At 46.4% G+C, this 71,871-nt stretch overlaps 1 protein-coding gene and 1 pseudogene across 1 annotated transcript; one reads left to right on the forward strand and one right to left on the reverse strand.

Moving 5' to 3' along the window:
• Window positions 1–14,203: 14,203 nt before the first annotated feature.
• LOC101026281 (E3 ubiquitin-protein ligase RING2-like) lies at window positions 14,204–15,939 on the reverse strand. The gene is given in 3 exon segments (XM_009188792.4): window positions 14,204–14,388; window positions 14,688–15,415; window positions 15,766–15,939. Coding segments are annotated over 3 exon segments (999 nt in total). The 5' UTR covers window positions 15,852–15,939.
• Window positions 15,940–21,726: 5,787 nt separating this feature from the next.
• LOC108582278 lies at window positions 21,727–22,289 on the forward strand (annotated as a pseudogene).
• The last annotated feature ends 49,582 nt before the right edge of the window (window positions 22,290–71,871 follow it).

Below are 71,871 nucleotides of genomic sequence, written 5' to 3' on the forward strand. Positions count from 1 at the left end.
ACCTGACTTGTTTTCATCTTTGGTTTTGCTTTTTTTTTTTTTTTTCTTAGAGACAGAGGCTGGTCTTGAACTCCTGGGCTCAAGCAATCTGCCCACCTGGGCCTCCTAAAGTGCTGGAATTACAGGCATGAGCTATAGCGCCCAGTCTCAATCATTATTTCTTGATTACTTTTTCAGCCTTGCTCTCTTTGTCCTCTGTTCTGAGACTTCAGTAGCATGAATGTTAGATCTTTTGTTGTAGTCCCACTTGTCCCTGAAGAGCTCTTCGTTTTTTTCTGTTTTCTCTCTCTTGTTCGGATTGGGTAATTGCTATTGCTTTACATATGCATTCACTGATTCTTTCCTCTGTCCTTTACATTCTACTGTTAAACCCAGTCATAGATTTGGGTTTTTAATTATTTATATGACTATATTTTTCAGTTCTAAAATTTCCATCTGTTCTTCTTTCTCATTTGAGTTGATTTTTCATACAATTTTGTTTTTTGTTTCTTTGGGTTTTGTTTTTATTTTATTTTGTTTTATATTTTTGTAGAGACAGGGGTCTTGCTTTGTTGCCCAGGCTGGTCTTGAACTCCTGGCCTCAAGTGACCTTCCTACTTGGGCCTCCTAAAGTACTGGGATTACAGGCATGAGCCATGGTACCTGGCCCTTGATATGATTCTGAGTACTGTGACACTCTGGTTCTTATTTAAATGTCTAGTTTAGAAGGGAATTCTGGTATAATAAGAAATATTATACCTGGTTCCTGGTACAAAGTGTCTAAAACCCTTGGAATTTCCTGAGTGCTAGGATTGTCTTTTGTTATTTATAAGGAGCCACTTTTGATCACAATTGAGTTTATGGTAATAAGGTGGCTTAAGGTGGGTGCCCTTAGATTGCCTCAAGATGGGGCTGGTCACCAGAAGGACCAAGTGATTAGAGGGTCGAAACTTTCAGCCCACCCACCAACCTCCAGGAAAGAGTGGAGGGGAAGGGAGCTACAGATTAAGCTCCACAAACACCCTGAAAGACAAGATTTTATGAGCTTCCACGTTGTTGAACAGGTGGAGGTGATGAGAGGGTGGTGCACCCCAAGTACACAGGGACAGACGATCCTGTGCTTGGGACCCTTCTGGACCTTGCTTTAGGTACCTCTTCATCCAGTTATTCATCCATATCCTTTATAATACCCTATGCAATAAACCAGTCAATATAATAAAATGTTTTCCTGAGTTATATGGGTTATGCTAGCAAATCATTGAACCTTAGAAGGGGATCGTGGGACCCCCAATTTATAGCCAGTAGGTCGAAAGTGGGACTTGTAATTGGTGTCTGAAGTGGAGGCAGCTTGTGGGACTGAGCCCTTAACTTGTGGGATCTGACACTATCTCCAGTTAGATAGTATCAGAATTGAAGTGGCCACCCAGTTGGTGTTTGCCATAGAATTGCCTGGTGTGGTGGTAAAAACCCTCACACATCTGATATCACAAGTATTGTGTGAGAGAATACAGGAAAGAGGCCGGGCGCGGTGGCTCACGCCTGTAACCCCAACACTTTGGGAGGCCGAGGTAGGTGAATCACCTGAGGTGAGGAGTTCAAGACCAGCCTGCCAACAGGGTGAAACCCTGTCTCTACTAAAAATACAAAATTAAACGGGCATGGTGGCAGGTGCCTGTAATCCCAGCTACTCGGGAGGCTGAGGCAGAAGAATCACTTGAACCCAGGAGGCAGAGGTCGCAGTGAGCCAAGATCGTGCCACTACATTCCAGCCTGGGCAACAGAGCAAAACCCTGTCTGAAAAAAAAAAAAAAAAGTGTACAGGGAAAAGTGTTTTTCCCAACAGTCAAACTGTTTAGGCTCAGAATACATGTCCTGGCCCACTCTTGTGGGCTGTGGTTGAAATATCAGTTTAGTTGTTTTATGTTTTGGGGGTTTTTTTCTTGTGTGACGGCCACAACTGACTGACGTCCAGCACCACAGCAACACTGTAAACCTAGAAGCTTCCCTTGACCTCCTGTTCTTCAACCTTGTTATAAACACCTGATTCCCCAGTTCAAACCCCCTGCTTGAAATACCCAGAGTGATTTCGGTGTTCCAGCTTGAACTCTGACGGATTTCCTCTCTTATGTCAAATGAACACATCTAAAGCTCATTATAGCCATGATTTGGGGAGTAATTCCTATTAGTTGATAGTTTCTCCACAAGTTTCAAAAATCCCCTCTGCACAGCTGGCTTGAACTGTTTAAATTCTAATAACTTGAGAATCTTTAGGTTGAGCTCTTACGTATCTGAGAATCTAGAAGAAAGAAGGTAGCCTAACTTTACCATATAGTTAGCTGACATGAGTTTCTTATAAAATTACATATACTTTTCATGTACCACTATTTTACGTCATTAGAGATTGTCATTGTCTTATGGCTAGAAGAAAACATCTGTTGATCCATGTTGTCTTTTGTGTCGTAGTGGGGGTAAATCTCACCATCTTGACCGGCCCGGTCTCGAACTCCTGGCCTCAAGAGATCCTCCCGCCTCAGCCTCCAGAGGAGCTGGGATTACTGGCATGGGCCACAGCACCCTCTAGAAACTAATCGATGGAGAATGCATCAACTTAAATCTGTGTAACAAACCTTACCCTTTAGCTGATTTTCCTGGTCACCTCCCCCAGGACTGTACCCACACCTTTCTTTCTTTGTCTCAAGTATTGAAGCCTGAATTCAAAGCCACCTCTTTGAGATTGTTTTTTACTCTGGGAGATTTACTCATTTTTCCCTGCATGTCTCCCCTATATACAGAAAATATTCAGGTTAATGAACTTCTGTTTTTCTCTCATTCATCTGGTTTTTGTTTACAGGGGTTCATTCCAACTAAGAACAGTGAAATGCTGAGAGAAAATTACTTTTCCTCCCCTACAGCACTCAACAAGGACTCTTAATCCAATCTCCCTTCCTGAGTTTAGCATGTATTTCCTGGCAGATCCCAGTTATAGGCAGAAAAAAACTAATATTTACAAAGGGCCTACTATGTGCCCAGTACTTTCAAACACATTAATAAATTCCAGATCAGTGAAGTGACTTGCCTAAGATTCTGAGACCATAAAGCCAGGAAGGAGGGGTGGAAGCCAGGATTTAGCATGTAGATCCCAAGCCCTACAATTTCTGTCACATTACCCTTTTTTATTTTTCCAAGAGTGCTCCTAAATGAGTGTGAGATACCAGGCAGAAGAGAAGAAGCTTCTTTTTTTTCATGTTTTGAGGTGGAGTCTCGCTCTGTCTCCCAGGCTGGAGTGCAGTGGTGCAATCTCAGCTCACTGCAACCTCTGCCTCCGGGGTTTAAGTGATTAACCTGCCTCAGCCTCCCGAGTGGCTGGGATTACAGGCATCTGCCACCACACCCAGCTAATTTTGTATTTTTAGTAGAGACAGGGTTTCTACATGTTAGTCAGGCTAGTCTCGAACTCCCAACTTCAGGTGATCCGCCAGCCTCGGCCTCCTTTAAGTGCTGGGATTAAAGATGTGAGCCACCGCACCTGGCCTTATTTTTATATTTTTAGTAGAGACGGGGTTTCACCATGTTGGCCAGGCTTGTCTCGAACTCCTGACCTCAAGTGATCTGCCTGCTTCAGCCTCCCACAGTGCTGGAATTACAGGCGTGAGCCACCGCACCCAGCCAGAAGTGAAGTTTCTACATGAATGTCAATGTTATTGCACTAGGTTTAATGCCACTCTGTGACCTCTCGGATTCTTTTACTAAAGATGAGATATGACATATATAGATTCTAGATTCCTAATAAAACGGTCAAGCAGGACTGGCTCCCAGGTGATACTTTCTTTCCCAAGAGAAGCAGAATTACAAAAGATTTAGATGCAAGATCGGTACCTTAATTTTCTTCCCTGGCTGGCTAAGTGTGAAGTGGGGAAGAAGGGAATGTAGGGATACCAGGGGCCCTGTCCAAAAATATCACTTCCCACTGTAAGCTAATTAAAGATACATTTGTGTTAACTAGTTTCTCCTTTGAAAGCAATTACTGCCTTCTCAAGCCTCATTAACAACTCAGTATGACTTCCTTTAAACAGACAATCCACTCAGCTCTTAACTGGCCCTGTGAGGGTCCAGCTAGAGTCCTTGGATTTACCGAAGAGCAAATTTACAAAGTAGATACGTCTTCATTTATTACAATTAAAGAGGGAAGGCAGATTCGAAAAGATGACTGTGGTCATAGGTGGTAGAGAAAATGCACTAGAGGAGGACCCGCCTTCAAGTATCTCATTGACCAGCACAGGATTGTGAAAGGACAGAAAGTCAAAGACTGATTCAAAGCCCAGACGCCACTAATGTACTGTTAAGGACACACAGGCAATGTGCATAGAGCATTTGCTTCCACACCTGGCTATTATTTTGTGTGTTTGTGTGTGTCTGTGTATCAGGATTCTAATGCGCAGCTGGCCAGTGGCTCAACACAACCCTCTGGCTCTGAACTGTCTCATTCAAATTGTAAGTTTCACTGCATAAGTAATAGGTACTGCTCTTTCTATACATCCCATAGAAAATATACTTTTTTTTTTTTTTTTTTTTTGGTTCTAGCTCTTTTCCTTGAAACTTTATTTACATTTAAATTTTTTAGCACCAGGCTTGGTGGCTCACGCCTGTGATCCCAGCACTTTGGGAGGCCAAGGCGGGTGGATCACCTGAGGCCTGGAGTGCGAGACCAGCCTGACCAACGTGGTGAAATCCCATCTCTACTAAAAATACAAAAACTAGCCGGGCATGGTGGTGGGCACCTGTAATCCCAACTACTCAGGAGGCTGAGGCAGAAGAATCACTTGAACCTGGGAGGCGAAGGTTCCAGTGAGCTGAGATCACACCATTGCACTCCAGCCTGGGTGATAAAGCAAGACTGTGTCTCAAAAAAAAAAAAAAAAAATACTGTTGCCCAGGCTGGAGTGCAGTGGCGTGATCTCGGCTCACTGCAACCTCTGCCTCCTGGTTTCAAAAGATTCTCCTGCCTGAGCCTCCTGAGTAGCTGGGACTACAGGCCCAAGCCACCACACCTGGCTAATTTTTGTATTTTAGTAGAGACAGGGTTTCACTGTGTTGGCCAGGCTGATCTCAAACTCCTGACCTCAGGTGATCCGCTCGCCTCGGCCTCCAAAAGTGCTGGGATTACAGGTGTGAGCCACCACGCCCAACCAATTTTTTTGTGTGGTTTTAAAGATAGGGTCTCCCTCCGTCACTCGGGCTGGAGTACAGTGACATGATCATAGCTTATTGTAGCCTCTGACTCCTAGGCTCAAAAAGATATTCCCATTTCAGCCTTACAAGTAGCTGGGAATACAGGCACATGCCACCATTCCCAGCTTTGAAGTTTGTTGTTGTTGTTTTAATAAAACTTTTTTTAATGTAAAGGGTTTTTTAGTTTTGTTTTGTTTTGAGACAGGGTCTTGCTCCATTGCCCAAGCTGGAGTGCAGTGGTGCTATCTTGGCTCACCACAACCTTGCCTTTCCGGACTCAAGCAATCTTCTGACCTCAGCAGCACCTGCCCTCCCCACCGGGAAGCTGGGACTACAGGTGCTCACCACCATGCCCAGATAATTTTTGTATTTTTTTGTAGAGATGGAGTTTCCCCATGTTCCCCAGGCTGGTCTCAAACTCCTGGCCTCAAGCAGTCAGCCCACCTTGACTTCCCAAAGTGCTGGGATGACAGGTGTGAGCCACTGGCCAAGCCAGGGGGCTACCCCAAGTAAATGGCGATTTGCTGTGGGAATGGGAGCTGGATCTCGGTCCTGACCAAGATCCCTGTGGATGAGTCCAGGCTCTGCCACTTACTGAAAATGTGCGTTGTAACAGATTACTTAACTTTATTCTGCCTCTGTTTCTCATTTGTAAAATACAGTCATTGTGAGTTTTGAATAAGTCATCATTTCCTTCCCTTCTTCTTCTTATACTACCAGAGTGTTAGTCTTTGCAAACCCAAATATTTAAAGAGTCTGCTATTTTTATTTGCTTTTATCACAGTGTCCTAACTTGGGTAAATCAACATGATGCAATAAGATCAAGACCTCTTTGGTCATTTACTGGGCTGAAATCTTGTGATAAATGCTCACAAGATATCAAATGGCAAAAACTATATCATTCAAAAGATCTGAGTATTATAAATCCAGAGTAATGTCTGGTACAGAATAAGAGAATTAGGGGGTACTTTAGCCACCCCTGAATCTCTGATACATATCTTTATATTAAACATCATTGATGGGCAGCCCCAAGCTGATTTGATGCCAGTCACCTAGGTATTGAGCAAGTTGTGTAACCTCCGCAAACTCCTCCTGCAAGATCCAGGTCAGGAGGAGCCACTCAAACCCTAGCCTGAGCACGAATCCTAGAGGTTGGACCATGAGGAAAAAACAAGCCAGCACTTAGGCATCCTTTTACACAGGTTTTCAAAAAGACCTACTTACACACCTACATGCCGGGGAGGTTCTGCTTTTCTTTTTTTTTTTTTTTTTTTTTTTGGAGCGGAATTTTGCTCTTGTTGCCCAGGCTGGAGTGCAGTGGTGCAATCTCAGCTCACTGCAACCTCCGCCTCCCGGGTTCAAGCGATTCTCCTGCCTTAGCCTCTAGAGTGGCTGGGATTACAGGCATGCGTCACCACGCCGGCTAATTTTATATTTTTAGTAGAGACAGGGTTTCTCCATGTTAGTCAGGCTGGTCTTGAACTCCCGACCTCAGGTATCTGCCCACCTCAGCCTCCCAAAGTGCTCAGATTACAAGCATGAGCCACCACACCTGGCCTCGGGTTGTACTTTTCTAGCCTTTGTATTTACAGATAGGTCAAGGAGAAGAAAGTTGGGACTCTCTTAGGTCAGAATAAGTTAATATGGTTATATATTTAAATGCTAATAATTCAATCATTTTAAAAAGGAGAGATTGATCAGGCATGGTGGCCCATTCTTGTACCCAGCACTTTGAGACTCTGAGGCAGGGCAGCTGCTGGATGCCAGGAGTTGGAGACCAGCCTGGGCAATATAGAAAGACCCCCATCTCTACAAAAAAGAAAAAATTGCCTTGGTGTGGTGGCTTATGCCTGTAATCTCATTACTTTGGGAGGCCAAGGTGGGTGGACTGCCTGAGGTCAGGAAGTCAAGGCCAGCCTGACCAACATGGCTAAACCCTGTCTCTACTACAAAATACAAAAAATAGCCAGGCGTGGTGGTGGGTGCCTGTAATCCCAGCTACTCGGGAGGCTGAGGCAAGAGAATTGCTCGAACCTGGGAGGTGGGGATTGCAGTGAGCCAAGATCATGCCCTTGCACTCCAGCCTGGGCATCAACAGTGAAACTCTGTCTCAAAAAAAAAAAAAAGAAAAGAAAAGAAAAAGAAAAAATTAGCAAAATGTGGTGACATGCACCTGTAGTCTCAGCTACTTGAGAGGCTGAGGTGGGGGATCACTTGAGCCCAGGGGTTCAAGGGTGCAGTGAGCTATGATTGTACCACTGCACTCTCGCCTGGGCAACAGAGTGAGACTCTGTCTCTTAAAAAAAAAAAAAAAAAAAAAAAGGCTAGGCACAGTGGCTCATGCCTGTAATCGTAGCACTTTGGGAGGCCGAGACAGTCAGTTTACCTGAGGTCAGGAGTTCGAAACCTCGTCTTTACTAAAAATACAAAAAATAGCCAGGTGTGGTGGCATACACCTATAATCCCAGCTACTAGGGAGGCTGAGACAGGATAATTTCTTGAACCCAGGAGGCGGAGGTTGCAGTGAGCCGAGATCGCACCACTGCACTCCAGCCTGGGTGACAGAGACAAGAATCCATCTAAAAAAAACAGAAAAAAAAAAAAATAGATAAAATTAAGTTGGGTTTTCTTTTTTGAGATGGAGTCTTGCTCTGTCGCCCAGACTGGAATTCAGTGGTGTGATCTTGGCTTACTGCAACCTCTGCTTCCCGGGTTCAAGCAATTCTCCTGTGTCAGCATCCCTTGTAGCTGGGATTACAGGCGCGTGCCACCATGCCCAGCTATTTTTCGTACTTTTAGTAGAGATGGGGTTTCAACATGTTGGCCAGGCTGGTCTCGAACTCATGACCTCAGGTGATCCGCCCACCTCGGCCTCCTAACATGCTGGGATTACAGGCGTGAGTTACCACGCCCAGCCAAAATTAAGTTTTAAAATGCATATAATTAAGCCTAATATTAGTGGGAGGAGGGAATCATGGTGGAGGAATACACTCCTGAAAAAAATTTTTTTTTTTTTTTTGAGATGGAGTCTCGCTCTGTCGCCCAGGCTGGAGTGCAGTGGCGGGATCTCAGCTCACAGCGAGCTCCGCCTCCCGGGTTCATGCCATTCTCCCGCCTCAGCCTCCCGAGTAGCTGGGACTACAGGCGCCCGCCACCTCGCCCGGCTAGTTTTTTGTATTTTTTAGTAGAGACGGGGTTTCACCGTGTTAGCCAGGATGGTCTCGATCTCCTGACCTCGTGATCCACCCGTCTCGGCCTCCCAAAGTACTGGGATTACAGGCTTGAGCCACCACGCCCAGCCGCCTGAAAAAATTTTTTAAACAAAAATATTGAAAGGAACAGTTGTGAGTTGGTAGCCAAATTTCTTATGATCTTGCTTAGTTAAGCAAGGCTTAAAAAATACAAATAAAAATTTAACAATGAAAATATTACGGCTGGGCGCGGTGGCTCAAGCCTGTAATCCCAGCACTTTGGGAGGCCGAGACGGGCGGATCACGAGGTCAGGAGATCGAGACCATCCTGACCAACATGGTGAAACCCCGTCTCTACTAAAAATACAAAAATTAGCTGGGTGTGGTGGCGCGCCTGTAATCCCAGCTACTCAGGAGGCTGAGGCAAGAGAATCTCCTGAACCTGGGAGGCAGAGGTTGCAGTGAGCCGAGATTGCACCAGTGCACTCCAGCCTGGGTGACAGGGCAAGACTCCGTCTCCAAAAAAAAAGAAAGAAAGAAAAAATGAAAATGCAGAAGAAGCCTAAGTTTGAATTGGGAAAATTCATGGAGCTTCATGGTCAAGGTAGTAGTTCTGGAAAAGCTCCTGGGGACAGGACAGGTGCTAAAGTTGAATGAGCTGATAGATATGAACCACCAATTCAAGTATCTGTTTAAAATTCAGACTTTTAATAGTGACAAAAAGTCCTACTTGTAAACAAACAAACAAACAAAAACCAGTTACTTGCCCAGGCGCGGTGGCTCACGCCTGTAATCCCAACACTTTGGGAGGCCAAGGCAGGCAGATTACCTGAGGTCAGGAGTTCAAGACCAGCTTGGCCAAGATGGTGAAACCTCGCTCTACTAAAAATACAAAAATTAGCCAGGTGTGGTGACGAGTATCTGTAGTCCCAGCTACTTGGGAGACTGAGACAAGAGAGTTGCTTGAACCTGGGAGGTGGAGGTTGCAGTGAGCCGAGATCACGCCACTGCACTCCAGCCTGGGCAACAGAGTGAGACTCTGTCTAAAACAAAACAAAACAAAACAAAAAAGTTACTTGATATTAGTAAAATGCAATGAAGACCCTTACTACTACTTACAGGTGAATGATCAAAGGTCATTCCTGAGATTTGAGTCTAACAAATGGGAGGGTTTTGGCTGCCATAATGGAAACAGGGCTGTCCATGAAGAGAGTGGGTCCAGGGTGTAGGAAGCTGACTAGCTCTAGAAAGGTGAGCTTGGGGGTTGGTGGGAGCACAGAAGGGGAAGGACAGAGCAGGCCAGTGCTACTGTGTGGTGGAGGTCAGAGGTCAGGTTGAGGGATCTGAACTCCAGAGCTATCCCCAGGGGTGGGGTGAGGGGAAGTGAGTTAGTATGCAGTGTTCAAGCAGGCTATTTGGGAAAGGATTCAACCACACAGATCCAACCAAACCTTGAGGGTCACCTATATTTGAGGAGAGAGAGCAAAGCTCCTTAAGGAAGCAAAGAAGTCTTGAGAGAGAGGAGGCAGGACAGCATAGAGTCCTGGAGACCAAAGAGGAGAAAATGTCATAAATGGGGTGGGAACACTGTGACCAGACAACCCGGTGAGGTCAGAGGGAAGGGAAACAGGAAAAGACTCCATGGAATGTGTGTCCAGGAGATCCCTGTGACCTCTGAGATAGCAACTACCCACAGCTCAGCCCATTTGTGCAAGGCTACAAAGCAAATGACAAGGAAGGGATGCACCCGATTCCAATCACTGCTTATGATGGCCAGTGACTAAAGACAGGAAGAAATCCCACAGTGGCTCAAGGGAACAGGAACAAGTTTTCGGAACGGTCAGACTTTGACCCCCCTTGTGGCATTGGGCAATACACTTAAGAGGGTCACCTCACTAGAGGCCTTTCCCTTCCACATGGAGTTACCTGGTGTTGCTGTAATCCAGCACTGCCTGGACAGAGCTTTACACCAACAGGTATCAGAGTCAATTCCAAAGTTCACTCAGTGGCCAGCTTGTGAAAAGAGCAAATAAATCACGGGTGTTTTATCTCAAATGCCATTATCTCTGCAAAAATGACCTCTGGAAATAGCACATAGAACATCCTCCATGCATTTTAGAAAGTGAGTGCATTGGATATAAAGACACTGCAGTGGCCAGGCGCTGTGGCTGACACCTGTAATCCCAGCACTTTGGGAGGCTGAGGTGGTTGGATCACCTAAGGTCAGGAGTTCAAGACCAACCTGGCCAACATGGTGAAACCCTCATCTCTACAAAAATACAAAAAATTAGCTGGGCATGGTGGCAGGTGTCCTTAATATCAGCTACTCAGGAGGCTGAGAGGGGAAAATTGCTCGAACCTGGGAGGCAGAGGTTGCAGTGAGCCAAGATCATGCCATTTCATTCCAGCCTGGGCGACATAGCAAGACTCCATGTCAAAAAAAAAAAAAAAAAAAAAGAAAGAAACAGCTCCCAAGAAGAGGAACAGACTCAGTCAGTTTCCAAAGGTCACTCTTTCATGCTGGGTGCGGTGGCTCATGCCTGCAATCCCAGCACTTTGGGAGGCTGAAGCAGGAAGATCACCTAAGGTCAGGAGGTCGAGACCAGCCTGGCCAACATGGTGAAACCCCGTCTATACTAAAAATACAAAAATTAGCTGGGCGTCGTGGCATGCACCTGTAGTCCCAGCTACTCGGGAGGCTGAGGCAGGAGAATCGCTTGAACCCGGGAGGTGGAGGTTGCAGTGAGCCTAGATCATGCCATTGCACTCCAGCCTGGGCAACAAGAGCAAAACTCTGCCTCAAAAAAAAAAAAAATAATATTTGTAGGCCGGGCACAGTGGCTCAAGCCTATAATTCCAGCACTTTGGGGAGGCCATAGCGAGCAGATGGGTTGAGCCCAGGAGTTTAAGACCAGTCTGGGCAACATGGCAAAACTCTCTCTATTAAAAAAAAAAAAAAAAAAAAGCAGTTGTGACTAGATAGCTTTTTCCCAAAGGTGGTTGCCCAGCCTCCTGAGTAGCTGGAACTACAGGTGCCTGGCACTATGATAGCTATTTTACTTATTTATTTATTTATGAGATGGAGGCTTGCTCTGTCACCCAGACTGGAGTGCAGTGGCACAATCTCAGGTCACTGCAACCTCCGCCTCCTAGGTTCAAGCCATTCTCCTGGCTCAGCTGTCCCAGTAGCTGGGATTACAGATGTGCACCACCATGCCCAGCTAATTTTTGTATTATTAGTAGACATGGCATTTCACCATGTTGGCCAGGCTGGTCTTGAACTCCTGACCTCGTGATCCGCCTGCCTCGGCCTCCCAAAGTGCTGGGATTACAGGCATGAGCCACCGCACCCGGCCATGATGGCTATTATTATTATGATTATTGAAATGGAGTCTTGCTCTATCACCCAGGTTGGAGTGCTATGGCGCGATCTCAGCTCACTGCAACCTCCACCTCCTGGGTTCAAGTGATTCTCCTACCTAAGCCTCCAGAGTAGCTGGGATTACAGGTGCCTGCCACCACACCCAGCTATTTTTTGTATTTTTAGTAGAGACAGGGTTTCACTATGTTGGCCTGGCTGGTCTCGAACTCCTGACCTTAAGTGATCCACCCGCCTCGGCCTCCCAAAGTGGTGGGATTACAAGAATAAGCCACCATGCCCAGCCTTATTATATTATATTGTAATTATGTAAATATTATATTTTAGGCCGGGCGCGGTGGCTCAAGCCTGTAATCCCAGCACTTTGGGAGGCCGAGACGGGCGGATCACGAGGTCAGGAGATCGAGACCATCCTGGCTAACACAGTGAAACCCCGTCTCTACTAAAAAATACAAAAAAAAAAAACTAGCCGGGCGTGGTGGCGGGCGCCTGTAGTCCCAGCTACTCGGGAGGCTGAGGCAGGAGAATGGCGTGAACCCGGGAGGCGGAGCTTGCAGTGAGCCGAGATCGCACCACTGCACTCCAGCTTGGGCGACAGAGCGAGACTCCGTCTCAAAAAAAAAAAAAAAAAAAAAAAAAAAAAAAAAAAAAATTATATTTTAATTATATTAAATGTTAATATTACATTATATGTATATATAAATGTTATATTTATATATAATATAAATATTATATTTAACAATATGAAATACATATTATGTACTTTATTATTTTATTATAAAATAAAAAATAGCCAGCACGGTGTAGTCCCAGCTACTCAGCAGGCTGAGGCAAGAGGATTGCTTGAGCCCAAAAGTTGGAGGCTGCAATGAGCTACGATCACATGTCACTGCACTGCGGCCCAGGTGAGAGTGAGACCTGTCTGTACAACAACAAAAAATTTATAGTTCCCCTCTATATCAGAGGGGGGTTGCGAACTGGAGGTTTGTTAATGTGTTTACCTACTCTTTATGTTACCATAAATAAAAGGGCTTAGAACAGTGAATGCCTAGTATATGTAAATACTATCAACTCTTATTATTATTCCCCTCCTCTACCTAGTAGAATTCTTTTAGTTTTGCCCCTGGCAATTGCATTCCTAAACAGTATCCCTCAATTGCTGTTCCAACTGAGGCATTCAGAAGAATAGCTTGTTTTTGTGTTTTTGGTAGAAGTGGGGAGAGGGGAGAAGCCTGTTTGGTCTGATACAGGAAATCCCGCCTGAATGCTGCCATCTAATGGTCACATTAAAAAATTAGATGCACCCTAACTAATCCAAGGTTTTCCCTCAGCAAAGAGCATTTTTTTAATACTTGAAGACTATATTTTACTACCAATTTAATTTTTCTTTCTTCAGCAAAATCTGCCACTGAACCAAGTTCTCATGGAACTTAAGATTTTGTTTGATTCTTTCCAGGACCAGAAATTCCAAAATTACGGGGAATAAGAATGGAAGAAAAAAAAAAAAAAAAAAACATTGCATGACAATGGACACTAAGTTCATAAAGAACTTCTTTTTAAAATTAGATATTATGGAAGAAAATACCATGAAAAGAATAATCCTATGAGAATTGTTTTTCAGGCAGTAAATTTGAGCCTTGGGTCTTCATGAAGATACTACAGTTTATATGGAAAACTACAAATATACAAGACTCCGGCGGCGGGTGGGGGGGAGTCAGAATACATAATATTTAACATTCTGTATGACTAAAAATCTTTTGAGGGGAGCGAGAAAAGGACAGCCAACTGAATCTTTAAGAATACAGAAACTATGAAAAATTCCTGGATCAAAGGGTGCTCAAAATGGAACCACACTTTGTGGGGAAAAAAACCACAAAAAACTTTAAATTTTTTTTTTTAGGAAAAGAAAAAAGTACTGAATAATTGTAGTCCCTTCCAAAAAGGAAATCTTTTTTTTTTTTTTTTTTTTTTTGAGACGGAGTCTCACTGTGTCTCCCAGGCTGGAGTGCAGTGGCGCGATCTCGGCTCACTGCAAGCTCCGCCCCCCGGGTTCACGCCATTCTCCCGCCTCAGCCTCCCAAGTAGCTGGGACTACAGGCGCCCACTACCGCGCCCGGCTAGTTTTTTGTATTTTTAGTAGAGACGGGGTTTCACCATGTTAGCCAGGATAGTCTCGATCTCCTGACCTTGTGATCCACCCGCCTCGGCCTCCCAAAGTGCTGGGATTACAGGCTTGAGCCACCGCGCCCGGCCCCAAAAAGGAAATCTTAAGGGGAAAATATTTGAATAGCGTAAACAAGTCTGGCTCAGAAAGAAAACTGAACAACATATCCAAGATCTGTCCATAAAAGTAATGCTAGTACATCTTTAATATTAAATAAATGGACTATAAAAAAGTTCAGTCTCACAATCGGTTTTTAAAAGCTCATTTGTGCTCCTTGGTATGTGCGTAGTAAAGTTTCATGGGTTTGTTCACTTTCCAGTATTTCTCACTGACCAATTCCAAAGAAAAAGAGCCATTTAATAGAGGAAACTGGCCACTGGCTCTTGCTATATAAATGTTATACTGCTTCTCACTGGCTGTATCAAGGTTCATCTGGTTTGATTCACCTTTGCTTCGAAGTTTTTTTGTTTTTTTGAGACGGAGTTTCACTCTTGTTGCCCAGGCTGGAGTGCAATAATGCGATCTTGGCTCACTGCAACCTCCGCCTCCTGGGTTCAAGCGATTCTCCTGCCTCAGCCTCCCAAGTAGCTGGGATTACAGGCATGCACCACTACGTCAAGCTAATTTTGTATTTTTAGTAGAGACAGGGTTTCTCCATGTTGGTCAAGCTGGTCTTGAACTCCCGACCTCAGGTGATCCACCTGCCTCAGCCTCCCAAAGTGCTGGGATTACAGGCGTGAGCCACCATGCCCAGCCCTGCTTCGAAGTTCTTTAAAAGCTAACCTCACAGCCAGATACTTGGATAAGTGATCTACAGTGGCGTTACCAGAAGTCTTTATGTGTCTTGTCTGTGCACTGTCATCTTTTTCCGTAAGTGTGGGATGAGGCCTAAATACTAATTCAGTTTCACTAGTGCCATCCATTACTGGATCAATTTCCATTGCTGCATTGTTATTATCAAGCCCAGAATCATCAGTTGTTTTGGTCCGTTTGTTACTAGGGCCTGCTTCCTGATTGCTATGTGTGGAGGCATTACTACAGTGTGAAGTGTCACCATTATCTTCTGCTTCACTACCATTTTCAATCTGTTGTTTCTTGCGTCGCTGCAGTTTGTTCATAGCCTGTATCTTCAGTCCTTCCTCAATGCTGTGACTGAGTGCTTGCTGATTATTGTGCTTGCTGATCCTGGCTAATACTCTATCTTGATGAGTTTCATACTCATCATGACTTGGATAAATTTTGCTGATGAGGGCATCAAAGTCTGGGTCTGGCCTTCGTGATCTTTTGGAAACTAGTTTTTTCCGACAGGTAAGACATTCTCTGTTGCCACTTCTAAGGGCTATGATGATGCAGTCTGCACAGAAAGGATGTAAACACTCCTTTGTAGTCATGGTGTTCTTCAACATTTCCAAACAAATTGGGCACATTAATTCACTGTGTAGACTTCGAGGTGAAACCACAATTTCGGTTTTTCTTTTCTTTTCTTTTTTTGCGACAGAGTCTCACTCTGTTGCCCAAGTGGGAGTGCAGTGGCGATCTCTGCTCACTGCAAGCTCCGCCCCGTGGGTTCACGCCATTCTCCTGCCTCAGCGTTCGGAGTAGCTGAGACTATAGGCGCCCGCCACTATGCTCGGCTTATTTTTTGTACATTTAGTAGAGACGTGGTTTCACCGTGTTAGCCAGGATGGTCCTGATCTCCTGACCTCGTGATCCGCTCGCCTCGGCCCCACAAAGTGCTGGGATTACTAAAGGCGTGAGCCACCGCGCCCAGCTGAAACCACAGTTTCTAAGCCATGTGTTACTGTCTCCTGTAAGAGAGTCACTGGGGTGTTCATTGTAACTCATATAAACTGAGTTCCCAAGTTTTGCTTAATGGTTGAGTTCCGTTTGTCTGCACAGCCTGAGACATTGAGGCTCCTGCCTCAGCCTGGGGCTCCGCTGGCCCAAGCCAGAGCGAGACTCGACTATCAGCCGCCGCGGCCACCAGCGCCGCCGCACAATATGGCGAGCCGCAAACAGCATTTTTTTTTTTTTTTTTTGAGACGGAGTCTCGCGCTGTGTCACCCAGGCTGGAGTGCAGTGGCACGATCTCGGCTCACTGCAAGCTCCGCCTCCCAGGTTCAGGCCATTCTCCTGCCTCAGCCTCCGAGTAGCTGGGACTACAGGCGCCCGCCACCACGCCCGGCTAGTTTTTTGTATTTTTAGTAGAGACGGAGTTTCACCATGTTAGCCAGGATGGTCTCGATCTCCTGACCTCGTGATCCGCCCGCCTCGGCCTCCCAAAGTGCTGGGATTACAGGCTTGAGCCACCGCGCCCGGCCAGCAAACAGCATTTTAACACAAGCCTCCAGGGTTTCAGGACACCCGCCTCTTTCCCTACGGATACCAAAATCTGCCCATGTCCAAGTCCCTAATATACTCTGGTGCGTATACTATGGTGTCAAATTTGTATGTCCCAAATACTCTAAATCTCTAGGTTATTTTGTTATGCCCAGACCGTTTGTTCCCCAAAGAAGACCACCAGAGTCCAGTGTCAAAGCCAAGCGGCAAGGATCTTTACTACAAGTTCCAACCTGGTCCCTCCATTCCACAGCATACAAGAGGGCCCCGAACAATGCGAGCGTTTGCTTTTTATAGCCCGAAAGTTACAGGGGAACAAAGAAATTCTTTTGGTTCCGGCGCTTTCAGTAAAACCTTGAACGGCTGTCTCCTTATCGGAGACTTTCCAGGTGGTGTTTGTACTGGGCTCAGAGAGTTTGAGAGATATATGGCGATATGTGGTGGGATGGGAGGATGGGATGTGTTTGTACTGGGCTCAGGGAGTTTGAGAGATATATGGCGATATGTGGTGGGATGGGAGGATGGGATGTGTTTGTACTAGGCTCAGGGAGTTTTGGAGCCCGGGGCTGAGGAATGTGCCCAGCTCCTTTCAATTTATAATACCTTAATACAATGTAAGTGCTATTTAAATGGTTGTTATACTGTTTTTTTATTTGTATAATTTTTATTGTTGTATTCTTGCTTTTTATTTTTATTTTTTCTGAACATTTTTGATCTGCAGTTGGTCGGATCTAGGATGTAAACTGCAAGTGTGGCAGGCCTACTGCACTGTTTTGTTACTAGAGGGAGTGAGGACACACCTGTGGACTTGAGCGCCTTCCATTCACCAGTTGCTCCATGGGCATGCTCTAATTCAGGTCTCCCCACAACCCTCTGAGTTAATATTTCTTTCCCCATTTTAAAGATGAGAAAATAAAGCCTAGACAGTTTAACTTTGCTTCTGTTTTGAAACTAGCTGAGAGATGAATTAGGGTTTGTACCCATGTCTATCAGCTTCAACCTTTATGCTTTTTCTTTTTTTTTTTTTTTTGAGACGGAGTCTTGCTCTGTCACCCAGGCTGGAGTGCAGTGGCCGGATCTCAGCTCACTGCAAGCTCCGCCTCACGGGTTCACGCCCTTCTCCTGCCTCAGCCTCCGGAGTAGCTGGGATTACAGGCGCCCGCCACCTCGCCCGGCTAGTTTTTTTTGTATTTTGTAGTAGAGACGGGGTTTCACCGTGTTAGCCAGGATGGTCTCGATCTCCTGACCTCATGATCCGCCTGTCTCGGCCTCCCAAAGTGCTGGGATTACAGGCTTGAGCCACCGCGCCCGGCCTATGCTTTTTCTTCTGTACCCCAGTGCCTGTTAAATTTTGGAAATCCCAGAAACAGCCCACAAACTTGGGTTAATCTCCTTAGAGACTTTGACAATGTCCTTTGAGAACCCACTGCACTACAGAAACACAAAACCCTTTGCATATTAATGTCATTGAATAAATTGTACCATTGAGACCTGAACCAATACTTTTAGATATGTAAGTTAGAAACAGTAGCTGCTAGGTGTAGTCGGTGCAAAAGTAATTGTGGTTTTCGGCAGTGAAAGTAGTGGCAGGCGGGTGCAGTGGCTCACGCCTGTAATCTCAGCACTTTGGGAGGCCAAGATGGGCGGATCATCTGAGGTCAGGAGCTCGAGACCAGCCTGACCAACATGGAGAAACCCCCTCTCTACTAAAAATACAAAATTAGCCGGCCGTGGTGATGCATGCCTGTAATCTCAGCTACTCGGGAGGCTGAGGCAGGAGCATCACTTAAACCCAGGATGCAGAGGTTGCAGTGAGCTGAGATTGCACCATTGCACTTCAGCCTGGGTGACGAGAGCAAAACTCCGTCTCAAGACAGAGCGAGACAGAGTCTCAAAAAAAAAAAAAAAAGTATCCGGACGTAGTGGCAGGCGCCTATAATCCCAGCTACTTGGGAGGCTGCGGCAAGAGAATCTCTCAAACCCAGGAGATGAAGGTTACAATGAGCTGAGATTGCACCATTGCACTTCAGCCTGGGTGACGAGAGCAAAACTCTGTCTCAAGACAAAAACAAAAACAAACAAACAAATCTAATTTTAAAATAAGCTTGCTCTCAATGGTAATTTTTTTTAAGTGGTAAAGAAAACTAAAAAAAATAACAAAAATCTCGAAGCTCCAATCAATCTAAAGTCCAATAACCTCTCTCTCTCTCTCTTTCTTTTTTTTTTTTTTGGAAACAGGGCTTTGCTTTGTTGCCCAGGCTGGAGTACAACGATATAATCCTGGCTCACCACAACCTCTGCCTCCAGGGCTCAAGCAATCCTCCTACCTCAGCCTCTGGAGTAGCTGAGACTACAGGCACACACCACCACACCCGGCTAATTTTGTTTGTTTGTTTGTTTTTGAGATGGAGTCCCACTCTGTCGCCCAGGCTGGAGTGCAGTGGCGCAATCTCGGCTCACCTCCACCTCCCGAGTTCAAGCGATTCTTCTACCTCAACCTCCAGAGTAGCTGGGATTACAGGCATGCACCATTATGCCCGGCTAATATTTGTATTTTTAGTAGAGATGGGATTTCACCATGTTGGCCAGGTTGGTCTTGAACTCCTGAGCTCAAGTGATCAGCCCACCTCAGCCTCCCAAAGTGGTAGGATTACAGGCGTGAGCCACCACTCTGGGCTGTATGTTACCGTCTTTTATTTAACCAGACTCAATATGGACATGTAGTTTATTTCAGATTTTTACCAATACAAGATAATGCAGGAATAAACAGCTGCATATATAAACCTAACACATATTTCTGCGTTCACATTCAGAGAAAAACAGCAGTGAAACAAAAAGTGGCTTTAATCAAAACGGTCTTGAAGAAAACCAAGCATACAGGAAAAGACTTAAGAGAAAAATAATGAATAATCAAGCAGACTAAGCAGGACCGGGATTAGGTGGCGGGAGGTGGAGGTTGCAGTGAGCCAGTATCAAGCCACTGCACTCCAGCCTGAGTGACAGAGCGAGACTCTGTCTTAAAAAGAAAAGTAAACTAAGCAGTAAAGCTGCCCAATAATTAATCCTCTTGCCCTAAATGTCCCAATCAAAGTTACATTGACAGAAATTGTTTTCTCAGAGACTGGACTCTGGCTCTTCCTGTGTGCCATCATGGCAAAGTTAGAAGGAATCAGGACGCAGTACAAGAATGGCAAGCTCTCTTAGTCTGCTTTGTATTGTTATAACAGAATGCCACCAACTGGTAATTTATTTTAAAAAGAAATTTATTTCTCACAGTTCCGGAGGCTGGGAAGTTCAATATCAAGGTGCCAATGAGGGCCTTGTTGGATGGGCAAGAGATAGGGAGAGGAAGTGGTGTCAACTCTTTTTTTTTTTTTTTGAGACAGAGTATCTCTCTGTCGCCTAGGCTGGAGTGCAGTGGCACAATCTCGGCTCACTGCAACCTCTTTCTTCCCGAGTTCAAGCAATTCTCCTGTGTCAGCCTCCCTAGTAGCTGGGACTGCAGGCACACGCCACCATGCCTGGCTAACTTTAGTATTTTTAGTAGAGACGGGAGTTTCACCATATTGGTCAGGCTGGTCTCAGGTGGATCACCTGAGACCAGCCTGACCATCCTCCTGACCTCAGGTGATCCACCCGCCTCGGCCTCCCAAAGTACTGAGATTATAGGCGTGAGCCACTGTGCCTGGCCCCAACTCAATTTTTTATATCAGAAGCCCACCCCCTTGATAACTAACTCACTCCAGAGGTAATGGCATTAATCCATTCATGAGTACAGCCCTCATGACATAATCACTTCTTACAGGCCCCACTTCTCAACACTGCCAGGCAAACGAAATGATCAGAAATTCAAGTGATGTTTCCAGACAGGCTCACAAATCTTAGGCAGAGTTAAGATTGAGGTGAAGCAGAGAGGGTAAACCAGACACAGTACCCTGTAAAGTCAGGGCTGTGGAGTGGGGTGGATCAGCGTTGGAATCTCAGATCTGCCAATTACAGGAATTATTAACTTGGGCCAGACATTTAAACTCCTTGACCTTCATTTTTCCACATTTCCTCATCTTAAAATGCAGAATGATAATGAATCTTCCTCAAAGTTGTTAGAAGGATTAAACGTGATATGGGATAGCTTCCATGCAGAGTAAAGCGGATGGTATGGAGTGTGGTGTTCAATAACTGATAGCTATTAACCAGGAAACACAGTTATATCTAATTAGGGTAGAAGAGGCACTGTGGTTTGGCCTCAGAGGCTGAAACTAGATAGACCTCAATCCCAAGGTTCACAAAGGGGATGTAGGTGACAGTGGTGAGGGTCAGACCATGGGAGGCTAGGTCTCAGAAACCAGGGTGACCCATGAGGCCCAGGAAGGGTGAGAGGACACAGGGGAGCACAGCCATGGGTTGAGTCCAAAAAGTAGATCCTCAACAGAAACTCCTCTAATTCCTTTGATTCCCCCAAAAAGCCCCCCAGAGCTGTACAGCTTTTACTTAGCTCCTTTTATAGGCATTTCCCTCTTTCCTCCATGTTCGCCTAGATTATGTGTCATGTTGACCAAACTTTCAATGTTTACTTTCTGCTTCCTGAATAGTATAAAGCCTTATTCCAGAAAGAAAATATAAATCTTTTGTTTTCCTGGGAGGAGTGAGAGGAACCTAGATTCCTTCAGAAAAGTACGGCAGCTCTCTTGATCATCTCATCATATCAAATTTATCCCCATACTCCCAGGATCCTACCTTTTAATTTATTTTATTTTATTTTGAAATAGGGTCTCACAGCATCACCCAGGCTGGAGTGCAGTGGCACAATCATGGCTCACTGCAGCCTCAACCTCCCATGCTCAAGCGATCCTCTCACCTCAGCCTCCTGGGTAGCTGGGAGTACAGGCACATACCACCACACCTGGCTAATATTTTTATTTTTTTGTAGAGACGGGGGTCTCCCTATGTTGCCCAGGCTATTCTCAAACTCATGGACTCAGGTAATCTTCCTACCTCAGCCTCCCCAAGTGTTAGGATTATAGTCATGAGCCACCACGCCCGGCCTGATGCTACGTTTTAAATGCTTTGTGAATCTATACACTTCTTTAGACTTCACTATCAAATGCCTTCATCTTTTGCTAGACTCTCAGTCATCTCACTGGGGTCTGCATTTCCACTTGTGCCCATGCCCATCCTCCATTTTCAGCTAAGTAATACTGCATTATAAAAACCAAAATTTGGCTGGGCACTGTGGTTCATGCCTGTAATCCTAGCACTTTGGGAGGCTGAGGTGGGTGGATCACTTGAGGTCAGGAGTTCGAGACCAGCCTGATCAACATGGAGAAACCCCACTTCTACTAAAAATACAAAATTAGCTTGGCATGGTGGCGCATGACTGTAATCCCAGCTACTTGGGAGGCTGAAGCAGGAGAATCGCTTGAACCCGTGAGGAGCAGGTTGCAGTGAGCTGAGACTGCACCATTGCACTCCGGACTGGACAACAGGAGCAAAACTCCATCTCAAAAAAACAACACCAAAAAAAACATAATTTGAGCACATCTCCCCCTGGCTTAAAAAATTTCTAATAATTCTCTTCCCACCATCTTGGTTCCTGTGGAAGTCTGCTGGGAACAGGACTTCTAAAAGAACTATGTCTGGAAAGCTGTGGTCCAAGGTCATTTTTGCCAGCTATAAGCTGCGTCTCCAGAACCAAAGGGAGCACACAGCTCTTCTTAAAATTGAAGATGTTTATGCCCGTGATGAAACAGAATTCTGTTTGGGCAAGAGATGCACTTATGTATACAAAGCAAAGAACAATACATTGACTCCTGGCGGCAAACCAAATAGAACCAGAGTAATCTGGGAGAAGGTAACTTGGGCCCACGGAAACAGTGACCTGATTCGTGGCAAATTCCGAAGCAATCTTCCTGCTAAGGCTATTGGACACAGAATCCGAGTGATGCTGGACCCCTCAAGGTTTTAAACTAATGAAAAGTCAATAAATAAACGTAGATTTGTGTTCTTGTTTTTTTTGTTGTTTTGTTCTTTTTGAGAGGGTGTCTAGCTCTGTCGCCCAGGCTAGAGTGCAGTGGCACGATCTTGGCTCACTGCAACCTCCGCCTCCCGGGTTCAAGCAATTCTCCTGCCTCAACCTCCTGAGTAGCTGGAATTACAGGCACGCGCCACCATGCCCGGCTAATTTTTTTGTATTTTCGGAGAGACGGGGTTTCACCATGCTGGTCAGGCTGGTTTCAAACTCCTGACCTCGTGATCCACCCGCCTCGGCCTCCCAAAGTGCTGGGATTACAGGCTTGAGCCACCGCGCCCGGCTGGCCTGTGCTCTTGTATTTTTCAGTGGATTTAAAAACTTACTACTTTAAAAAAAATTCTAATAATTATATTATCAGGATGATGTCACAATTCCTTTTTTTTTTTTTTTTTTTTTTCTGAGAGGGAGTCCTGCTCTGTCACCCAGGCTGGAGTGCAGTGGCGCAATCTCAGCTCACTACCACCTCTGCCTGCCAGGTTCAAGCAACTCTCCTGTCTCAGCCTCCTGAGTAGCTGGGACTACAGATGTGAGCCACCACGTCCCGCTAATTTTTTTGTATTTTTAGTAGAGACAGGGTTTCACCATATTGGTCAGGCTAGTCTCGAACTCTTGACCTCATGTGAACCGCCCGCCTGGGCCTCCCAAAGTGCTGGGATTACAGGCATCAGCCACCGTGCCCAGCCAATGTCACAGTTCTTTAACATTGCCCACAAAGTCCTATATGATGTGGCCAGATTCATCTTGGCAACTCTCCTCTTTGCTCAGAATGCTGCAACAGCACTAACCTTTTTTCAATTCCTGTAAGTTTTTGAGCTCTGTTCAATCTCAGGACCTTTGCACATTACATTCCCTCTGCCCACAAGGCTCACTTCACAACTTTTCACCTAGCCAGTTCCTCCTTCAGTTCTCTCATTAATTTGTAACTTATTCATTGAAACCTACCCAAATCTCCCAAATTAGGTTATGTCTTTCTGTTTTATACTTTTATAACACTCTGTACTTTGTTACGGCTGCACTTATGACAATTCTAATTAAATAACAGTTGCTTGGCCATGTGTGGTGGCTCATGCCTATCACTATGGGAGGCCCGGGTGGGTCACTTGAGCCCAGGAGGTCGAGGGTGCAGTGAGCCATGATGGGCACCACTGCACTCCAGACTAAGTGACAGAACCAGACCCTCTCTTAAAAAGAAAAAAATAGGTTGCTTCACTATTCTCGAAAATCTAGCTCTTTAATTGACTATATGCTTCATAAGTCCAAGAACTTATATCCAAAGGTATAAATCAAGCACACAGCAGAGTTTAAGGCACATAGTGGGGACATGGTAAATAATACATGTCCATAATCACCCATATTGCATCGTCAATCATGTCTATGTGTATATGCACATGTGAACACTAAAACATAGAAAACTAGAACACAAAAAAATCAGCTGATTTCCTGCATTCTCCCTGGAAGTTGGGGGTTGTTCTTTTCCTACTTAGCTAGTGGGAGAGGGACCCAATAGCTAAGAGACTAATTACAGTAAATCTTCTCCATGTCTGACCCTGAAAAAAATGGCCTATCCATATAAAAAGAACATGTCAACTAAAAAAGATAAGGAAAATCAGTCTGACTTTGGCTATCTCTCTATCAAAATTCAATGACCAACATGGTGAAACCCCAATTCTATTAAAAATACAAAAATCAGCCAGGTGTGGTGGCACGTGCCTGTAATTCCAGCTACTTAGGAGGCTGAGGCAGGAAAATTGCTTGAACCAGGGAGGCGGAGGTTGCAGTGAGCTGAGATCGTGCCACTGCACCCCAGCCTGGGTCACAGAGCGAGACTCCATCTCAAAAAACAAAACAAAAACCAAAAAAAGATATAGGAACTTAGCCTTCAGTAATGTATCTTCAGATATAAAATAAACAGACTGAAGAAAATGAGTGAAATGTCAAACATCTATTTCCAGTTATGATAGGCTGGTTTATTCAACCAATGTGCCCAATGATAATGACTAAAGGTGCTGAACAGGCTGCGCACGGTGGCTCGCACCTGTAATCCAAGCACTTTGGCAGGCCGAGGCGGGCAGATCACCTGAGGTCAGGAATTCAGCACCAGCCTGGCCAACACGGCGAAACCTCGTGTCAACTAACAGTACAAAAATTAGCCAGGCGTGGTGGTGGGCACCTATAATCCCAGCTATTCAGGACGCTGAGGCAGCATAATCAGTTGAACCCAGGAGGCGGAGGTTGCAGTAAGCGGAGATTGCACCACAGCACTCCAGACTGTGTGAGAGAGTGAGACTCCATCTCAAAACAAAACAAAAAAGTAAAATAAAATAAAATAAAGATACTGAATAAAATATAAGGCACATTTCCCAAAACATCAAGTTGTTGATAGTAAGAAATTATTAGGATAAAAGCTAAGAGAATGTGAGAACCCAGAGAAGCAAATGGAACAGAAGAGCACAAAAGCTACTCTTGCCCTGAGGATATCTGCCAGTCAGGCAACATCTAGTTGTTTTTGGTAGGCTCACAGGGCATGGAAACAGCATCCATGGAAACAGCATCCAATGTCTAGGGCTTTCCATGGTAAAAATGCTACTAGATGACCCTTTCTATATTAAGTTGGGACTCCATAGGCTATGCCCTAAGAGTGAAGGTGGACCAGCATCTCAGAACATTGGGAAAGGTTGCTTTTGCATTGACTATAATGGGAGTGGGGAGGAGGCAAAGAACATTTTTAAAATTCCATCTTTGGTCGGGTGTGGTGGCTCACGCCTGTAATCCCAGCACGTTAGGAGGCCGAGGCAGGCGGATCATGAGGTCAGGAGTTCAAGACAAGCCTGGCCAACTAATGAAACCCCATCTCTACTAAAAATACAAAAATTAGCCGGGCATGGTGGAGCATGCCTGTAGTCCCAGCTATTCAGGAGGCTGGGGCAGCAGAATCGCTTGAACCTGGGAGGTTGCAGTGAGCCGAGATTGCACCACTGCACTCCAGATTGGGCAAAAGAGTGAGACTTTGTCTCAACAAATAAATAAATAAATAAAATCCCATCTTTGAGTAGATGTGGTCACTGGGCAGCTTTCGCCCATGTTTGTAACCTGCATTTGCTTTGACCCAATGAACTTCAACCCATGAAAGCTAGTCTCAGACTGAAAGGGCTTCAAGGCACCTAGCAGAAGCAAACAAAGATCTTCTCCAAAAGAAGCCACAAGTACTTTTTCTCATAAATACTTTTTCAAGAACAAAAAGTAAACACACAAACAAACAAGACACTATGGGTGTGCTGGCATGCACCTGTAGTCCCAGCTACTTGAGAAGCTAAAGAGGATCTCTTGAGTCCTGGGAGATTGAGTCCAGCTTGGGCAAAATGAAAAGACACCATGGATGATACACAACATAAACATCAGGCAACAGAAAAAAAGAACTTGAAAAAGGCCGGGCATGGTGGCTCACGCCTGTAATCCCAGCATTTTGGGAGGCTGAGGTGGGTGCATCACCTGATGTCAGGAGTTCACGACCAGCCTGGCCAACATGGTGAAACCTCATCGCTACTAAAAATACAAAAATTAACCAGGTGTGGTGGCAGGTGCCTGTAATCCCAGCTACTTGAGAGGCAGAGGTAGGAGAATCACTTGAACCCAGGAGGCAGAAGTTGCAGTCAGCCGAGTTCATGCCATTGCACCCCGGCACTCCAGCCTGGGCAACAGAGCAAAACTCCGTCTCAAGAAAAAAAAAAAAAATTAGCCAGCTGTGATGGTGCACACCTGTAGTCCCAGCTACTCAGGAGGCTGAGGCACAAAAATTGCTTGAACCTTGGAGAGGGAAGTTGCAGTGAGCCAAGATTACACCACTGCACTCTAGCCTGAGTGACAGAGTGAGATTCTGTCTCAAAAAAAAAAAAAAAAAAGAAACTTGAAAAAAATTCAGACACTGGAATTATCATAATACAGATTACAAAATAATTATGATTACTATGTTCCAAGGAATAAAATAATCCAACCATACCAATTAGCAGGAAACAGGACAGAGAAACATGTTGAAATTGTCTATGTATATGGAATCAGCAAAGTCACAACTGGGGGAAACTGTAGAGTTAAAGGCCCCAAGTTCTTTATTTTTTATTTATTTAATTTTTTTGAGATGGAGTCTCGCTGTGTCGCCCAGGCTGGGGTGCAGTGGCGCGATCTCAGCTCACTGCAAGCTCTGCCTCCTGGGTTCACGCCATTCTCCTGCCTCAGCCTCCGAGTAGCTGGGACTACAGGCGCCCGCCACCACACCCGGCTAGTTTTTTGTATTTTTAGTAGAGACGGGGTTTCACCATGTTAGCCACGGATGGTCTCGATCTCCTGACCTCGTGATCTGCCTGCCTCGGCCTCCCAAAGTGCTGGGATTACAGGCTTGAGCCACCGCGCCCGGCCCCAAGTTCTTTAAGATAAACCCTTTCAATCCTTTACCATTAAGTAGGATGTTTGGTGTATGGTGTTTTGCAGATACCCTCTATAAGATTAATTTCTCTTCTAGTCCTGGTTTTCCGTGTTTATCATGAATAAGTGTTAAATTTAATAATTTATTCTACATTTACTAAGATGATATTTTCTCCATTAATTAATATCTTGAATTACAGTAATTTGTCTTCTAATGTTAAAACAACCTAATTTGGTCGGACGAGGTGGCTCACGCCTGTAATCCCACTGCTTTGGGACGCCCAGGCGGTTGGATCACTTGAGGTCAGGAGTTCCGGACCAGCCTGGCCAATATGGTGAAACCCCTCCACCGTCTCTACTAAAAATACAAAAACATTAGCCGGGCGTGGTGATGCACACCTGTAATCCCAGCTACTCGGGAGGCTGAGGCAGGAGAATCACTTGAACCCAGGAGGTGGGGCCACTGCACTCCAGCCTCAAGAGAGAGCAAGACTCCATCTCAAAAAAACAAAACAAAACATAACTTGGGTATGGTATTATTCCTTTCACATAATACTAGATTTTGCTAATATTTTGCTTACAGATTTTTCCGTTTACACTCATGAGCAAAACTCGCATACACTTTTCCTTCCGTTCGCTGTTTTTTGTCAGGTTTTCCTATCAGGGTTATGCTAGGCCATTAAAAAGTTAAAAAGTGTTTCCCGCTTTCGTCTTCCTTCCCCCTTTTATTCTGGAACTATTTAAGACTGGAATTACGTTTTCCTCTTATTATCGCTCAATTTGCTAAGGTAGCCATGGTGGCTTGGAGCCGTCTTTGTGGGAAGACTTTGGACTACTCTTTCAATTCGTTACTAAACTATGTAGGTTTTCCATTTCCCTAAACATGGAAACAGAAGACCCTCCTAGGACGTCTCCATTGCAGCAGGGAGACTGCAAAGGTCTCGGGCCACAGGACTAAGGAAAACCGCAAAAGACGCAGAGTCCCCATAGGGCCGCGACAGAATCACGGCACGATGGGACACGCGAGGGTAAGCTCAGGTCTCAGCGCATCGTGTGGGCGTCGGGACAGCGTCCCAGGCACCTGTTTCTTCCACCTGCTCAAATATCTTTCCCTTCTGTGAAGAAGGGGGTTACGCGCCCCATCCCCAGGGAGCAAGAAGACGCAGAGGGCCACGCCGGTTCAGGTGCCGCTGGAGGAAATGGAATCTGACGGAGAAACTGATCTAGGGCGGCAGCCCGCTAGGTTCGCTTGACTCACTAAATGCTACTACAATGCCCCACATGGACCGCCACGAGCGGGTCACGTGACTGGACTCTAGCTCGGATGTGCTGTGACGCTACGTAGCGCGCGGCTCTGCGCGCGAGACGATAGGCCTCTGGGACGCTGGTGCCTGCGCGCGGTCACCGCCTCCACCCGCCTGGCCTCTTCCATTGGCGCATGCGTAGCACACCGACTCCAGGATTGTCTCCCAAATCCCACTTCCGCCACTTCTTCCTCCCGAGACCGGCCAAGCGCGCCTGGTTGTCCGCCCTTCTTGGGCTCCTAGGGAGAACGTGGTCCGGGAACTGGCGGTCACTGGGAGGCAGCACAAGAGGTTTTCGCGCTCCTCTGCTGGTGCAACTATCGCGACCATCACCCTGACAGCGGGAGGAAGGGTGCCGCAGGCAAAGGGTGGCGCACCTGCAGATTCGGTTTCTTGCTCGGGGCTCTCGCGAGAGCCGGCGCTGGAGTGTGGACCGCGCATGCCGGTGACGCGTGGTGGAGACACGTCGCCGGCGCCTCTCTCCCTAGGCCTTCCAGGGGGTGAGCTTCCGTCCTAGATTCCTTCGGTCCTACACCGCTTCCATTTCTTTCTTCCTTTCCCTTTGCCTTCCCCTTCCCTTCGTGAGACAGGGGCTCACTCTGTCACCCAGGCTGGAGTGCAGGGGCGCGATCTCGGCCCACCGTAACCTCCGCCTCCCAGGCTCAAGCGATCGTCTCACTTCAGCCTCCTGAGTAGCTGGGACTACAGGTGCGTGCCCGGCTAATTTTATATTTTTGGTAGAGACGGGGTTTCGCCTTGTTGCCCAGGCTGGTCTCAACTACTGGTCTCAAGTGATCTGCCGGCCTTGGCCTTCCAAAATGCTGGGATTACAGGAGTGAGCCCCTGCACCCAGCCCTACCCCCCATCTTTCTGTGTTTCTGCGTGGTATTGCTACATCTCCAACAGGCTTAACTCAGAGCTGACTTTCCACCTGTGCTGTATCTGCCCCATGGTCCTTAAGAGTATATAAAATACAAATGGCACTTGGGAGGCCGAGGCAGGAGGATTGCTTGAGCCCAGGAGTTCGTGACCAACCTGGGCAACATAGTGAGACCCCCGTCTCGTTAAAAAATAATAATGCCGGGCGTAGTGGCTCACACCTGTAATCCGAACACTTCCTGAGGCCAAGGTGGGCGAATCACCTGAGGTCGGGAGTTCGAGACCAGCCTGACCAACATAGAGAAACCCCACCTCTACTAAAAATACGATTAGTTGGGCGTGGTGGTTCATGCCTGTAATCTCAGCTACTCGGGAGGCTGAGGCAGGAGAATCGCTTGAACCCGGGAGACGGAGGTTACAGTGAGTCGAGACTGAGCCATTGCACTCCACCCTGGGCAAGAAGAGCGAAACTCCGTCTCAAATAATAATACAAATAAATAAATGTACACACACAAATAAACGGACTTGATAGTGATTTGTTTAGGTTTTCAGCTCCCCAATTCAAGAAATGTGTTTCTTCTTGTCCCTGATTTCTGTCACTGTCCCAAGGCAGTGGGATTAAAGCACTACTACCATTTTTAGATCCTTGTGTTTGGCATTCCATGTCCTCAAGACATTTGACATAATTTTCTCCAGCTGCGCTGTTCAAACACATGCTTCAAAATCTTAAAAATATTTACCCTGGTAATTAGGCTTGCCATTTTATTAGCACATACTTTTCCCTTCGCTACCCTGTCATTTTCAACAATTCAAACGTATCCCTAACAAGAGCAATAATTTTTCTTTTCTTTTGAGACAGAGTCTTGCTCTGTCACCCAGGCTACAGTGCAGGAATGTGATCTCGGCTCACCGCAGCCTCTGCTTTCCAGGTTCATTTTTTGTGTTTTTAGTAGAGCCGGGGTTTCTCCATGTTGGCCAGGCTGGTCTTGAACTTCTGACCTCAGGTGGTCTGCCCGCCTCCCAAAGTGCTGGTATTACAAGCATGAGCTACCACACCCAGCCGCAAGAATGTTTTTATTAGCTGCACAACTATTTCAAAGCAAAGTTGTCTCCGTTTCAGATGTGCAACAGCGAAATTCCTATGTTAACAATACAGATAAGACTTTGATGCCGGGCTGGGTGGCTCACGCCTATAATCCCAGCACTCTGAGAGGCCGAGGTGTGCGGATTGTCTGAGGTTTGGAGTTCAAGACCAGCCTGGCCAAGATGGAGAAACTCCGTCTCTACTAAAAATACAAAAATTAGCCAGGTACAGTGGCAGGCGCCTATTATCCCAGCCACTCAGGAGCTTATAGTGAAAAATCGTAACCCATTTGCCCACTTCCCAGTGCACCCAGAGGCAACTATTTCGAGTCAGTTTATGCATGATCAAGGAAACATAAATACATTTATTTTTCTCTCTTTTTTTTTTTTTTATTTAGAGACAGGGTCTTGCTGTGTTACTCATGCTGGAGTGCAGTGGTTATTCATGGGTGTCATCATCACCCATTACAACCTCGAGCTCCTAAGCTCAATCAGTCCTCTTGCTTCAGTCTCCAGAGTAGCTGAGGCTACAAGGGTGCCCACCTATGCATTTGTTTTATACATTAGGTTTTTGTGCTTGTTTTGATTTTTTGAGATGGGTCTTTCTCTGTCGCCCAGGCTGGAGTGCAATGGCGTGATCTAGGCTCACTGCAACCTCCACCTCCCAGGTTCAAGCAATTCTCCTGCTTTAGCCTCCAGAGTAGCTGGGATTACAGGTGCCCACTACTATGCCTGGCTAATTTTTTTGTATTTTTAGTAGAGAGGGGGTTTCACCATGTTAGCCAGGCTGGTCTCGAACTCCTGATTTCAGGCGATCCACCTGCCTCGGCCTCCCAAAGTACTGGGATTACAGGCATGAGCCACTGTGGCCAGCCTATAGATTAGTTTTAAATATTAATTCTGCCTCCTATTAAAAGGATTTGCAGGCCAGGCAAGGTGGCTCACGCCTGTAATCCCAGCACTTAGAGAGGCCAAGGCAGGTGGATCGCTTGAGCTCAGGAGTTCGAAACCAGCCTGGCCAACATGGTGAAACCCCATCTCTACTAAAAATACAAAAAAAATTAGCCAGGCATGGTGGCGGGCAGCTGTAGTCCCAGCTATTTGGGAGGCTGAGGCATGAGAATCCCTTGAACCTGGGAGGCAGAGGTTGCAGTGAGCCAAGATCAAGCCACTGCACTCCAGCCTGGCGACAGAGCAAGACTCTGTCTCAAATAAATAATACCTGGGAAATTTTCATGATGGTATAGGGACCTACTCAGAACCCAAAGTTGCTGTGAAGGTTTTTTTTTTTTTTTTTTTTTTTTTGGCAGAGTCTTGCTCCATCGCCCAGGCTGGAGTGCAGTGGCGCGATCTTGGCCCACTGCAATCTCAGTCTCCCAGGTTCAAGCGATTCTCCTGTCTCAGTCTCCTGAGTAGCTGGGATTACAGGCACCTGCCACCACACCTGGCTAATTTTTGTATTTTCAGTAGAGATGGGGTTTTGCCATGTTGGCCAGGCTGTTCTCGAACTCCTGACCGCAGGTGATCCACCTGCCTCAGCCTTCCAAAGTGCTAGGATTACAGATGTGAGCCACCGTGCCCAGCCATGAAGATTACTTTAAACTGAAGACATTGACAATAAACTGATGCAGAAAGAGGTCTTCTCGTAGCTTCCCTTATCTGACTAAAAGCAGAAACTTCTGAAAATTGAGGTGGGTCTGTTCCCAGAAGACAGACCAAACCTACCGTAAATCCCATCTCCAGGGGAGTTTCATGGCCATGAGGAAGACAAAAGGACCACTTGCCCACCCTAGGCAACATGGCAAAACCCCATTTGCAAAATTATGACTGAGACAGTGAAAGAGATCTAACTTAACCGACTCTAACTTAATCTTGCTTCTAACCTCCAAGGTGTCCTTATTCATTCCTGGGTTTAGGCTGAACTAACTTTGGGGGAAACTTAGTTTTTAGTTTAAAACAAAGATGATGATAGCCCTTTCCCAAAGCAGATTTCTTCTTTCCTGAGGACTAGATTGCCTCTGTGGGACTAACATTAGTCACAAGATTAGAAATTACTGTTTAGGAGTCTTGCACCTGGAGGCTACAAGATTCTGACCCTCCCTAATCTGCTTCTAAGATCAGTGCTTGAGATATTTTGCAGACCCTGCACTTGATGGATCAGCTGGCACCCCCAGATCTATTAACTGGCTCATCTGATCTTGGGACTCCCACCCAGGAACTGACTCAGCACAAGGAGACAACTTCAACTCCCTATGATTTCACCGTTGACCAGTGACACTCCTGTCTCACTGGCTTCCCTTCACCCACCAAGTTATCCTTAAAAACTCTGCTCCCCTAATGCTCGAGGAGACTGATTTGAGTAATAATAAAACTCCAGTCTCCAGCACAGCTGGCTCTCACTGTGTGAATTACTCCTTTTCTATTCCAATTCCCGTCTTGAGAAATCGGCTCTGTCTAGGCAGTGGGCAAGGTGACCCCCTTGGGTGGTTACATCATCACTACAAAAAAATACAAAAAATTAGCTGGGCATGGTGGCACACGCCTGTAGTCCCGGCTACTGGGGAGGCTTAGGTGAGAGGATCACTTTAGCCAGAGCATCAGAGGTTGCAGTGAGCCCAAATTGTGCCACCATACATCACAAACTTTCTTATCAACCATTGGTTCTCCAGAAAACTCATTTTAAGGGAGGAGACCACCCCTTATATTGTCTTATGCCCAATTTCTGCCTCCAAAGAAAGACGTAAAAACTAAAAGGCAGAAATGAAATGCACAGGCAGACCGCCCGGCGCCACACCCTGGGCCTGGTAGTTAAAGATGGACTCCTGATGTAATTGGTTATGTTATCTATAGATTACAGTCATTGTATGGAAAAGCACTGTGAAAATCCCTGTCCTGTTCTGTTCTGTTCTGTTCTGTTCTTATTACTGGTGCATGCAGCCCCGAGTCACATACCCCCTGCTTGCTCGATCGATCAGGATCCTCTCACATGGACCCCGTTAGAGTTGTAAGCTCTTAAAAGGGACAGGAATTGCTTACTTGGGGAGCTTGGTTTTTGAGATGTGAGTGTTGCTGAGCTTCGGGCCGAATAAAGCCCTTCCTTCTTTAACTCAAGTGTCTGAGGGGTTTTGTCTGCAGCTCGTCCTGCTACAATTTGTACTGCCTAGAGAAACCTATTTGTTCATCTCAGTAAATTTTCTCTCCTCTCTCTCACCTTCTGAATTAGGCATTTACACTCCAGCTTTCAACATTTGGTAAGCTAGCGATTTGTCTTATTATATCTTCTATGCATATGAATAGACTTTTAATCTTCTATGAATCTGTCTTTTGTCAGTTTAATTCACAGGCCCTCATAGTAGGAACCTAAGACGGTAAAGGAAAGGTTTTTCCTCTGCCACAATGGTAAAAGGCACAACAGTTTTTCAAAGAAAACTGAGGTGGGAAGGAGGAGGACCTCAAACATTTTCCAAAAAGAGGAAATTCAAGGCCAGGTATGGTGGCTCATGCCTGTAATCCCAGCACTTTGGGAGGCCGAGGCATGTGGATCACCTGAGGTCAGGAGTTCGAGACCAGCCTGGCCAACATGGGAAAACCCCATCTCTATTTTAGTAGAAAATTAGCCGGGTATGGTGGCGGGCACCTGTAATCCCAGCTACTTGGGAAGCTGAGACAAGAGAATCACCTGAACCTAAGAGACAGAGGTTTCAGTGAGCCAAGGTCGTCACTCCAGCCTGGGTGACAAGAGCAAGACTCTGACTCTAAATAAATAAATAAAAATTAGGTGCAGTGTGGCACACACCTGTAGTTCTGCCTACAGGCTGAAGTGGGAGGATCGCTTGAGCCTGGGAGGCCAAGACTGCAGTGAGCCATGATCAGCACCACTGCACTCCAGCCTAGGTGACAGAGCAAGACTCAAAAAAAGGGGTGGGGGGAGGGAGACTCCAAATGGCTAATATATAAAAAGCCTTGCAATCTCATAAATACCCCCAAAAATACAAATTAAGATTACCCCCGTGGATAACAAATACTAAGAATCTTGGCAAGGCACAGTGGCTCATGCCTGTAATCCCAGAACTTTGGGAGACTGAGGCAAGTGGATCACGTGAGGTCAGGAGTTCGAGACCAGCCTGGCCAACATGACGAAACCCCATCTCTACTAAAAATATGAAAATTAGCCAAACATGGTGGCGGGCGCCTGTAGTCCCAGTTACTCGGGAGGCTGAGGCAGGAGAATCACTTGAATCCGGGAGGCAGAGGTTGCAGTGAGCTGAGATGGTGCCACTGCACTCCAGCCTGGGCAACAAGAGCAAAACTCCATCTAAAAACAAACAAACAAAAAATCTGGCCGGGTGAGGTGGTGGGCTTCTATAATCCTAGCTACTCTGGAGACTGAGTAAGGAGAACTGCTTGAACCTGGGAGGTGGAGGTTGGCAGTGAGCCACTGCACTGCAGCCTGGGCAACAGAGAGGGAGGGAAGGCAGGTAGGCAGGTGGGCGGACAGGCAGGCAGGCAGGCACGCACCTGGGAGGTGGAAGTTGGCAGTGAGCCACTGCACTGCAGCCTGGGCAACAGAGAGGGAAGGAAGGCAGGCAGGAAGGCAGGCATTCCTGGGCAACAGAGAGAATTGGGCAAAGGAAATAATTCCATGGGCACAGCAGCAGACCATCTGAATTAGAATCTGTATCTCAACAAGATCCCTATGTGATACATATACACACTAATATTTGAGAAGCACCTGTGCCCCAGGATAGGTGAACAAGAACATTCTTGATAGCCCCAAACAGAAACCCATTATCCATGAACATAAGAGATAAAGTGTGCTGTATTCATGTAATAGAATATCAATAGAAAGTAACAAATTACAGCTGAATACAGCGTGCATAAATATCACAATGTTCAGGGAAAGAGCAATACATAAAGAAAATACATAGAGTATAAGTCTAAATATGTAAACTTCAAAAACAGACAAAACAGGCCAGGCTCACTGGCTCATGCCTGTAATCACAGGACTTTGGGAGGCTGAGTGGGACCAGCCTGGCCAACATGGCAAACCCCTGTCTTTTGTTATTAAAAACAAAAAACAAACAAACAAAAAAACAGTCAAACCAAAACCACATTGTTTAGGTATGCACATTAAAGTGAAGATGCCGAAAAAAATGGGCGTAGTGAAGCAAGAAAGTAATTTGTGAGAAAGTCAGGGTGGCGTTTACCTCCCTCTAGAGGAGAGAAATGGAGTGTGATCCTGGGAGGAGGGGGCGCATTTTGGGGCTGCTCACAAAACTGGTATATACATAAATAGTGTTTATGAGGGTGATATTTTATAATTATTATGGTTCATATTGTTCTATGGAGTTTTGCTATGTGTGTTATATTTCACATTAGATAAATAAATGCCGTAGGTTTTTCTTCTTCTTCTTTTTTTTGAGATGGCGTCTCTATCATCCTGGCTGGTGTGCAGCTCTCTGCAACCTCCACTTCTCGGGTTCAAGCGATTCTCGTGCCTCAGCCTCCCAAGTAGCTGGGATTAAAGACACACACCACCATGCCTGGCTAATTTTTGTGTTTTTTGTAGAGCTGGGTTTCGCCATGTTGGCCAGGCTGGTCTCAAACTCCTGACTTCAAGTGATCCTCCCACCTTGGCCTCCCAAAGCGCTAGGATTACAGGTGCAAGCCACTGTGCCCTGCCAAGACTTATTTCTTTTTTTTGAGGCAGAGTTTTGCTGTTGTCACCCAGCCTGGAGTGCAATGGCACCATCTCGGCTCACTGCAACATCTGCCTCCCAGGTTCAAGTTATTCTCCTGCTTCAGCCTCCCAAGAAGCTGGGATTACAGGCCCCTGCCACCACACCCAGCTAATTTTTGTATTTTTAGTAGAGACGGGGTTTCACCATGTTGGCCAGGCTGGTCTCTAACTTGTTAGGAACAAGTGCTCGATGCCACAAAGAAAATCAGCACTTAGAAAGTTTCTCAGCAAGGCAAACTTACTTCTGCAGAAGGCTGCTGCCTGCGTCTGTCATGATTGCAAGAGCACACCAAACAAAGGAGAGAAGGATTTTTATCCCTAACGCAGCTCCAGTTTCTGTGTCCTCTCCCCATTGGCTGGAGTTGGAACCCACAATCCAAGTTAACCCGATTAGCTAAGACTTAAATTTTTCCAAATAGGGTAAAAGCATAATTTGTGAAGAGAGGGGAGGGAGAGACTGTCTTTTACCAATTAGCTGGGAAGGCATGTTTGGGCTCGGCAAAGGCATGAAGGATTGTTTACAGAAAAAGAACTTATTGTTTTTAGCAGTGTGAAAGGACACTAGCGGTTGCAAGGAACAAGGGAATTTGAAGCGGAACTTAATTATTTCAGGCAAACTCCTGACCTCAGGTGATCCCCCAACCTCAGCCTCCCAAAATACTGGGATTACAGGCATGAGCCACCATGCCCAGCCAAGACTTCTTTCTTTTTTTTTTGAGATGGAGTTTCGCTCTTATTGCCCAGGCTAGAGTGCAATGTTGAGTGCAATGTCATGGTCTCAGCTCACTGCAACCTCCACCTACCAGGTTTAAGTGATTCTCCTGCCTCAGCCTCCCAAGTAAATGTGATTACAGTGGCCCGCCACCACACCCGGCTATTTTTTTTTTTTTTTCAGACAGAGTCTTGCTCTTTCACCCAGGCTAGAGTGCAATGGCGTGATCTCGGCTCACTGAAACTTCTGCCTCCCAGGTTCAAGTGATTCTCCTACCTCAGCCTCCCAAGTAGCTGGGATTACAAACACCCGCCACCATGCCTTGCCAATTTTTGTATTTTTTGGTAGAGAGAGGGTTATACCATGTTGGTCACGCTGGTCTTGAACTCCTGACCTCAGGTGATCCACCTGCCTCGGCCTCCCAAAGTGCTGGGATTACAGGCGTGAGCCTCTGTGCCTGGCTAATTTTTGTATTTTTACTAGAGACGGGGTTTACCGTGTTGGCCAGGCTGGCCTGAACTCCCAGTCTCAGGTGATCCACTCACCTCTGCCTCCCAAAGTGCTGGGATTACAAGGGGAAGCCGGTCTCTCTCTCTCTCCATTGCAAAATCCCATTGCAGTCGTCCCTAGATCTATCAAGATAGTATTGAATAAAGTCTGTGTGACTGCAGGGTGCAGTGGCTCGTGCCTGTAATCCCAGCACTTTGGGAAGCCAAGGCAGGTGGATCACAAGGTCAGGAGTTTGAGACCAGCCTGACCAATGTGCCAAAACCCTGTCTGTACTAAAAATACAAAAATGAACCAGGCACGGTGGTGCACACCTGTAGTCACGGCTACTCAGGAAGTTGAGGTGGGAGAATCTCTTGAACCCGGGAAGCGGAGGTTGCAGTGAGCTGAGATCGAGCCATTGAATTCCAGCCTGAGCAACACAGCAAGACTCCTTCTCTCTCTCTGTTTTTTTTGTTTTGTTTTATTTTTTGTGACGGAGTCTCACTCTGTTGCCAGGCTGGAGTGCAGTGGCACGATCTCAGCTCACTGCAACCTCCGACTGCCTGGTGCAAGCGATTCTCCTGCCTCAGCCTCCTGAGTAGCTGGGATTACAGGCACGTGCCACCATGCCCAGCTAATTTTTATATTTTTAGTAGAGACAGGATTTCACCATGTTGGCCAGGATGGTCTCAAACTCCTAACCTCGTGATCCGCCTGCCTCAGCCTCCCAAAGTGCTGGGATTACAGGCATTAGCCACTGCACCTGGCCGAGACTCCTTCTCTCAAAACACACACACACACACACACACACACACACAAATACCTGTGACCTGTGTCCTAAAACAAACACTTAAGACTTTTTTTTTTTTTTCTCTCAAAGTGCTGGGATTACAGGCATGAGCCACTGTTCCCGGACAAGAGTTTATTTTTTCATAAGGGTCAGGTCCAGGAGCAGTGGCTCACGTCTGTAATACCGGCATTTTGGAAGGCCAACGCGGGTGGACTGCCTGAGATCAGGAGTGCAAGACCAGCCTGGCCAACATGATGAAACCCTGTCTCTACTAAAAATACAAAAATTAGCCGGACATGATGGCGGGCACCTGTAATCCCAGCTACTTGAGAGGCTCAGCTGAGATCGTGCCATTGCACTCCAGCCTTGGCAACAAGAGCAAAACTCCGTCTCAAAAAATATATATATATAAAAAGAAAAAGAAAAAATAAACTCTTCAAAAAATAAAAACAAAGAACATTAATAAGTCTTAGGAAGCATTAGACCTAGTTTCTTTTCTCTTCTTTTTTTCTTTTCTGTTCTTTGCTTTTGAGACAGAGTCTTACTCTGCTGCCCAGGCTGGAATACAGTGGCCTGATCTCAGCTCACTGAAGCCTCTATCTCCCAGGTTCAAGTGATTCTCGCGCCGCAGCCACCCGAGTAGCCGAGGTTACAGGTGCACACAACCATACCTGGCTAATTTTTGTATTTTTAGTAGAAATGGGGTTTCACCATCTTGGCCAGGCTGGTCTTGAACTCCTGACCTCAGGTGATCTGCCCGCCTAGGCCTCTCAAAGTGCTGTGATTACAGGCGTGAGCCACTACACCCAGCCTACGAGCCTAGACCTAGTTTTAGTTCCTTTTTTTGCTTCACTCCATGGTAGCATAGGAAACTAGTTTCAATTCCAGATTCTACCATCTGTCTGTATGACTATGGGCCTTTGGTCAGTCTTTCTAAAATGAAGATAGAAAGATTGCTCATCTTACAAATGAGTAAAAACTACCTGATATGCAGTGCAGGCTTTATAAAGCACTCATCATGCTGCTTGTCATACTGTAAGCACTGATATGGCATAGGAAACCCAACCCCCAAGCATAGCACCTTGGAAGTTGAGAAAACAGCATACACTGGAAGGCCACTGTCACATCTCCCTCATCCTTCTCTGAAGCAGGCCATAAAGCCTAGGAAGGTCATCCTCTTATCTCCCTTGAAAACCCTCATGTGACAGGTGTCCTGCCCTGTATCAGGGTGGAAAGAATGTCATACAGGGCTGCCAAGAAGAATCTGAACAAACAGGTCTTCCTAATCTCATGTCCCCAATTTATTACCGTGAGATCATACCCAGTTTGTTCAATCATACTTCTGCACAACTATCCACTTTCTCAACCCTATGCATAAAAGTACACAGGCTTTTCTTTGGGTCTTTATTTCCTTAGGAAAACTCTCCATCATGTCAAACTTATATTACATAAATGTATATGCTTTTCTCTTGTTAATCTGTATTTTGTTATAGGAGTCTCAGCCATGAGCCTTAAGTAAGGAAAACTTGCTTTTTCTTCTCTACACACTCAAATAAATTAGTTTGCCTCCTTTTCCATGCTTACCCAATACAAAATAGTAAAATACCTCTTTTTTTTTTCTCTTTTTTTCCTGAGATAGAGTCTTGCTCTATCGCCCAGGCTGGAGTGCAGTGGTGTGATCTAGGCTCACTGCAACCTCCACCTCCCAGGTTCAAGCAATTCTCCTGCTTTTGCCTCCAGAGTAGCTGGAATTACAGGCGCCTGCCACCATGCCTGGCTAATTTTTTTGCATTTTTATTAGAGAGGGGGTTTCACCATGTTGGCCAGGCTGTTCTCAAACTCCTGACTTCAGGCAATCTACCCATCTTGACCTCCCAAAGTGCTGGGATTGCAGGTGTGAGCCACTGCACCCGGCCTCTTAGTAAGACTTAATTTCTGTCTGGGCACAGTGGTTCACGCCTGTAACCCCAACACTTTGAGAGGCTGAGGCGGGTGGATTACCTGAGGCCAGGAGTTCGAGACCAGCCTGACCAACATGGTGAAATGCCATCTCTAATAAAAATACAAAAAACATTAGCCAGGTGTAGTGGTGGTTCCTGTAATCCCAGCTACTCGGGTGGCTGAGGCATGAGAATCAGTTGAATCCAGGAGGTGGAGGTTGCAGTGAACTGAGATTGCGCCGCTGCACTCCAGGCTGGGTGACACAGCAAAAATCCATCTCAAAAAAATAAAAAAATAAAAAAATAAATACTTAATTTGTGCTGTGCCACCAAAAAAATGTGCATGCCAGAAACTGTACTTTACACTATGGCATTTTATGTAACTGTCTTATTTCCTCCATGAGACTGCAGTGGTCTGAAGTGTAGAGGATTGACCTTGTCCAAATGTGTTTTCTAGCCTTCCACCATCTGCCACAGACTGACACATGTACTAAGTTGTACCCTGTAAATACTTCATAAATAGTTATTTAAGGCATAAATCGGCAGAGAGTAGAGTTTTTGTTTTGTTTTGTTTTGTTTTTGTTTTTGTTTTTTTTTGAGACGGAGTCTCGCTCTGTCACCCAGGCTGGAGTGCAGTGGTCAGATCTCGGCTCACGGCAAGCTCTGCCTCCCGGGTTTATGCCATTCTCCTGCCTCAGCCTCCCGAGTAGCTGGGACTACAGGTGCCCGCCACCTCGCCTGGCTAATTTTTTTTGTATTTTTTAGTAGAGACGGGGTTTCACCGTGTTAGGCAGGATGGTCTTGATCTCCTGACCTTGTGATCCGCCTGTCTCGGCCTCCCAAAGTGCTGGGATTACAGGCTTGAGCCACCGCGCCCGGCCTTGTTTTGTTTTTTTAACAAAAAAGAGCAAATGCTGAAAAAACTTGCTGTTACCATGCACACACGACATGAGGTCTTTGGAATTGGTTCAGGAAGATTTCCTTCTTCCCATGCTCCACCCTCTTCATTACAAAGATGAAATTATTTTTGTGTCGAATATTTATTTATTGATTGAGATGGAGTTTTGCTCTTGTTGCCCAGTCTGAAGTGCAATGACATGATCTTGGTTCACTGCAACCTCCATCTCCTGGGTTCAAGCAATTCTTCTGCCTAGCCTTCCAAGTAGCTGGTATTACAGGCATGCACCACCATGCCTGGCTAATTTTGTATTTTTAGTGGAGATGGGGTTTTGCCATGTTGGTCAGGCTGGTCTCGAACTGCTGACCGCAGGTGATCCACCCGCCTTTGCCTTCCCAAAATGTTGGGGTTATAGGCGTGAGCCACTGCACCTAGGCTTTTTTGTTTTTGTTTTTTGAGACAGACCCTCGCTCTGTTGCCCAGCCTAGAGTGTAATGTCATGTGATCTTTACTCACTGCAACCTCCTCCTCCCAGGTTCAAGCAATTCTTCTGTCTCAGCCTCCTGAATAGCTGGGACTACAGGCACCCGCCACCACACCCGGCTAATTTTTTGTATTTTTAGTAAAGTTTCACCATATTTCACCATATTCGTCAGGCTGGTCTCGAACTCCTGACCTCAGGTGATCCACCCGCCTTGGCCTCCCAAAGTGCTGGGATTACAGGCTTGAGCCACCATGCCCAGCTATGGCTGATGATGATGATGATGATGATGATAATTGAGATAGAGTCTTGCTCTGTTGCCAGGCTGGAGTGCATCGGCGCTATCTCGTCTCACTGCAACCTCCACCTCCCAGGTACAAGCGATTCTCCTGCCTCAGCCCTCGGAGTAGCTGGGATTGCAGGCATCCACCACCACGCCCAGGTAATTTTTTTTTTTAGTAGAGACAGGGTTTCACCATGTTGGCCAGGATGGTCTCAGCCTCTTGACCTCATGATCTGCCTGCCTTGGCATTCCAAAGTGCTGAGATTTTAGTGTATTTTAAAATTTTTTTGAGACAGGGTCTTGCTCTGTCATCCAGGCTGGAGTGCAGTGGCATGATCTTGGCTCACTGCAACCTCTGCCTCCTGGGATCAAGCAATTCTTGTGCTTTACCCTCCCGAGTAGCTGGGATTACAGGCACACAACACCACACCTGCCTAATTTTTCTATGTTTTGTAGAGATGGGGTCTCTCCATGTTGCCCAGGCTGGTCTTGAACTCCTGGCTTCAAATGATCCTCCAGCCTCAGCCTCCCAAATTGCTGGGATTACAGGCAAGAGGCGATGCACCCACCCTGTGTTTATTCTTTTAAAGGATAGTAAAGTAGAGGGAGAGGGAGGAAATTGCAGGTTAGATTTTTTGTTTGTTTCTCTGTTTTTTAGTTAATGTCTCCCTGGAAACCTCTATGGTGCTTCACTTTCTAGTTTAGTTCCTGCTAACTTTAATAGCTCAACTGTTACCCTAACAGGGGTGTCAGTGGGAGAGCCCTGGGGAAGTGGGGTTCCCTGGGGAGGAAAGTTTCTACGTTCAGAAAAGACTTGGCTTGGGTTTTGTCAGGAGGGAAAAATGGGTCAGTGACTCAGAAAAGCTTGCCTGAAAGCTGACATCTAGTGTTCATTTCTGAAAATATGTCCTGACACACTAATCCTGAGGTTTTCTATCCCAAGAACTGTTTTTATTGATCTTATTGTAACGCACCAGATTTCAAGAACTTTTGACTACCCAAAGAAGCACAACTTAGAAAATAATTATGGTTTTCACTTTGTTTTAATCACAAGACATATAATACTGCCAAAATAGAACTTTGGATCAACAGACATGATAGCAGTTACTATTATTTTATTTTATTTCATTTTATTTATTTATTTGTTTTTGAGACAGAGCCTCACTCTGTTGCCCAGGTTGGAGTGCAATGGCACAATCTCAGCTCACTGCAACCTCCGCCTCCCGGGTTCAAGCTATTCTCCTGCCTCAGCCTCCCAAGTAGCTGGGAGTGTAGGCACACGCCACCAGGCCTGGCTAAGTTTGTATTTTTAGTAGAGATGGGGTTTCACCATGTTGGCCAGGCTGTTCTCGAACTCCTGACTTCGGGTGATTCACCTGCCTCAGCCTCCCAAAGTGCTGGGATTACAGGCGTGAGCTACTGCACCCAGCCAGCAGTTATTTTATTTGAGATAGAATCTCACTTTGTCACCCAGGTCTGTTTTGCAGTGGCACAGTCATGGCTCATCACGGCCTAGATCTCCTGGGCTCAAGCAATCCTCTCACCTCAGCCTACCAAGTAGCTGAGGCCATAGGCCTGCACCATCGTGGCCAGCTAACTTTTTAAATTTATTTTTATAGAGACAGGGTCTCACTATGCTGCCCAGGCTGGTCTCAAATTCCCAGGCTCAAAGGATCCTCCTGCCTCAGCCATCTAAAGTGCTGGGATTTCAAGCATGTGCCACCTTGCCTGACTCCAATTGATTTTTCATTTTTATTTTTATTTTATTTTTTGGGAAGGGTCTTGCTTTGTTGCCCAGGGTGGAGTGCACTTGTGCAATCTCAGCTCCCCGCAGCCTTGACCTCCTGGGCCTGGCCAATCCTCCCACCTCAGCCTCCCAAATAGCTGGGACTATAGGTACATGCCACCACGCTGGCTAATTTTTAATTTTCTGTAAAAACAGGAGTCTCACAGCCCAGCATGGTGGCTCACGCCTGTAATCCTAGCACTTTGGGAGGCTGGGGCAGGAGGACCACTTGAGACCAGCCTGGGCAAGAGAGTGGGAACCCTCTCTCTCTCTTTTTAAATTATTTTTTATCTTTTTTTTTTTTAAACAGGCTCTTGTTCTGGCACCTAGGCTGGAGTGCAGTAGTGTGATCTCGGCTCACTGCAGCCTCGACTGCCAGGGCTCAAGTGATCCTGTCACCTCAGCCCTCCAAGTAGCTGGGACTACAGGCATGCACCACCACGGCCTGCTAATTTTTTTTTTATGATACGGAGTCTCACTCTGTCACCAGGATGGAGTGCAGTGGTACCATCTCGTCTCCCTGCAACCTCTGCCTCCCAGGTTCAAGCAGTTTTCCTGCCTCAGCCCCCTAAGGAACTGGGATTACAGGTGCACACCACCACGCTCAGCAAATTTTTATATTTTTAGTAGAGATGGGTTTCAGCATGTTGGCCAGGATGGTCTCAATCTCTTGACCTTATGATCCTCTCGCCTCAGCTTCCCAAAGTGCTGGGATTACAGGCATGAGCCACCGTGCCCGGCCTGGACTTCTTTTTTTTTGAGACAGGGTCTCACTATGTTGCCCAGGCTGGAGTACAGTGGCGCAATCTCAGCTCACTGCAACCTCTGCCTCCCAAGTTCAAGCAATTCTCCTGCCTCAGCCTCCCGAATAGCTGGGACTACAGGTGCCCGCCACCATGCTTAGTTAATTTTTGTATTTTTAGTAGAGACGGGGTTTCACCATGTTGGCCAGGCTGGTCTTGAACGCCTGACCTCAGGTGATCTGCCGGCCTCAGCCTTCCAAAGTGCTGAGATTACATGCGTGAGCCGATGCGCCTAGCCAAAAAAAGGACTTCTATAGGAAGGACAAACAGGTTTCTCTAAAAAAGACAAATGTATTTTTAGAAGAATAAATGGAAGACATGCAAACATTATCACAAACTTTCTTACATAGCTGTGAGTGGTCTTTTTCAGGGTCATAAAACTCGGCCAGAGAGGGGATTTATGGTAGGTTTACTCTTGGTCTCTCCCCTGGGAGTAGAAGCCACCCCAAACAGGAAATTTATGTCAGTCCTCATTTCTCAGAAGTTTCTACTTTTAATCAAATAAGGGAAGTCCCAAGGAAGCTGCTTTCTGCATCTGTTCCATCTCAAATGTCTTCAGCTTAAAATAATCTTTATACTAACTCCGGTGTTCTGAGTGGGACCCCACAATTGTATGTTTAATCACCTTGTGAAACTTGACAAGTATTTAACACAACATTTTCTGATTTGGAATATTTTAGAGAATGTGATTCATTAATAAATCACATTTATTCATTAATAAATCACATTCATTAATAATTCTCATGCCTCAGCCTCCCAAGTAGCTGGAATGAATAAATTTGATTTATTAATTTATCAAAAAAAGAGATAATTGGTTTAACAGTGCTCGGATTACAGGCATGAGCCACCATGCCCGGCCAGCAGTATGTATTTTAATGGACTGGCAAACAGTCAATTGTTCCCTTTTTTGCTTTTTTAAATTTCAAGCCTTGTCACTGAGTCATAAGACAATTGTTCATGATGTCATAAATATAATTTTACTTCAATAAACTATAATACACTTGTAGCATTCCAGGCTCTTTTTAGTGTGTGTGTGTGTGTCTGTGTGTGTGTTCTTTTTAAAATTTTTAATTATTGACTGAGCACAGTGGCTCATTCCTGTAATCCTAGCACTTTGGGAGGCCAAAGCGGGTGAATCACTTGAGGTCAGGAGTTCAAGACCAGCCTGGGCAACATGGTGAAACTGCGTCTCTACTAAAAATACAAAAATTAGCCGGGCATAGTGACACACATCTGTAATTCCAGCTACTTGGGAGGGTAAGGCATGAGAATCACTTGAACCCGGGAGGTGGAAGTTTTAGTAAGCCGAAATCGCACCACTGCACTCCAGTCTGGGTGACAGAATGAAACTCTGTCTCAAAAAAAAAAAAAAAAAAGGTTTTCAGGCCTTTTTTTTTCTTAGAGACAGGATTTCACTCTGTCTCCCAGACTGGAGTGCAGTGGCACAATCATAGTTCACTGTGGCCTTGAACTCTTGGGCTCAGAGACTCCTTCCTCAGCCTCCTGAGTGGCTGGGACTACAGGCATGCCACCATGCCTAGCTATTTTTATTTCATTTATTTATTTCTGAAACGGAGTCTTGCTTTGTCACCCAGGCTGGAGTACAGTGGTGCAATCTTGGCTCACTGCAACCTCTGCCTCCTGGGTTCAAGCAATTCTCCTGCCTCAGCCTCCCAAGTAGCTGGGACTACAGGTGTGCACCACCACAGCTGGCTAATTTTTGTATTTTTAGTAGTGACAGGGTTTCACCATGTTAGTCAGGCTGGTCTTGAACTCCTGACCTCATGATCCACTTGCCTCGGCCTCCCAAAGTGCTGGGATTACAAGTGTGAGTCATTGCGTCTGGTCTTTTTAAAATCTTATTACCATATTTCAGCTAGGACAAAATGCTGTTATTTCAGAAATACAGCCATTGCTCTTTCAGTTTGGTCTCGGCTGGCAAAAAGGTGGCCTTGTTATGTAAATAAAGCCCCTTTAATAGTTAAAATTAAAAATCTTTTCTTTTCTCTTACTTTTTTCCCTCTTGTTGGCTGTTTTCCTCCCACTTCAGAGGCCTTGTTCCCAGTAATTTAGGATTCCCCTTCTGATTTGACCAAGACAGAAACAAACAACAAAACAGTTAAGCACAACTAACAATGATGACACAAATTATACTATTTCTGAGTGCTCTAAGTGTAAGCAGAAGCTAACACCAGCTGGTTGTTCATGCTAATTTTAGTCATTTAAGAGAATTTGCAGGAAGACAGAATCCCAAACCAGTTTCTTACCTAGTGATGGAGCCCAAGCTGGAGACCGCTCTCCACTGATGCAGAATCAGATGAACTCGCCTTCCTTGGTGGAAGCGAGTGGAAAAACTCCCACAAAACGGGAGGTCTTTTTTTTTTTTTTTTAACAGCAAATAAACCTCAGACCCCCAGCTGAAAAATGCTGGAAGATCAGAGATTCCTGGAGGAAAGAGGTCCTGGACTTTGGCAAATTGTCTTGTCAGTTTGGGCTATAAGGTGCCCAAGCCAACACCAAGCACCAAGAGGCGAACTGCTGCAGGCTGGGCCACTTTCATCTAGGATCCCTTCCTGATTACCAGATGTCAATGGAGGAAAATGATGAGACAAGTCTCAATCATTTTAGGAGATTTATTTGCCAAAGTGAAGAAAGCGCCCAGGAGACTGGTCTGTGCTTTCTCCGAAGATAATTTTGAGGGTTCCAAATTTAAAGGAGAAAGGGCAGGATATTGAGAAGCACACAGTTTTTACATAAACAAAAGAGGCTGGGAAAAAATGTGGGGAATCTGCATTTTACATAAGACAATACGGACAAAATGGGGTAGGGGAACAATCAGGTATACATTTGTGTCTGGTGGGCTGGGGTTGTTGTGCCCAGACCCTCTGTTCCCCAAAGAAGACCACCAGAGTCCAGAGTCAAAGCCAAGCGGCAAGGATCTTTATGACAAGTTCGAACCTGGTCCCTCCATTACACAGCATACAAGAGGGCCCCGAACAATGCCAGTGCTTGCTTTTTTATAGCCCGAAAGTTACAGGGGAACAAAGGAATTCTTTCGGTTCCCGCGCTTTCAGTAAAACCTTGGACGGCTGTCTCCTTATCGGAGACCTTCCAGGTGGTGTTTGTACTGGGCTCAGGAAGTTTGAGAGAGATGTGGTGGGATGGGAGGATGGGATGTGTTTGTACTGGGCTCAGGAAGTTTGAGAGATATGTGGTGATATGTGGTGGGATGGGAGGATGGGATGTGTTTGTACTGGGCTTGTTTGTTTTGAGCCCGGGGCTGAGGAATGTGCCCGGCTCCTCTCAGGGTGACTGCACCTGTAAAGATAAGCTATCAATTTGCATTGTTGGCTGGGCACAGTGGCACACGCCTGTAATCCCAGCACTTTGGGAGGCTGAGGCAGGTGGATCACCTGAGGCTGGGACTTTGAGACCAACCTGGCCAAGGCGGTGAAACCCGGTCTCTACTAAAAATACCAAAAAAAAAAAAAATTAGCCAGGTGTGGTGGTGGGCACCTGTAATCCCAGCTACTCGGGAGGCTGAGGCAGGAGAGTGGCATGAACCCAGGAGGCGGAGCTTGCAGTGAGCCGAGATCCTGCCACTGCACTCCAGCCCGGGCGACACAGAGCGAGACTCCGTCTCAAGAAAAACAAAAAAAATTTTTTTTGCATTGCCATGGTGAACCTCTTTTTTTTTTTTTTGAGATGGAGCCTCGCTCTGTCGCCCAGGCTGGAGTGCAGTGGCAGGATCTCGGCTCACTGCAAGCTCCGCCTCCCAGGTTCATGCCATTCTCCTGCCTCAGCCTCCTGAGTAGCTGGGACTACAGGCATCCGCCACCACGCCCGGTAAGTACTAAAGGACTGTTAATTCATTCAACAAACATTATGTGATCTAGGCACTTAGAATACATCAATCAACTAAGCTGACAAAGATCCTTTCACTTGCGGAGCTCAATCTTAGTGGAGGGATGGAGGAAATAAACAGTGCACAATAAATAAGTGAAGGTTAGAGTATGCAGGAAGTTAAGTGCTATGGATGAAAGAAAAAGTACAGCAGTGTAGCAGGGTCAGGAGTGCTGGGTGGTGGGTGGCAGTGCTGAATGGGTGATCAAGGTGTCCTTTTTGGGTTTTTTTTTTTTGAGATGGAGTCTCGCTCTGTCACCCAGACTGGAGTGTGGTGGTACAATCTCGGCTCAATGCAACCTCCACCTCCTGGGTTCCAGGGATTCTCCTGCCTCAGTCTCCTGAGTAGCTAGGAGTAGCCTCCTGAGTAGCTGGGATTACAGGCACACGCCACCACACCTGGCTAATTTTTGTATTTTTAGTAGAGACGGGGTTTCACCATGTTGGCTAGGCTGGTCTCAAACTCCTGATCTCAGGTGATCCACCTGCCTCGGCCTCCCAAAGTGCTGGGATTACAGGCATGAACCACCATGCCCAGCCAAGATGTCCTATTTGAGAGGATAATGAGAGTTGAGCAAAGGCCAAAGGAGATGAGGACATTAGCCCAAAAAATATGTGAGAAAGAATATTCCAGGCAGAGGGGGTACCTAAAACAGGCCCTAAGAGAGAAGCATGAGAATCTTACAGGATAACAAGGCCAGTGTGGTTTGAGGGAATGAATGGAAGGGGAGGGCCAGGCTGAGCTTAGAGAGGGTGCTCAGTATCCCATATGTGGCCCTCCAGACCACCCTTCACCTTCTTCCATCCTGCTGTGAGTCCAGGGAGGTGCCCTCTAGGGACTACACCCTTGCCATCTGGCTTTCTGTTGGATCTCCTAACAGGGCACCCACAAAAGAGCGAGTGAGGAGAGTGGCATCTGGGTATTCATTACTCTTGCTCCTTCTAAGCAAGATGCCTACTGGCTGGCTGCATCCCTATCCCTCAACTGAAGGGTTCAACTCCTGACAGGTGGCTATCGCTTTAGTCCTCTCTGTTTGGGGGATCTGGTACCACTCCGTTCCTTGCCCCTTCCAGCATAGGGATGCTGTAAAAGCCCTGCTGTTACTAGACCCAAGGTTGCTGTACAATCATTCCCTTTCCTCTGCTCACACCTTTTAGAATAACCCCTTTTTAAAATTCTCCTTAAACTATCCTAATTTGAACATGCCAGCTGTTTCCTGCTAGAACCATGACTAACAGAATTCAGGTCATTTCAGGCCTTGAAGGCTATTCTAAGGATTTTGGATTTTACTCTGAATGAAACCAGAAGCCATGAGAGTGTTTTCTACAGAAGGGTGATGTGATCCGACTTAGCTTTTAAAACACTCACTCCAGCTGCTGTGTTGAGACTAGGGGGCTGGGGTGGGGAGGGTAGTAGGGTAGAGGCAGAGACACCTGTCAGGGGGCTCCTGCAATGATAATACAGCTAACTAAGGTGTTCACTGTGGAGGCAGTTGAGAAAAGGTCAGATTTGGGACATGTTTTGAAGGTAGAGCCAACATGACGTCCTGATGACTGGTGGAGTGGAAGAAAGCAGGCTTTGGCATAAACAACTAAAAGGATGGAATTGCTGTCATTTACAATGGGAAAGGCCATAGTGGAGCACGTATAGAGAGGAAGATCATGAGTTCAGTATTGACACATCAATTTTCAGATATTTATTGGACATCTGTGAGGAGATGTCAAGAAGGCAGTTGGGGCTAGGCGTGGTGGCTCACACCTGTAATCCCAGCACTTTGGGAGGCAGAGGTGAACGGATCACAAGGTCAGGATATCGAGACCATCCTGGCTAACATGGTGAAACCCCGTCTCTACTACAAATACAAAAAATTAGCCGGGCATGGTGGCGGGCACCTGTAGTCCCAGCTACTCGGGAGGCTGAGGCAGGAGAATGGTGTGAACCCGGGAGGTGGAGCTTGCAGTGAGCTGAGATCACGCCACTGCACTCCAGATTGGGTGACAGAGCAAGACTCCATCTCAAAAAAAAAAAAAAGAAGGTAGTTGGATGTAAAAGTATGGTATTTGATAAATGTATTACCAGAGGTGCATAGGAGATAAAATTTAAACCCATGAGACATGGTAAGATCAGCAAGATCACCAGGAAAGTGAGGGTTAGATACAGAAGAGGACCATGAATTACACTTGGAGACACTCCAAATGAAAAGGTGATGAGAAGAGAGAATTAGCAAAAAAAAAAAAAAAACAAAAAAAAACACTGAGAAGGAGCAGATATAGAAGTAGGGGAAAACCAAGAGAATGGGTGTCCTAGAAGTCAAATTTAAAAAGCATGTTATACCCAGGCGTGATGGCCTGTGCCTGTAGTCCCATCTACTCAGGAGGGTGAGGTGGGAAGTGGAGGCTGCAGTGAGCCAAGATCAGGTCACTGCACTCCAGCCTGGGTGACAGAGTGAGACCCCATCTAAATTTAAAAAAAAAAAAAAAAAAAAAAAAAAGGCATGTCGGGGAGAAGACAGTGATCTTATTTTGAACCAATGGAGGAAAAAACTGGGTGAAATGTCTTTGAGATAGCATGGGAGATGAGTCATTGAGTCTTTGGTGATTATAGATAATTCAGTCACCATTATGTTTATGACTTGTTCTTATCATAATCTCTCATCACCTTGTCTCCTAAGTAGACTTGGAAGCTCGATATTGTACACCTTATTAGGAATATACTCAATTGTCTTCTAGTATAGGAAAAATTCGTCTTGTGTGTGGAGTAAACATTTTTGCCATTACCACCATGAATATCATATTCCCTTTATCCTCACCGTGTCCCTCAAAACCAAGAAAACATCTGCGTGTAGAGCTCGTAGAATGTTTCAAATAAGCTGAAATTAGGGTTTTGTAGCATTGAAATTGAGTCTTTACACCAAAGTATAATTTGAAAGAGGAAACTTAGCAATTACTCTGCCCAAATTCATTGATCGTGTAATCTTTCTTAGCCAAGAACGTTACGGAACAAAGGCCCGCAAGGGCCTGGCAGTTGAGACACTTTAGCCAGTTAAGAAAATTCATTTCACCTCTGCGGAATGTTTGATAGGTTTGGTCATCTGCCTCTGACAGCACAAAAGCCCTAAATTTAATACCCTGAAGAGCTAACGTTGAAGTGCAGAAACGAAGGTTGAAACAGCCCGACTCCGATACACTGAGAAGAACCAGGATGCACCTGCACTTCTAATTTTTTTCAATTTCAGCCCAGAGCTGGCCTGGTTCAAGCATTTCTCAGAAATTTCCAGCGCACGTTCCCCATCTGAAGGCTCACACCTGCGGGAGCAGAACACACTCCACACGGGTGCCTCCAGCACACGGAACTTGCGCTCCCGGAAGCTTACGACATGGTCATTGTTGAAGTGTTCCCCTCGAAGTAGCTGGGCGTGGTGGCGCGCTCGTGGAGTCCCAGCTACTCGAGAGGCTGAGGTAGGAGCATCGCTTGAACCCAGGAGGAGGGAGTTGCAGTGAGACGAGATCGCGCCACTGCACTCCAGCCTGGACAACAAAGCGAGACACCGTCTCAAAAAAAAAAAAAAAAATCCTTAAGGACAGCCCAGAGGCTGGCGACACCTTCACGGGCCCCTCCATGGACGTGCCTCTGAGGTCACCGCTCCGGAAGGTCCCAGACTGGCGTGGAAACCTATTACTAAGTGGGGCGCGTGGACACCAGCAGGTCCCGCTCTAAAGGAGTCCCGCGGATGCTTGGGCCTCAGTTCCTCTTTCCTGCCCAAGTATTCCCCCCGCTCTGACGAAACAGGCAACTTCCAGACTGTGGCGTTAGCTCAGCGACTGCGCTGAGCCCCGGGAAAGAACCTGGTCCCGACGACCAGCTGACCCAGGTTAGTAGCGGAGATGCTGACTACCCCGCTTCGCTGGCTGCTGCGAGGTCACATGAGGCCCTCGGTGTCACGTGAGGTCCTCGGGCGCAGCAGGGAGCGTGGCAGCCAACTCTTTCTGCGCGTGCGCGAGCGCGAGCATCTGCTGTCGTTTAGATAGAACGGTCGCAAATCGCACCGTCAGTACTGGCCCGCTTTGCTCTTCTACCTTGCCCTCCTAGTCCGGATCCAAGATCCCAAGTAATCGTCCTACCCCTGCACCGGGGCCGGGACCAGGCAGCCAAGAGCGGCGGAGACAGACTGCTGGGACCGCGACATCTCCTCTCCTGTTCGCTGCCATATGCCCGCGTCGTGTTGAGCGGCCTGCGGACACTGACAGCCTGCCCGGTCCGCCGAGTGTTTGATCCCCATCCTCGCAACGCTCTGGAGTGGGCGGTGCAGCCAGTCTTCTTTCATTCTTATGAGGCAAGAGAGAGACCCTCTCATATTTTATACTCAGTACCTGTTTAAAAAACAAAACAAAACAAAACAAGGAAGTGAAACCAAAGACAGGCAGCCCGGCGCCAGGCCCCAAACCGGACCTGGACCTGCCTGGCCTAAACCTAGTAGTTAAAAATCAACTCATGACTTAAAAACCGATGTTGTCCTTAGATTCCCCGGGTCCTATAAAAGAACATTGTGGGCCGGGGGCGGTGGCTCACGCCTGTAATCCCAGCACTTTGGGAGGCTAAGGCGAGCGGATCACCTGAGGTCAGGAGTTCAAAACCAGCCTGACCAACATGGAGAAACCCTGTCTTTACTAAAAATACAAAATTGGCCAGGCGTGGTGGCACGTGCCTATAGTCCCAGCTACTAGGGAGGCTGAGGCAAGAGAATCGCTTGAACCTGGGAGGCAGAGGTTTCGGTGAGCCGAGATCATGCCATTGCACTTCACCCTGGGCAACAAGAGTGAAACTCCGTCTCAAAAAAAAAAAAAAGAACATTGTGAAACTCCCTGCTGTGTTCTGTTTCTCTCTGACCACCGGTGCATGCAGCCCCTGTCACATACCCACTGCTTGCTCAAATCAATCACGACCTTTTCATGTGAAATCTTTAGTGTTGTGAGCCCTTAAAAGGGACAGAAATTGTGCACTCAGGGAGCTCGGATTTTAAGGCAGTAGCTTGCCGATGCTCCCAGCTGAATAAAGCCCTTCCTCCTACAACTCCGTGGCCGAGAGGTTTTGTCTGCCGCTCGTCCTGCTACACTTAAATTTAAAAGTGTACACATTTCAGGCCAGGCGCCGTGGCTCACACCTGTAATCCCAGCACATTGGGAGGCCGAGGCAGGTGGATCGCTTGAGCTCAGGAGTTTGAGACAAGCCTGGGCAACATGGCAAAAACCCTGTCTCTACTAAAAATACAAAAATTAGCCAGGCCTGGTGGTGCATGCCTGTAGTCCCAGATACTTGGGAAGCTGAAGTGGGAAGACTGCTTGAACCTGGGAAGTTGAAGCTGCAGTAAGCCGAAATGGTGACACTGCACTCCAGCCTGGGCAGACCTGTCCAGACCCTGTCTCACACACACACAATATATATATATTATGTAATATATAATATATAATAATAGGTAGTGATATGTATTATTTATTATATAATATAAAATACATAATAATTATATATTGTATATTATATATTATATAATTATAATTATGTTATATATATGTTATACATATAATGATGTGTTGAATTGCAACAGTGATTCTTGAAGACATTTATAAGTTAAATCCATAGGTTGTTTAATTGTATAAATGTACAATATTGACTAATTCATGATAAGTATCACTTCACATCAAAGGCACATTTTTTCAAAATATGTCTTAGTTCTTTAATCACTCCCCAACATTCCAATAAAAAGCAGGCAGAAAATGCACTCTGCTTTTGATCATAAAGCAAGAACAGAGAGAAAATTAAAGCCATAATACAAGTTAGAGACTGGTGTTTTATATCATGTGCCCCAACCATGCATTTGCACCAGGTTTTTTTTGTTTTTTGTTTTTTTTTTTTTGAGACGGAGTCTGGCTTTGTCGCCCAGGCTGGAGTGCAGTGGCGCGATCTCGGCTCACTGCAAGCTCCACCTCCCGGGTTCACGCCATTCTTCTGCCTCAGCCTCCTGAGTAGCTGGGACTACAGGTGCCCGCCACCGCGCCCGGCTAATTTTTTGTATTTTTAGTAGAGACGGGGTTTCACCGTGGTCTGGATCTCCTGACCTTGTGATCCGCCCGCCTCGGCCTCCCAAAGTGCTGGGATTACAGGCGTGAGTCACCGCGCCCGGCTGCACCAGTTTTTTGCTGATGATAAAATATGAAGCAAACAGGCACACACAGATAGTGAGTCAGCCCAGATTAATGTAAACTATCATGGTAATACTCACTTAAAATTCATTAGGAGACCACAAGAAGTACAGAGCATGTTCAGAAACACAACAGCCAGCCTCCAAAAAGAAAGCAAAAGAGAAAATATACAGGGCATTTCTTCTCCAGAGAATCAAGGGAGATTAAAATATATCAACTAGGCTGGGCACAGTGGCTCACACCTGTAATCCCAGCACTTTGGGAGGCCGAGGCAGGTTAGACATGAGGTCAGGGTTCAAGACCAGCAGCCAGCTGGGCGGCCACCGTCTCTAAAAATACAAAAATTAATGGGCATGGTGGCAGGCACCTGTAATCCCAGCTGTTGGGAAGGCAGAATCACTTGAATCTGGGAGGCGGAGGTTGCAGTGAGCCACTGCACTCCAGCCTGGGCAACAGAGCAAGAATCGTCTAAAAAAAAAAAAAAAAAGAAATCAAGGCGGTGGTGGCTCAAGCCTGTAATCCCAGCACTTTGGGAGGCTGGGGCGAGGTGGATCCGCGAGGTCAGGAGGTGGTGAACACAGTGAAACCCGTCTCTACTAAAACTACAAAAAAAAAAAAAAAACTAGCCCGGGCGTGGTGGTGAAGCCTGTAGTCCCAGCTACGGGAGGCCTAGAAGACAGGAAAGAATGGTAAACCGGAAGTGAGCTTGCAGTGAGCTGAGATCCAGCCACTGTACTCCAGCCTGGGCGGCAGAGCAAGACTCTGTCTCAAAAAAAAAAAAAAAAAAGAAATCAACTGAAGGTAGACTGTTAAAATTTGTCACCCTTCTGTAAAATTTTTACAAGTATCTGCATGCTAAGAAGACACCTTTCAGAGTTGGCTAACAACTGTTAATGAGCATCCACCAGATACAGAGCCCTATTCCATGTCAGCTGGGGTTGGTATTTAGAGTTCCAAGCTAAGCAGGAGAAGAGGCTGTGGCCATAGCATAGTTCAGTATAACTACTAGTACTCATCTGATGCAAGTAATATAACTAAATATAAACATTCATAAACAATAAGGATTTATTGGCTCATAAAAATGCGAAATTATTGTCAATATAGAATCATTTTTAAAAATCAATGATTAGGCCAGGCGTGGTGGCTCACACCTGCAATCCCAGCACTTTGGGAGGCTGAGGTGGGTGAATCACGAAGTCAGGAGATCAAGACCATCCTGGCCAACATGGTGAAACCCCCGTCTCTACTAAAAATACAAAAATTAGCTGGGTGTGGTGGCGCATGCCTGTAGTCCCAGCTACTTGGGAGACTGAGGCAGGAAAATTGCTTGAACCCGAGAGGCAGAGGTTGCAGTGAGCCAAGATCATGCCACTGTACTCCAGCCTGGTGACAGAGCAAGACTCCATCTCAAAAAAAAAAAAAAAATCAGTCATTACTGTCATTCTATGTCTATATATTTCAGAGTCCACTGGACTTTAAAACATCAAAATTTCACTCTATAATTTGCTATATTATTAGTATTATAAACAATTGAGAAACTCATTTTTTACTAGTAGTTAGTGTTTCTGAGGTGATTTCTAAGGTAATTATCTACATAATTGACTTTACAAGGATACAGCTATTGTGCAAATGTGGTTTATTATCAGAACCGAATGAATTATTTCATCTGGCAAAAAAAAAATGTTAATTACAATTCAAATTTAAAGATAATTATACTTCAGGGACATAAATATAGTCATCTGGGTCATAACTTAGTAAATTGCCTAATTGGCCTACTTCAATAGCCAAGACTATAAAACAATTGCAATATAACATCTGTTTCATACAGTGTTTTACTGCTTTAAAAATCCTTCTACTTTTTTTGTTGTTTTTGTTTTGTTTTTTGTTTTTTGAGATGAAGTCTTACTCTGTAGGCCAGGCTGGAATGCAGTGGCACAATCTAGGCTTACCACAACCTGCACCTCCCAGGTTCAAGCAATTCTCCTTCCTCAGCTTCCCAAGTAGCTGGGATTACAGGTGTGCGCCACTGCACCTGGTTAATTTTTTGTACTTTTTTGGTAAAGACAGGGTTTTACCACGTTGGCCAGGCTGGTCTTGAACTCCCAACCTCAGGTAATCCACCCACCTCAGCCTCCCAAAGTGCTAGGATTACAGGCGTGAGCCACCACACCCAGCCAAATGCTTCTACTTTTAAAACTCATTGTATTGATGTTCATAACTCTTGAGAAGTCAATAGCACTGATGTAGAATCCTTATTTTTCAGGTGAAGAAACTTGAGACACAGCTCTACAGTACAGTTGTCTCTCAGTATACACAGAGGATTAGTTATTGGTCTTATAACCACTACAGGACCCCCAAGTATAGCAAAATCCAAGCATACCCAAGTCCCACAGCTGGCCCTGAGGAATAAGAGTATAGGAAAAGTGGGCCCTCCCCATACACGGTTTCACATCCCGTGAATACTGTATGTTCAATCTGCATTTGGTTGAAAAAATGCAGTGTATAAGTGGACCCATGCAATTCAAACCCATGTTATTCAAGAGTCAGCCCAGGCTGGGCTCGGTGGTTCACACCTGTAATCCCAGCACTTTGGGAGGCTGAGGCAGGTGGATCACCTGAAGTCAGGAGTTCGAGACCAGCCAGGCCAACATGGTGAAACCTCGTTTCTACTAAAACTACCAAAAATTAGCAGGGTGTGGTGGTGCATGCCTGTAATCCCAGCTACTCAGGAGGCTGAGGCAGAAGAATCACTTGAACCTGGGAGGTGGAGGTTGCAGTGAGCCGAGGTCGCGTCATTGCACTCCAGCCTGGGCAATAAGAGCGAAACTCTGTCTCAATCAATCAATCAATAAGTCAAACAACTGGGTAAATAGTAGAGCTAGGTCTGAAGTACAGGCCTCCAGACTTCCAGTCCAGTTCTCCTTTGCACTAAGAATACAGAAGACTACTTAAAAAAGCAGATCTTGCCCAGTGTGGTGGCGTGTGCCTCTAGTCCCCAGCTACTCCAGGGAGGCTGAGGCCAAAGGATCTGAGCCTAGGAGCTGGAGACCAGCTTGGGCAACATAGTCACCCCACCTATTTGAAAACAAACAAACAACAACAAAGAAAAAAAAATAGAGAAGCTGATCCTGGCTCTGTGTGACTTTGAGCAAATTACTCAGTCTCATGGTGAGGTAGTTCATCTGTAATATGGGAGTATTCACTGGGTAATAACTTCACTGAGGGTAATAGGTGCTAAAACCTGTGGAGCACTTAGAACAGTGCTTGACAAATACTAAGTTCTGTATAAATGTTGGCAATTCTATACCACTTTAAATTGAAGCGTTATATTGTATACTTTATTAGTAATACACTCAAGGACACATGTAGGGCGTGTTTCAGAAGTTTTGTGGATATTGAAAGAATAGAGGGCAAACCATATTTTTAACTTGCAATATCCCCATATTTTTGGCTTCATTATATTCCCACGTGTCCTTCCAACAGAGTAAACATGTCGCCCGGCCGTTGAAATCATCTCCTACTCTTATCCAGACTTTTCATCTGAAACGGTTGTATGCAACAGGCACAAAAGCATTTTCACAGAAAAACATTTTAATGCAGTTTAACCAGAAAGACACATCATGTTCAGAATTAGGAAAAAATCTTAAATTTTTAAACATTTAAAAAATAGGGAGGCCGGGCGCGGTGGCTCAAGCCTGTACCCCCAACTTTGGGGGGGGCCGGCGGGCAAATCACACGAGGTGAGGAGAACGACATCCTGGCTAACATGGTGAAACCCCGTCTCTACTAAAAATACAAAAAAATTAGCCGGGTGTGGTGAAGGGCGCCTGTAGTCCCAGCTACTTGGGAGACTGAGGCAGGAGAATGGCGTGAACCCGGGAGGCAGAGCTTGCAATGAGTGGAGATCTTGCCACTGCACTTCAGCCTGGGCAACAGAGCAAGACTCCGCCTCAAAAAAAAAAAAAAGTGTTTTGAAGGCCGGGAGCGCTGGCCGAGGTGGGTGGATCACCTGAGGTCAGGAGTTCGAGACCAGCCTGACCAACAAGGTGAAGCACCGTCTCTATTAAAAATGCAAAAATTAGCCGGGTGTGGTGGCAGTCACCTGTAGTCCCAGCTACTCAGGAGGCTGAGACAGGGGAAATGCTTGAATCTGGGAGGCGGAGGTTGCAATGGGCCAGGATCGCACCCGCTGAAGCACCAGTGCACTCCAGTCTGGGTGACAGAGTGAGACTCCGTCTCAAAAAAAAAAAACAAAAAAGTTTCCAGACTGGGCGCAGTTGTGGGGAAAGGAAAGAGAGATCAGCCTGTTACTGTGTCTATATAGAAAGAAGCAGACATAAGAGACTCCATTTGGTTCTGTATTTGAGATGCTGTTAATCTGTGACCCTACCCCCAACCTTGTCCTTGCAAGAGACATGTGCTGTGGTGACTCAAGGTTTAATGGATTTGGGGCTGTGCAGGATGTGTCTTTGTTAAACAAGTGCCTGAAGGCAGCTTGCTGGTTAAAAATCCTGCCCGTCCCTGGGCAATGGAACATCTCGGTGGGAGACCCGATTGTATGCTCTGTTTACTGAGATAGGAGAAAACTGCCTTAGGGCATAAGGTGGGACTTGCTGGCGAGACTGGCTGGAGCAATGCTGCTGAGAGGTTTATGGAGATGTTTGCATATGCGTATCAAGGCACAACATTTTCCTTTGAACTTATTCATGTCACAGAGATCTTTGTCCATATGTCTTACTGCTAATTTTCTCCCTAAAATGATCCTATTGTCCTGCCACTCCCTTATCTTTAAGATGGTAAAGATAATTATCAAAATTACTAAGGGAACTCAGAGACCGGTGCCAGCGCGGGTCCCCTGGGCCCACTTTTTCTTTCTCTATACTTTGTCTCCTGTCTCATTTCTTTTCTCAAGTCTCTCCTTCCACCTAATGAGAAACGCCCACAGGTGTGGAGGGGCAGGCCACCCCTTCACGCGGTGGCTCACGCCTGTAATCCCAACACTTTGGGAGGCGGAGGCGGGTGGATCACAGGAGGCCAGGAGTTTGAGACCAGCCTGGACATGGGGAAACCCCGTTCCTACCAAAAAATGCAAAAATTAGGTGGGCGTGATGGCACATGGCTGTAATCCCAGCTACTCAGGAGGCTGAGGCATGAGAATCACTTGAACCCAGGAGGCTGCAGTTGCAGTGACCGAGATGGCGCCACTGCACTCCAACCTGGGCGACAGCGAAATTCTGTTTCAAAAAATGAAATGAAATGAAATGAAATAAAATAAAAAGCCGAAGCTCTTCAGAGCACCTCCGACCAGCGGAGGTTAAAGCTCATCTACAACAGCTTGCAGCAAGCTTGCTTTGATAAACAGTCTGGGGCCAGGAGGTACCCACCGTCCTAGTTACGCCAATTTCAGGCCGAAGGGCGACCTATGTCCGTGCTGCTGACAAACTTCCAGCCCCCATTGCCCATCGGAGCCTCGTCCAGGTGTCCCCATCTAAAGGCTCCACCTGCGCAGGGCGGGTGCCACAAAATGAGGCGCGTTTTGCAAACAAAGGCGGCCGTTGCTCCAAGGTCTCGGGTAACCGATTAGCAAAACCCAGGTCTTCCCACTTAGGGAAGATGGCCCAAGAGCAAGAAGGTGAAACAAGAGGCCACCGGACCCGCGGAGCCCTGAGCTCGGATGTAGCCCAGTGCTCGGTGCCGTCTCTGACTCCCGGAGCCCGGATGCGCGCTGGGACTCGGTGCAATCCAGCTCCACGGCCGCGCGTCCCACAACACCCTTCACGTCCGTTCCTCGGTTTCCCCACCTTGGGAAGGCCAAGACTTCCTAGGCTTTAGGGGGCAGGAAGCTGCGAGAAGGTGGCGCTTGCTTAGGTGAGGCGAGAAGGATGGCATTAGAGAGAGGAAGGTGACTGGAACCTTCCTGGCCATGGACGACCGCCGGGTTCTAGGCGCCCGCTAGCCCCAGCGGTTGACGATCACGTGATACGCCCTAGTGTACCTTTCCTGCAGCCTGTTACCTGACGTACAGAGAACGTCGCTTCCAGAGGACCATTTTTTTTCGTAACTGACAGTAGTAATCTGGCGGTTTACACTCTCATTGCCTGTATTGCCTCTCACCTTTTTAGCCGGGCTCTTGACCTGCCCGGCCAGAAAGTTGCCATTGGGGTAAGGTGGACCGCGACGGGGAATAGGGAAGGGTCTCAGCAGTTTCTGCACGAGTCTTCCACACCGGATTCCGGAGGCCACAGTTAGGGAAAGCAAGGGCTAGTAAGGCAGTTTCCTCTTGTGTTCCCTATTCTTGTTGAGACTGTGGGTGTGGTGGAGTGAGCCTTTGGCTGACCTTTGTCCCTCCTGCCAAGACTTTCTTGCAGGACTATTCCTCACCCAGTGGATGAGTTTGCTTACTTGGTCGGTGACAGTACAGTGACCACAACCAAGGATTTGACAAGGGGATCTTACTACTTGCAACAAGTAAGGAAAACACTGGGGGTAATTCTTAAAGCAGTGCCTCCCTGAACAAAGGTGAAAACATTGCTTTTATTAGGTCGAGTCGTATGTAGAGGTGGAGCAAAAGCCGTGCTGGTGCAGTTTTCCATCATGTTTCTACATACCTCGCATGCATAGAAAATAGCGAATAAGGCCGGGTGCAGTGGTTCATGCCTGTAATCCTAGCACTTTGGGAGGCTGAGGCAGGCGGATCACCTGAGGTCGGGAGTTCGAGAACAAACTGACCAACATGGAGAGAAACCCCGTCTCCACTAAAAATACAAAGGTAGCTGGGCGTAGTGGCGCATGCCTGTAATCACAGGTACTAGGGAGGCTGAGGCAGGAGAATCGCTTCAATCCGGGAGACGGAGGTTGCTGTGAGCCAAGACTGCGCCATTGCACTCCAGCCTCGGCAACAAGAGCGAAACTCCATCTCATAAAAGAAAAAAAAAAATGGCCGGGCGCGGTGGCTCAAGCCTGTAATCCCAGCATTTTGGGAGGCCGAGACGGGCGGATCATGAGGTCAGGAGATCGAGACCATCCTGGCTAATACGGTGAAACCCCCATCTCTACTAAAAAATACAAAAAACTAGCCGGGCGAAGTGGCGGGTGCCTGTAGTCCCAGCTATTCGGGAGGCTGAGGCAGGAGAATGGCGTGAACCCGAGAGGAGGAGCTTGCAGTGAGCTGAGATCCGGCCACTGCACTCCAGCCTGGGTGACAGAGCAAGACTCGATCTCAAAAAAAAAAAGAAAGAAAAAGAAAAAAAAAAAAGAGAGAGAGAGAGAGAAAGAAAGGGAAAGGAAAGGAGAGGGAAGGGGTGGGGAGGGCAGGGAAGGAGGGACGGCTCACGCCTGTAATCCCAGCACTTTGGAAGGCTGATGAGGGAGGGTGGCTAAAGGCCAGGAACCCAAGACCAGCCTAGGCAACATAGGGAGACCCACCCTATTTAAAAAAAAAAAAAGAGAGAGAGAGAAAGAAAATGGCGAAAAAGAAGCTCCTCCCTGTGAGACAGGGCAGGGACCCCCTCTTTTTTTTTTTTTTTTTTGAGACGGAGTCTCACTCTGTCGCCCAGGCTGGAGTGCAGTGGCCGGATCTCAGCTCACAGCAAGCTCCGCCTCCCGGGTTTACGCCATTCTCCTGCCTCAGCCTCCCGAGTAGCTGGGACTACAGGCGCCCGCCACCTCACCCGGCTAGTTTTTTTGTATTTTTAGTAGAAAGGAGTTTCACCGTGTGCTTCAGAGATGTCTCGATCTCGACTCTGCCATCTCGGCACCCTCAAAACAACTGAGACAAAACAGCCTGAACTCTTAAGAGCTTGCTGAGTATCTAATAGAAATAAAACAAAGTCGGCGGTATGGTGGCTCAAGCCTGTAATCCCAGCACTTTGGGAGGCCCGAGGCGGAGGGATCACGGGTCAGGAGGTCCCGAGACCATCCTGGCTAACATGGTGAAACCCGTCTCTACTAAAATACAAAAAACTAGCCCGAGGCGTGGTGGTGAGGCCTGTAGTCCCAGCTACTCGGAGGCTGAGGCAGAATGGCCTGAACCTGGGAGGCGGGCTTGATGAGCGAGATCGTGCCACTGCACTCCAGCCTGGGTGACACAGACTCCGTCTCAAAAAAATAAAGCAAAGTCTTGAGTTCTTTCTTTCGGAAGTCAGCTCTGTCGCCCAGGCTGGAGTGCAGTGGCGGATCTCCAGCTCACTGCAAGCTCCGCCCCCGGGTTCACGCCATTCTGCCTCAGCCTCGAGTAGCTGGGCTACAGAAACCGCCAGCCTGCGCCCGGCTAGTTTTTGAGGCGGAGTCTCGGCCTGAGCTGGAGGCAAATAGCGGGCTCTCACTATCGTCTCCTGCCTCAACTAGTCCTGAGGCTCCGTCTCCCCTTGACCTCTAAAAAGTCTTTGAATTAACTTCTTCCTCTTTGTATTTTTGAAGTAGAGGCGGGGTTTCACACGTGTTAGCCAGGATGGTCGATCTCCTGACCTCGTGATCCGCCCGTCTCGGCCTCCCCAAAGTGCTGGGATTACAGGCTTGAGCCACATGGCCCGAGTTCTTTCAAGAGAAATTACCGGCACATAGCTAGCCCTGAGAGTAAATAAGTAACTTAATAAAAAGGTAATAGTAGCTTAAAATGATAGCCAAGGAAGTTAAAATCACGGGATATTTGGTTTTCTGTAGAGATGAAAAATAACATTTTAACATAGGTCCTTCAGTTGTTTTTCAGAAACCTGGACCCCTACTGAATGGATCTGCTGGCACCTAGATCTCAGAGAAGGGGGAACTGAAGACTGAACTCTGACCACTGTTCTTTGTTGAAAATTTCTTTCTGAGGGGCCTGGAGGGAGTCACATCTACAATCCTGAGCTAACATTCTCTTCTGCGGACCCCAAAATTTAAACAAAGCTTCTCTTTCTTAACCCACTGCAAATGAGAAAAATCTTTGAATCTACCTATGACTGTAAGCCCTTATTTCAAGGTATCCTGCCTTTTTAAAAAAAATCTTTGAATCTACCTATGACGGTAAGCCCTTATTTCAAGATATCCTGCCTTTTTAGGCCAAAACCACAGTGTAACCTCCATCTATTGATTTACAATTTTGCCTGTAACTTTGGCTTTCCTGAAATTTACCCCAGCCTTTAAAAAAAAAAAAAAAAGAAAAGAAAAGAAAACTGCAAGGCATCAGCGAGGTCAGGATTTGAGCATGAGCTGCCTTGTCCTCCTTGGTGTGCATCTTTGCAAATAGATGCCTTCAGCTGGGCATGATGGCTCACACCTCTCATCCCAAGCACTTTGGGAGCCCAAGGTGGGAGGATTACTCCATCCCAAGAGTTTGAGATCGGGGCAAAATGCCAAAACCCTGCCTCTACAAAAAATTTAAAAATTAGCTGGGCATGATGGTGCACTTCTGTAGTCCCAGCTACTTGGGAGGCAGAGGCCGGCAGATTGCTTGAGCCCAAGAGGTTGAGGTCACAGTGAGCAATGATCATGCCACTGCACGCCAGCCTGGGAAACAGAATGAGACCCTGTCTCAAAACAAAACAAAACATTAAAAAAAAACAAGGCCAGGTGCAGTGGCTCACACCTGCAATCCCAGCACTTTGGGAGACCAAGGTGGGCGGATCACTTGAGGCCAAGAGTTCATGACCAGCCTGGCCAACATGGCGAAACCCTGTCTCTACTAAAAGTACAAAAATTAGCTGAGAGTGGTGGCTGGCATCTCTAGTCCCAGCTACTCTGGAGGCTGAGGCAGAAGAATCACTTGAACCCAGGAGGTGAAGGTTGAAGTGAGCCAAGATCATACCACTGCACTCCAGCCTGGGCAACAGAGCAAGACTCCGTCTCCAAAAATAAAATAACAAAAAAGAAATACATGCCTTCCTTTCTACTGCTGCACAACCTCACTGTGTCAGGCAGGTGAGCGGACCCCAGTTATAGCACCTGGGCGATGGTTTTTAGTATGGTAATAAGAGCCACATTTCATATCCGTCTCAGGCATCTCTGGATCCAGCTGGTTTTTGTTTTGCTGAGGCTCGGCTTCTTCCTGGAACTTTTTGAAACAACACTCAAGTTTCAACAGTTTCAAGTGGGTATTTTTTCATACCCAAAAACCTGAAAACCCGGGGCCCTGGGTTACAATATTTCCACGTTGTATACCCAAAAACCTGAAAACCTGGGGACCCTGGGTTACAGTACTTCCTGGCAGGCGATCTTACCCACTACCGCCATCTAGTCAATTTGAACCATCTCAACTGTGAGAGCCCAACTATGAGGGCCTGAACACTCTTTCACTCCCTTTCCTGCTAGCACCCCTCAAGCTGAGAAAAATACTTAGGTCTTTAAAGCTGGTTGGAAATGCCAAGTCAAAATCAAACTTGGAATATTTAAAATGGATTGAAAAATATTTCAGCATGCAGACAATTGTGAATAATGAAGCTGTTGGTAATATATGTATTGATATCCTATACAATAAACAAATTGAATATGTACGAATGATTTTTTTTTCTTGTTTTATTAATTTTTTTTGAGACGGGAGTTTAGCTCTTGTTGCCCAGGCTGGAGTGCAATGGCACAATCTCGGCTCATTGCAACCCGGGTTCAAGCAATTCTCCTTCCTCAGCCTCCCAAGTAGCTGGGATTACAGGCGCCTGCCACCATGCCTAGCTAATTTTGTATTTTCAGTAGAGATGGAGTTTCAGCATGTTGGCCAGGCTGGTCTCGAACTCCTGATCTCAGGTGATCTGCCCACCTTGGCCTCCCAAAGTGCTGGGATTACAGGCATGAGCCACTGCACCCGGTCCTTTTTTCTTATTTTTCATTACTAACAGTTTGCCCTGACAGATGTACCAGTGATTTTTGACAACTATGCAGTCACAGTTATTGGTGAGAGCCATATAATCTTGCACTTTTCAGTCCTGCAGGGCAAAAAGATTATGACAGAATGACCCCCACAGCTATCCACAATCAGATGTATTATTTTTTTTTTTTTTTTTTTGAGACGGAGTCTGCTCTAATGCCTAGGCTGGAATGCAATGGCACCATCTCGGTTCACTGCAACCTCCGCCTCCCTGGTTGAAGCGATTCTCCTGCCTCAGCTTCCCAAGTAGCTGGGATTACAGCTGCCTGCCACCACGCCCAGCTAATGTTTGTATTTTTAGTAGAGATGGGGTTTCACCATGCTGGCCAGGCTGGTCTCGAACTCCTGACCTCAGGTGATCTGCCCGCCTCGGCCTCCCGAAGTGTTGGAATTATAGGCATGAGCCACCATGCCCAGCCAGATGTATTAATATTTATAGTTTATCTTTTTTTTTTTTTTTTGAAACCGAGTTTTGCTCTTTTTGCCCAGGCTGGAGTGCAATGGCGGGATCTTGGCTCACTGCAACCTTGGCTCACGGCAACCTCTGCCTCCTGGGTTCAAGCAATTCTCCTGCCTCAGCCTTCCAAGTAGCTGGGATTATAGGCATGCTCCACCACGCCCAGATAATTTTCTTTTTTTTTTTTTTTTTTTGAGACCGAGTCTGGCTCTGTCGCCCAGGTTGGAGTACAGTGGCCGGATCTCAGCTCACTGCAAGCTCCGTCTCCCGGGTTTACACCATTCTCCTGCCTCAGCCTCCTGAGTAGCTGGTACTACAGGCGCCCGCCACCTCGCCCGGCTAGTTTTTTGTATTTTTTTGAGTAGAGACGGGGTTTCAACGTGTTAGCCAGGATGGTCTCGATCTCCTGACCTCGTGATCCGCCCATCTCGGCCTCCCAAAGTGCTGGGATTACAGGCTTGAGCCACCGCGCCCGGCCGATTATTTTCTATTTTTAGTGGAGACCGGGTTTCTCCATGTTGGTCAGGCTGGTCTCGAACTGCCAATCTCAGGTGATCTGCCCACCTCAGCCTCCCAAAGTGCTGGGATTACAGGCGTGAGCCACTGCCCCTGGCCTTATAGTTTATCTTCTAGTGGTCTTCGGTCCTCATTTGAAAATGTGAAAAGTGGGTACCTGAGATAATTCACCATTTTGAAGATTCATTGTTTCTTGGAACTGAAATCGATCTCAGAAGTATAACCCTGCACTACTGAGAAACTTAACCAAGGACAAATACAATCCCTTCACTCCACAGACAGCTGACATGATGGTCTGTGACCTGAAGGTTATTGAACAGTTGGAGTGTTCTGCATTCATGTGGAAGAGGCTAAAGGATGTTTGATGAAGCACTATAGGCTGCCCTGGAAGAGAACTGAAGAAGCAGCTGGAGGTGAGTGCTGCTCTGAACATAATCCAGGGCACTTTCTGCATAGTTGGTGGTTCTGTCACACTTAAAACAATGTTAATTTCTTTATTTTTATTTTTTTAGAATCAAGGTCTCTGTTGCCCAGGCTGGAGGGCAGCAGTGCAATCACAGCTCGCTGCACCCTCAACATCCCAGGCTCAGGTGATTCTCCCACTCCAGTCTTCCAAGTAGCTGGGATTACCAGTGCATGCCGCCATGCCTGGCCTTTTTCTTTTTTTTTTTTCTTAATTTTAAATTAATAATTTTTTTTTCTTTTTTCTTTTTTTTTATGAGACAGAGTCTCTCTCTCTCTCTCCCGCCCAGGACAGAGGGCAGTGGCGCAATCTGGGCTCACTGCAACCTTCACCTCTCAGATTCAAGCGATTCTTGTGCCTCTGCCTCCCAAGTAGCTGGGACCACAGGCATGCGCCACCAACCTAATTTTTGTATTTTTAGTAGAGACAGGGTTTTGCCATGTTGGGCAGGCTGGTCTCGAACTCCTGGCCTCAAGCTACCTGCCCACCTCGGCCTCCCAAAGTGCTGCGATTACAGGTATGAGCCACCATGCCCGGCCCTCTTTTTTTTTTTCTTTCTTTCCTGAGACAGAGTCTCTCTCTTTTGCCTAGGCTGTAGCTCAGTGGCATGGTCTCGGCTCACTGCAACCTCCGCCTCCCAGGTTCAAGCAATTCTCCTGCCTCAGCTGCCTGAGTAGTTGGGATTACAGGTGCCTGCCACCACACCCGGCTACTTTTTTGTATTTTTAGTAGAGACTGAGCTTCACCATGTTGGCCAGGCTGGTCTCAAACTCCTGACCTTGTGATCTGCCCACCTTGGCCTGCCAAAATGCTGGGATTACAGGAGTGAGCCACTGTGCCCGGTCCATTTTTTAATTTTTGTAGACATTGGGTCTCACTATGCTGCCCTGGTTGGTCTTGAGCTCCTGGGCTCAAGCAATCCTATTGCCTTGACCTCCCAAAGATCTGGAGTTATAGGCATGAGCCTCTGTGCCTGGCCTAAAAGGAATGTTTAAATCCAATTACAAATTAGAATTTGTTTTTGTAGTTATAGAGGAACTGCTCCATGCTGGTTCCCCAACAACCTAGATATTATTACTGGACAACTCTGGTCGCCTTGACAAATTTGGCATCCAACCTGAGCCTGGTAAGGTCACAAAGACTTTTTGGAAGAAAGAGGGATGCGGGCCAGATTAAGGGCCATGATAAGACTCCCCGGGATCTTGTAGCGCATGCTCTTGTCTAAGCAGTGAATTGGGAGGATTAAGTTTCTTCCCAGTGTCCTAGTTGTTATTAGACTGTGTGGGCTGGGTTAGATGAAATGAAAAGATTTCCCAGGATCTGATAGTACATACTACCCGTCAGCGAATATTTGGAGATTTAGAGGCTGGGGTCGGTGGCTCACGCCTGTATTCCTCGCACTTTGGGAGGCTGAGGCAGGCAGATCACTTGAGCCCGGGAGTTTGACACAAGCCTGGGCAACATGGCAAAACACTATCTCTACAATTTTTTTTTTTTTTTTTTTTTTGAGATGGAGTTTCGCTCTTGTTTCCCAGGCTGGAGTGCAATGGTGCGATGTCGGCTCACTGCAACCTCCGTCTCCCAGGTTGAAGCGATCCTCCTGCCTCAGCCTCCAGAGTAGCTGGGATTACAGACATGCACCACCGTGCCCAGCTAATTTTGTATTTTTAGTAGAGATGGGGTTTCTCCATGTTGGTCAGGCTGGTCTTGAACTCTCGACCTCAGGTGATCTGCCTGCCTCCACATTCCAAAATGCTGGAATTACAGGCATGAGCCACTGCACCTGGCCTACAAAAATTGTTTAAAAAAATTAGCTGGGTGTAGTGGCACACACCTGTGGTCTCAGCTACTTCGGAGGCTGAGGTGGGAGGATCGCTTGAGCCCAGGAGGTTGAGGTTGCAGTGAGTTGAGATCGCACCACTGCACTCCAGCCTGGGCAACAGAGTGATATACAACAGAGTAATACACTGTCTCAAAAACAAAAATAAAACAAAAACAAAAACAACAAAACTCAAAAAACAAGAGATTTACAGTGGTAGGATTGAAGCAGCTGCCTGATGGTGTCTTAGTTGTAAAAGTTTGTAGATGCTTGGCCGGGTGCCGTACACTTTGGGAGGCCGAGGTGGGTGGATTACCTGAGATCAGGATTTCGAGACCAGCCTGCCCAACATGGAGAAACCCCGTCTCTACTAAAAATACAAAATATTAGCCGGGTGTGGTGGTGGGCGCCTGTAATCCCAGCTACTCGGGAGGCCGAGGCAGGAGAATGGTGTGAACCCGGGAGGCGGAGCTTGCAGTGAGCCAAGATCACGCCAGTGGACTCCAGCCTGAGCAACAAGAGCAAAACTCCTCAAAAAAAAAAGAAGAAAAAAAAAAGTTTGTAGATGCTGAGCAGAAGGCAACTTAAATCTGAAAGTAAGTCCAACACTGTGCTTTCTGGTGTGGAACTGCTCCTGTCACACCCGCTGATCTCTTCCTCTCTCTTACCCTGACCTCTGTTCCGTTAAGGAAAGAAATGTCCACTCTGCTCCAGTCAACCCCACTGCTGGTGTCTTCTGCACTGCCTTGCACTCCCTGAAGAGAGCCTGGGCAACAGAGCGAGACTCCGTCTCAAAAAAAAAAAAAAAAAAAAGAATGGGGACTAGGTGGATAGATTTACTACACTGAAGCCCTCCAGCAGTCTAAGAACTGACGCCTCTTACAAAGGAAAGGACTGCATGTTTCTGATGAAGCTACCATGACCTGCCAGATTTCCAACTCCTGCCAAAATTAATATTTTTGTCTGTAGTAGAAGAGGCCATAGCATTGTGGCCCTTGAAACTTACTGTATTATGTTTTATTTGGTGAACAGTTCACATACCCAAATGGTTGTAACTGATACTGCTGAATATATTGTAAGAACAGAAGTGTTAAGTATGTATAACACTTCTTTTGATTGTAAGGAATGTTCCCAGTGGGGAAATGCCATAATCAAAACAGTGATTGTGGGATGAATATTAGTATGAAGAGCTTACCTTCATGCTAATAAAACAGTACAGGATGCCAGAAGGAAGGGAGGAGAGGGGATAATATCACTATACTGATGAAGGAGCTAGAAGAAAGAGGAGTGCTTAAGGAACTATCCAGCAGGCTGTTGAGACTGACCTCTCATTTGAAACAGTTTTAGTGAGCCTTTTCATCTGCAAGTGATGGTGACTGACAGTTATGTTGACTGGAGCCTGTGGCAATAGGCAGTAAGTACCATATGGGGTTTTGGGCACAGCATTTGCCTGACACTGCTGCCTGGTATACTCCATTTAAGCAGCAATTGTTGGCTTGTTAGTGAGTGCTTTTGGACACTTAGAAGCTAACAAAGCATCAGCAGGTATTGTTATATTCTGACATGTCCATTTTTGGATGGATCAAAAATGAAAACATCAACAAAGGAGGTAATGTTCAGCAAGCATCATTTTTTAATGGAAATGGTATATCCAAGAAAGAAGTAAACTGGATATATTACTTTTTTTTTTTGAGATAGAGTCTTGCTCTGTCGCCCAGGCTGGAGTGCAATGGTGTGATCTTGGCTCACTGCAACCTCCACCTCCCAGGTTCAAGCGATTCTCTTGCCTCAGCCTCCTGAGCAGCTGGGACTACAGGCATGTGCTACCACTCCCAGTTAATTTTTGTATTCTTAGTAGAGATGGGGTTTCACCATGTTGAACAGGATGGTCTCGATCTCTTGACCTCGTGATCTGCCCACCTTGGCCTCCCAAAGTGCTAGGATTATAGGCGTGAACCACAGTGTCTGGCCACTGGGTGTATTACTTTCTTATTGCCACTGTTACAAATTTAGTGACTTAAAATGACATAAATTTATTGTCTTGCAGTTCTGAAAGAAGTCCAAAATGAGTTTCACTGGGCCGAAATCAAGGTGTTGGCAGGACTGCACTCCCTCCAGAGGCTGTGGGGGAGGATCAATTTCCTTGCCTTTTCGAGTTTCTGGAGGCTCTCCTCATTTCTTGGGTCATGACACCTTCCTCACATTGTTTTAATCTTTTGCTTTCAGGCCGGGCGCGGTGGCTCAAGCCTGTAATCCCAGCACTTTGGGAGGCCGAGACGGGCGGATCACGAGGTCAGGAGTTCGAGACCATCCTGGCTAACACGGTGAAACCCCGTCTCTACTAAAAAATACAAAAAACTAGCTGGGCGAGGTGGTGGGCGCCTGTAGTCCCAGCTACTCGGGAGGCTGAGGCAGGAGAATGGCGTAAAAACCTGGGAGGCGGAGCTTGCAATGAGCTGAGATCCGGCCACTGCACTCCAGCCTGGGCGACACAGCGAGACTCCATCTCAAAAAAAAAAAAAAAAAAAAAAAAAAAAATTTTTAAAAAATCTTTTGCTTTCATCATCACATCTCCTACTTCCTCTTTTGGAGTCAAATCTCCCTATGCCTCTTTGTTTTAAAAAATCTAATGTGATCCACTTATCCTTGAGGAAGATCAAGGCCAAGGCTGTTGTGACTATGTTCCACCAGGTAGCATGTTGGAGGGATAGAGCAGTGTGTTTGGAGGTGGTGCAGAAGGGACGACCTTGACTTGTAGCAACTGAGGGTGAATACACTGGGCTCTTGCTGGAGTGCATCTAGTGTATGTGTGACTTTCTCTGTTTCTGCTCTAGTATCAGAGATTTGCCTATCAACCTTTATGATATTTTTCTGGATAGTGGTAATTGCCTTGTATAATGTTTCTTTTGTTGACTAATTATCCATCTTCTCTGTCGTATGTCACAGATTCTCTCTTTTTTATATTTATTTTTTGAGATGAGTTTTGTTCTTTTTGCCCAGGCTGGAGTGCAATGGCATCATCTTGGCTCACTACAACCTCTGTCTTCCCAGATCAGGCAATTCTCCTGCCTCAACCTCCCAAGTAGCTGGGATTACAGGCACCTGTCACCACATCTGGCTAATTTTAAAAATATTTTTAGTAGAGATGGTTTTTGTTTTTTTTTTTCCTTGAGATAGAGTCTCAATCTGTTGCCCAGGCTGGAGTGCAGTGGCACGATTCCGGCTCACTGCAACCTCCACCTCCCTGGTTCAAGCACTTCCCCTGCATCAGCCTCCCAAGTAGCTGGGATTACAGGCGCATGCCACCACACCCAGCTATTTTTTTTGTATATTTAGTAGAGATGGGGTTTCACCATGTTGGCCAGATTGGTCTCGAACTTCTCAGGCAATTTGCCCACCTCGGCCTCCCAAAGTGCTGGGACTACAGGTGTGAACCACTGCGCCCGGCCCAGATTCTGTTTTTAAAACTGGTCAGCCCCTCAAACCAGAATAGGTTCAGAGAGACTTCCGAGATTCTCTATTTGTCTGAAGTGTAAATGTTTTGAAGGTTTTCTTGGCTGACTCAATGTAATCAAGAATCTCTAATAGTTTTGTGCCCCCCGAGACTGCTCGCTCAATCAGTCCCACTGTCAGCAAGTTCTCTTTCCCTGTCCTTCTGGCCAGCTAAGTCAGTGATAACACGTCTGGCTGCCAGCAGCTCAAAGCTGTCTCCTCAACCACTTTCACCAGGGAATGCTTCAAGACCACAGTGCTCTCCTGTCTTG

The sequence above is a fragment of the Papio anubis genome, chromosome 13 (genome assembly GCF_008728515.1).
Source record: "Papio anubis isolate 15944 chromosome 13, Panubis1.0, whole genome shotgun sequence".
In the NCBI taxonomy this organism is placed as follows: domain Eukaryota; kingdom Metazoa; phylum Chordata; class Mammalia; order Primates; family Cercopithecidae; genus Papio; species Papio anubis.